The 72,089-nt window shown below is 38.3% G+C and overlaps 2 protein-coding genes across 3 annotated transcripts in view; one reads left to right on the forward strand and one right to left on the reverse strand.

Annotated features, from left to right (window-relative positions):
• The first annotated feature begins 1,534 nt into the window (after positions 1-1,534).
• On the forward strand, positions 1,535-30,348 carry si:dkey-1d7.3 (transmembrane protein 132D). The gene is made up of 10 exons (XM_067485275.1): positions 1,535-1,876; positions 4,624-5,536; positions 11,398-11,544; positions 14,926-15,097; positions 18,580-18,723; positions 21,445-21,653; positions 24,197-24,377; positions 24,524-24,637; positions 24,743-24,934; positions 27,977-30,348. The coding sequence occupies exons 1-10, from the start codon at positions 1,780-1,782 to the stop codon at positions 29,441-29,443; spliced, it is 3,636 nt and encodes a 1,211-aa protein (XP_067341376.1). The 5' UTR covers positions 1,535-1,779; the 3' UTR covers positions 29,444-30,348.
• Positions 30,349-58,391: 28,043 nt separating this feature from the next.
• si:dkey-112m2.1 (transmembrane protein 132D) overlaps positions 58,392-72,089 on the reverse strand; it is a 140,266-nt gene continuing 126,568 nt past the window's right edge. Inside the window, exons 7-10 of one of the 2 annotated variants that reach the window (XM_067484941.1) lie at positions 70,082-70,290; positions 66,756-67,035; positions 61,199-61,390; positions 58,392-60,714 (exon numbers count right to left, since the gene is read on the reverse strand). In XM_067484941.1, coding sequence (XP_067341042.1) covers positions 59,635-60,714; positions 61,199-61,390; positions 66,756-67,035; positions 70,082-70,290 — 1,761 coding nt within the window. In that variant the 3' untranslated portion in view covers positions 58,392-59,634. Of the gene's footprint in view, positions 60,715-61,198; positions 61,391-66,728; positions 67,036-70,081; positions 70,291-72,089 lie in introns of both variants that reach the window. The other variant, XM_067484940.1, reaches the window with a different exon arrangement.

Raw genomic sequence — 72,089 nt, forward strand, 5'->3', positions numbered from 1 at the left:
GTAATAGCAGCAGCAGGTTGCATGTCTGGAACAACAACAGAGATCTGGAGACGTTCCCAGACTCAATAGTGGCCTCTGCCACTGCTTTAATAATCACATCCAGCCAAAAACACAGACAAAATGCTCAAATTAAAGCTCTGTGACTTTAAAATGCAGTGCATCTAGTAACCCAGCACTGTAAACACTATAAGTACAGTAAAATCAACTTCCTCTCTTGAGATAATAGACTCCACTGGTTCTTCAAAGTTTTATTGGCATTCCTAAATGCCTCTCTAAGGCACATATTTATTTTAATCAGCCTCTGCTGTCAGAAGGGAAAATGTTTATTCACCATTGGTGCCTGCATGCATAATGCTGTCACCCTGGCAGTGGTGCCACTTTTCAATAAAAGAGGCTCTGAGGCACTGGGCACACTGGGTTTAGTTGGCAAACATATTCTGTCAGTAAAGCACATTTGTCTCGGTGGACAGGTATTTAGGGGGATGTTGGAGAGTCACGGGGAAAGAGAGCACATGAATAGGTGTGCTTTGCTGTATGTCTAACGTTAGGGATCAGGTCGATGGATTTGTGCAGAAGCACAGTGGATGGATGCCACAGTGTTAACTGGATCACGCACTGGCTCTAGGGACAAAACTGTTCACATTATTATCTCTCTGGTTGTAGGACACTCAGCAACAAGACACCAGGCTATTTAAGTTTGGGCTTTGAACTCACACTGAAGATCAGGGCTCCTCATTATAATGAGTGTTGGGATTTTTAGGTCAAGGCAGGAAAAGTAAAAGAAACGAAAAAAAAGAAAAAAGAAATACTCAGAGAATTGAGAAATTAAAGTTGCAGGCCTCTAACAGTCCAGATTTTTTTCGTTTACTTTATTTGATTCGTAGCAGTCTAATGTGAAATCTGCAAACACAATGTGGACAAATAGTCTCAACTCATCGATAAATTACTTTATCCCATTTACCAGGAATCATACAAGTGGTGTTTGGACGAGTGTTTACGACTGTTTGTATCATTTTTCCAAATGTCTACTGCACGGTAACACACAAAGATTAGTTACAGTACCTGCATCCATCTACTCTAGCCAACACCACTGTGATGCTGTGGACTAAGATATGATGCTGACAGCTGGCATAACCTGTATTCTCCACCGCCCCCCACCTCCCCCCGCCCTAAAAAAGTCATTCCATGATTAAAACTACCCTTACATGTAGTACAAACGTAGTAAAACACAGTCCATTAAAAACAACAGAAATGATAAATCATGTTGTTTGTTTAGAATAGAAACACCCATCGTAATGTTTCGCAGAATAGAAATTCGCCATTTAGCCCAGATTCAGAGCTTTAATTTAAATCAACATTAAGAACAACTGGTGGAGAACCCACTGATCCCCTTGACCTCATGTGCATTTAATTTGCTCGCGTCTCTTCCTCTACCGGCGATTACCCACGTGGGTCCCGTTAATCTGACAGACTGCACATGTTTACTGATTTCTATCATGGGAGCAGCCCGTGCCTGTTGCTGTGCCAGATAGAGCCGAGCAACCGGGGAAAAATCTGTTGGACAAACCAAAAAGAGAAGGAATTTATTTCTTTATTTTTTGAACAAGAAGAAGCTTTGCGGTTGATAAGGATCCAGCATTTACTTTCCACGTGATTCTCTACAGTTAGAGGAAGGCAACTTTGTGGAACCCCAGACAGTGTAGTGATTTGTTTTCAGCGCTTTCTTTCTTTTAACCGAGCGAGGAGAATCACCAAAGCTTAACCTGGTTCAAAAAGTGGATGTCTGGATTCTGCAACTCTGCTGAAATGATGCTCAACTTTGCACTACGCTCTTTTCCCTCAGTTGTCGCATTGGCTGTACTTGCTGCTGTCAAAGGTGAAACTGTTTCTGGTGACAGTCAATTCCAAATATTTATTTATTGGTTTGAATGGCTCTATCTGTGTAAAAGCAGACCCCCAGGACACTTTCACACATGAAAATAACATGGGCTGTCTGTTGCTCAGAGGCTTCAGCTGTGTTTACAAGAGGGGTTTCACAAAGATGAAATGAGTTCGGTTTTGTAAGTCACAAGTTGGAAAAGAGATCGTACACCTCGAGTAAGAGAGGGTAGTTGAGTAGTGAGCCTGAGAAAATAGAAACATGGGAGGAAATCTTTACATTTGGATTGTGAAAACTAATTTTGTTGCATGTGTGTGACTGGTTTTTAAAGGTTGTCGGATTATACTTTGTACTATTTCTAAGGGTTTTATAGTTACTACTGTGCCCTCTGTCTATTTCATTTTCTTTGTGATGAAAGTGACAGCATCCTCTCCAGTGTGCATTGGAAAGCTACATCTGTGGGATTAGAGAAGGCTGAAACTTAGGTTGCACAGCTGTTTCTCTGGTTGTTTAAAGATAACCTGGATTGGGGTCTATGAAAAGTACAGCTGTCTCTCTGTGATAACCATATCATGCAAAATACTACTTTGTGAATTTTCCTGAGTATACTGTATATTTTATATCTGTATCTGATATATGTTGATATTTTCCATTATATTGTTTATGTGAGGGACTCAACTATGCAGTTTTAATGCATGTTTCTAAGAGTCACAAATACACATGTGCTGTCTGACAGGCCACTAAATTAAATCTCACTTGTAATAGTAGTTATTAGTATTCTTCAGTCACAGCGTGTTGAATTAATGTCTGATTAATAAGCACTATATTTTATACTGTTTAACAGGAGCAAGGCTTCATTGAAACACTAGTTTTAATGTTTCCCTAACAGATGAGTGTCTTTTTCCTGACAGTTTATGATCAAACAGATTGCTAATTTGTTTCCATCCAAGCTGAGGATTATTTTCCCTTTTTGTGTTTTTCTGCATTGCATTGATTGCTTTGACCTGATGTAATAGTGGTTAATTAGGATATGTTGATAAAAAGTTGGATTTTCAACCTATAGGGCCTATGAACTCTTTTTAACATTCAACAAATCTCCCTCCCGTGTTAGTAGTACTGATGATAAAACCAACCTGACAGCACTGCAGCTAGAGGGCACAAACACTGCCAAAGGATGATTATCCAACTTATAACCTAAATCCTTTTAGGTAAATTAATTTCTTTACTATTTGTTATGAAGATTATTACTCTGAGTTTTAATGAGCAATTGGTGTTTATCATTAAAATTCAGTAATAATCTAAAAGACAAAATCTCACATCTGGATCATTAGCAAAATCAAATTAGTTGATCTTTGACCTATGATCTGTCCATAAAATGCAAAATAAATCTCTTTTTGGTCGTTTGATTATCTGATCTTGGCAACAAACGTGATGAGAAATAGACCATTACATTTGTATTATCTTTGCATTATTTTTCTGTTTACTTAGGGTTTTGTCATGAAGAAACTACGTGTACCAAAAGTCCTTAGCAGCATTGATCTGACAAGAATGATCATGACAGCTTCCTGTCTGCGTTTTCGTGTGGTACATTTTTAATATCAACTAATGCATGTGTATTTCATAATTTTCTGTTGCCTTCTGGAAGAAAATATTTAGATAGAAATGTATTCAAGAAATATGGCTTGGAATTCACAAAAGAAAGGGGGAGGTTCTGCTTTCCCCTACATTTGCCTTTGGATAAGTTATTTTTGTGAAGTAAGGGAAAGTCAAAATCACACATTATTTCTGGAGCATTTTAACATGGAGAGAGGCAAATTACCAAGTGTCTTTGGCAGGAGGAAGTGGGAGCTGTCACATACACATCCTGTTGGGACAAACAGTCATCCTGCAGAAGTTAGTAAAGAGATTTTTACCAGTCAGACACTGTATTTGCCATTTCGTCAACTCCATTGCATAGAGGTAGTACAGGAGAGTGGAAAATGTTGACAGGGACAAGTATAACGGAGACGTTTGGTACACATAAGGTATAATCACAGTACAACATTGCATTTATTACTAGAAAAGATAATTAAGGATATAATGTGTATAATTCCTTAAAGTGTGGCAATCTTTCAGAATTAATGTCTGAGTTTCATTTGACTGAAGGTGTCATTAGTGACCTGTGGATTTGCTATTGTTACCACAGGGTTCCATTTTATGCAATAGAAATTACACTGATGGCACAGTCTTTTTTTACTATTACTACACTTACAATCTGTGCACTCAGTAGACTTGTAAAATTCAGTTGGTTGCTTAGGAAAAGGTCAATAGTCTCTTAAACTTTTAGAGACAAGAATAGCAGAGTTGCAGGGTTTCGCTAGGTGCAAAACTGTTAAATAAAACAAAAATATTGTTTGTAGTTACACAGCACACCTCTTCACCACAAACACATTGTCTCTTTTGCTTTGCTTTCCTCTTTGTCAATGCAGAAACAATGATGCATCAACAAGTAACTGCCTATATCCTGAGTCTCAATGCACTTTGTTTTTTGAGACGAACAATCTCAATCCCACCCCCTTGTCCTTCATTCTTAGCTTTGTTTCTTCACTCCTGATGTCTTTGTCAACCCTGTATCCTTCCTCCATCCTCATCGAATATTTGCAATTACAGTTACTCAGTGATTTTGTCTATATCTAAATATCAGATTTGAAACTTAACATTGAAATAATTGCACTAATCCCCCTTTGTTATTTATCTCCCATCAGTGACCGAGAGCCTCAACATTGCTGAAGACAACATGTCCTCCACACCATCTGCAGTTTATCCCACTGTCAACTTTCAGGTCCTTAATACGGACCATGTATTTCTGAGGCAGGACAGTCCCAAGCCATCAGGGAACTCAAGTCTCAAGGCTTTTTACATCACTGCTCCCGGTGCTGGGCTACTGCAACAAGCTGTCAAGGCTTCATACGGCCCCATAAATGTAGATGCCCCAATTCCTCCAGATATGCTTTTCAATGAGCGCAGGATCCTGTCGGTCATTTTGCTCCATCAGATTCGTTCCTCATCCCCTGTTGTCAAGATCCTCTTCCACATGCCTTCAGAAAACAACATTGCTCTTGGACAGGAAAGGGTGGGGTCTGAGGAGGATAATGGCAAGAAAAGTGCTGGAACTAAGGCAAAAGACAGAGCACACTGTGTGACAGCTTACGCATTCTGGGAGATGAAGGAGGTTCGAGGTTCATGCCTGGTGTATCCAGGTGGATTCTGTGTGGCACAGCTGAAGCCAGAACCTGCATGGTTCGGCTCGGCCAGCAGATCAGGAAGCTCTAGCAGTGAAGCAGGAAAAACCGAAGGAAATAGGGTTCTTCAAGGGAATCTTGTTGAAGTCTACTTCCAGAGTCGGAGGGATCCGACAGGCCAGTGTATACCACAGGATAGCCTGCAACGAGTTGGAGTAGGTAGGGGAAGAGAGTCTGGGGGATCAGGGACACCAATGAGGAGGATAGGAAGTGTCAGGCTGTTCAAAACTTCACCTGGGAACCCCACCTTCCTTCGGCTAAGATTAGGAGGCTCTGTGGTCATCCAGGTCTCTTCTAAGCCCCTGAAGTTTAGAGATGTGGCAACTTTCTATGTTTTCCTGGCTAGTACATCTACAGTGGAAAGTTTCACGCTTAGGTGAGAGATCTTCATTCTTTTTCTTGTTATCAATATTGAAGTAATAGTTCGATATTTTGTGAAATATGCTTGCTTTGCTTCCTATTAGGGTTAATGAGCCGTGGCTTCTAATTGTTAAATTAACAAAAGGCCTAAAACTGTCAACCAATCAGTTTTTGTATGGATTAATCAAAAGAGTTATAGCATGGTAATTAGTGAGCTTCTGAGCTAACATGACAAATTGCTGATTGTAGCCCAGTCTGATGTGGAATTGATGTGATTTCTCAAAATTTCAAACTGTTCCTTCAGTGGGAAAAAACAGTATCACAGATTTCTGTAGGGGATTACAGACCTAAAGTGCATAAAATATCTAAGTCTTGGTCCTGGTGGATTGTGATCTATACTTTAGTGTTTGATATTACACTGGCCTCTGATAGTGTGAGTGCAGCTAGGTTGCAGTCCATCTCCCAAGCTAAACGCAGGGTCATTTAAATCCAAATTTCAAATCTCACAGTCAAGTATAGTAAGTTCCTGAGAAGTCAAGTCACCGGGCTGCATGTTCAATTGGAGCATTGATTCTCTATTTTTCTGAAATATAAATGTAGAATTAACATATTTTTCATTCTATACTGTATTAACAGGGCTTCAGTATTTTTAGTAGAGGCAAAGTCCTTTAAATGTAGCAGAATTGAGATGAAACATTCAGGTTCGTGTCCAGCCTCATAAAACCTGCCTAGTATTTATTTAATGTCTTTTATTTTTTGAGAAAATACTGACTTGTATTCAGGGCCCCACTCTTGGAAAGGCTTTAGATTGCCAGGTCTCATGTTTTACAGCGCTCAAGTTCAAGCCAGTTGCAGGTCCAGCTCAAGTCAGCATATCATATCTGCAAGCTCTGGCATGTTGCCATTTAACTGTATATTTCTAGGTTTAGAGTATTGTGGAAGTTAGAACTGCCAGAAAGCATTTTGATGGCTATGTAGAATGCATGCTGTTCATAATGTTGCCAGATTGAGAAAACAACTTTTGTAGAGAATAAACACACTTAGGCAGAGTGCATAATGTAAGAAGTAGGCCAACATGAAATTTGGGCTCTTATAACTAAATTAAGACAGGGCTTAAAATGTCACTTCCAGAAATTATACAACTATTCTGCTGACTTTGCAGAGACAACGTGGAATCCCATAAAATGTAATTATCACTAAAATATGCGAAGCAGAAAAAGAGACAGAAACTAAGTTGAATCATCCTGATGTACAGTATATTTGAGCATCTTCATGAAGGATAAGCTCCATGCATTTAAATGGTTACTTAAGGCACTTATTGCTGATGGGACTCGCCATCAAGGCCACGCAGTAAAATGCTTGAGTGCCAACATGACTTGTGTTGTCTGCCAGTTTCACTGGCTTCATAAATTACTGACATGTTATATCCCGTCTGTTTCTCAGTTAGTGGGGGAGTTATGCAGAGAAGTCTTCCATAAACAGGGAAATAATTGAGAAATGATTCACTGGTTTTCATATCTCAACATCCCACTAACATTTCAGCAAAGTTCTCTGGGTATTTGACTTCATAAATAATGCATCTATTTAATGGAGCAGGAAAACAAATAACTAACATCTTCCTGACTCCTTTGGGTAAAAGTAAACTTAATAAAAAAGCAACCCTGTCGCACCAAACCTTACAGTTCAATCTGTTTTTAAAGTTCCTCTTTGCTGCTTTTTGATGCACATCACTGAGTGAAATAAAACTGTTTTTATCAGCATGTTTCAGATCAGTAAGGTGTAACGCCATTGCCTTGAGGTTTGTGTTTAAGATCTTTACTCAGCTTAATGGTTTTGTTTAAAACGCAAGACAAATTTGACTCTAATCCCATGAGTTAGTGATATCATGCTGCCAGCATACCAGCCCTGGTCTAATCTGTGCAGGCAAATGGAGAGAAATGTTAGGATATGTATATTAATCCATAGGGCACGTTGATTGTCGTGTGTTGTGTGTCAGGCGATCTCAATGCTCTTCTTTACAATGAAAAACACAAATGTGAACACACACACACATACACACAGACCCAGTGACCTGAATGCCCTACTAGTATTGTTGAAATTACATGAAAATGATTTGGTTGAGAGACGCTGACCCTTTAACATCTGCTCTTGTTTTGACTATTTGGAAGGATTTAAAGTCTCTGCACCTGAAATTCCCCAAACTCAGACTCACTGACCGTTCCTCCAGTCAGGCCAGTAATTTTAGTCTGTGTATTTCTGACCTAGAGCCACATCCAAAATGAGATTGGACAAGAAAACAGTCCAGTGGTGAAGTCCACGTGAAGACTGGCTCTGAGGAGCTTGGCAAAGTGATTGAATCCTCCTGGGAAAAATCCTTGCTCCACTTCACTCTTTGGCCCAAGATTGAGTCCACTCCAGCAGGGTTAGGCCAGATAATCTGTGGCCCTGATTGAAAACGAATCAAGAGGTTAACCCTTTGGTGTAGAGATGATCTGGGCTGCTTGCCAGGATTAACTGTCTACATCTGTGGGTGTGTGTGTGTGTGTGTGTTTTGACATTCCATCATCCCACCTATTAAAAGCACACAGGCAGCGTATGCAGCAAAATTCATATTTTTCTTCTTTATCATTACATGAATACAAATGACATTTGGAACATCGTATTTTGAACCTAAAAAAGTGAAAAATATAGTTTCCTCAGCTCAGTGAAAAACGCCACCTTTTTCTTCTGCATGAATGAACAAGTTTTGTAAAACAAAGGCTGACTTTACAGGTCGATATCCATTCTCCCCCCCTCCTGTGGTCAGGGGCTCTCGGTGGTGACTGAAAAAGACAAAGGATGAGGGTAGAAGTGGCCAAAATGAGGTTTCTCTGCAGGGAGACTTGTGTCTGCTTGTGGGTGAGGCAGCCAGTGATCCAGGAAGATCCTGGCATTAAGTTACTGCTTCTCCACACTCAACAGGAGCCAGATGAAGTGTGTACCCCTCGGAAAGATGGCCATCAGGTGCTGCTGTCACTGACAAGCAGTGAAAAAACTGAGTCAGTGTACAGTATGTAGGTACCATAATTTGGTAGTCTGATATTGAGTAAAAAATCTATAAAAGTTTGGGCAAAGGTTTTTGTACATTACACTTGTGTTCAATGGAAACACACCTTACCTTATTTTTTCATTCTCTTTTTTCCTCTGTGGCTACTTGTTCCACAGTACGTAAAGAAATCAATAATTTATTTAACAATTATTTATTGTGTTACAAACATTTATTCAATCGAAATTGAGAATATTTTTGGAGATTTTCTCTTTGGCAGCAAGGTTGTGATTCAGAAATTAATATTTGTGCAAATATGATTTTCATTCAACAATTAGCTTCACAGACCAACTACAGTGTGCACATGGCCATGAATGATTGTATGCTGTATAAATGGCAAGAACTCTGACCTTGAACTTGGTATAGTGGTTATTGATTAGTCTGCTTTGATTACAAATCTGTATTTGTGTGTGTGTGTGCGTGCGCATCTGTTCTGGTATCAACAGATCCGACAGGTGATAGACGTTTAATGATATAGTGAATGTCTTTGCCTCAGTTTTCATGGACAATAGGCGTCCTTTCTGTGGCCACAGTCCACCATTGTGTCACATGCAGACTACACATACTCTACAGATTGTTTCCATAAATTTAATCCAGCCACACTCAAGAGAGCACCTCACTGAGTTTAAGGGTTTTCATATTATTCTCTCATGAATATCCTGCTGACAAATCTGCAGGGCCTGAATGATGCTCTTGAGAAGCATGGGCCAAATTCCCTCTGAAAGGTTTCTAGCACCTTGTTGAATCCCTGCCACGTGGAAATTGGCCTGTTTTGGAAACATATGGAACACCCACCCCGTGGCGAGGTGTCTGTGTGGGTGCAGATTGGAAAATCGTTTTAAAAGCGTATTCACTTCACCTCATATCACATTTCAGCCTATTGCTCAAATAACTGCTGACCCAGTCAAACAATATTTGATGCAGCAACTTATCTGAGAGACGTCTGCTTTAAAAACAAAGCCTTCGGCGATGGTTAGACCTGCAGGACGGTCTCGTCTGTTCACATTATTTATAATAGGCATTCTCTCTCCCTCTTCTAGAGAACTGATGGGTATGTCTGAATCAGACACCTGATTAACTGATTCCCTATTCTCCCAAGGGCTAATGGGAATTAAATACCCCTGCTAATTCTCAGTCTGCCGGCAGCCTGCGACACATCAGTCTGTCAGCGACTCGCCTCATTAGCCACAACATTAACAACTAAACATACAAAACATGTACATGTATAAACAGAAAAAACATGCAAATGCACATAGTTCTTAGTATCCTGAACATGGTTATTTGTGTCAGTGTACAACCAGCAGGTACAAGACATGGCACATGCACAAATTTACAACCCCAATTACAAAAAAGTTGTGAAGATGTGTAAAAGGTAAATAAAAAAGAATCTATTGATTTGCAAATCTCATCAACCCATATTTTATTCACTAAGTAAATTTTATTCAATAAAACATAAACAACATATCAGATGTTAAAACTGAGACATTTTAAGATTTCATGTAAAATAGTAGCTCATTTTGAATTTTATGGCAGCAACACATCTCAAAAAAGTTGGAACAGGGTGATGTTTACCATTGTGTAGCATCCCCTCTTCTTTTAAAAACTGTCTGTAAAAGTCTGGGATATGAGGAGACCAGTTACTGAAGTTTTAGGAGAGGAATGTTGTCCCATTCTTTTCTGATGCAGGATTCTACCCACTCAGCAATCCTGAGCTTTTGTTGCCAGATATTTCATTTTATGATGCACCAAATTTTTTCTGTCGGTGAAAGGTCTGGACTGCAGGCAGGTCAGTTCTGCACCCAGACTCTTCTCCTGCGAAGTTGTTCAGAATTGTTGTGAATGATGCAGTATGTGGTTTAGCATTGTCTTGTGAAATAAGTGAGACCTTCCCTGAAGGAGACAGTGTCTGGATGGTAGCATATGTTGCTGTAAACCTCTATGTACTTTTCAGCATTGATGGCGCCTGTCCAGATGTGTAAGCTGCCCACGTCATAGGCACTAATGCACCCCCATACCATCAGAGACGGTACTGTTAACAGGGAAGATGGTCCATCGCCTCTAGTCCGCGGGACACAGCGTCCATGGTTTCCAAAAACAATTTCAAATTTTGATTCATCTGACCAAAGATCAGTTTTCCATTTTGCCTCAGACCACTTTAATTGAGCTTTGGGCCACGGCGGCGTTTCTGGATCGTGTTCACATATGGCTTCTTCTTTTCATGATAGGACTCTAACTTACATTTATGGATTGCACAGCGAATTATGCCTGTTTTTAATGCTGTGGCGCCTCAGGGCCTGAAGATCACATGCATAGTTTTTTTCTGAAATTGTTCCACAATTTTTTGCAGTTTTTGTCACAGATTGGTGAACCTCTGCACATCTTTACATTCCATGCTCCTTTTATACCCAGTCATATTACTGATGTGTTGCCAATTAACCTAATTAGTTGTCAAATTCTCGTCCATTTCTTTTTGATTTGCAGCAATTACTTTTCCATCCTTCTGTTTCCCCTTGTTCCAACTTTTTGCAGTTTAAACATCTGATATGTTTTTTATGTTTTGTTACGAGTAAAAGTTTTTTTTGGAATTGGGGTTGTAATAGTTTCTTTTCAGGGCCACAACACTGTCTAAGTGCAGTGTCTTACTTTTGCTGGTATATGATCAAACAATAATACAGTGAAAGAAGCTTTCAAAAGCCACTCACATAAATTCTCTTTAGTGATTTGAATACGAATAGTCGTGTATACCATACTTTAAACTAACTGCACTCTGTATGTGTATGTAATTACTGCAGGGCAACAGTAAAGGCAGGCCTGTCGTTCAGTGCAGCTCGGCCCAGTGACCCAGTGCTGTGGGACATCGTAGTGGAGCCTGGCAAAGGAGCGACCCCAAACACTGTCTCTGTTGTCTGCCACAGGAAAGTTGCTATCACTGCAAAGAGGTCAGTTAGCTCCAAGTACAATAACTGCAGCCCCCATCGCTTTTACAAATACTTACACACACACAAACAGAAAAAAGTCATCATCTGTTATCGCTTCTCAATGTGTTTTATTGCCTCTGTTTTCTGAGATTTCAATAATCCCCACTGGTACCGTGATCAGTTATCGTGAAAAAATATCCTCAAATTACATTCGCTTCACAGAACAGGGAAATTGAAAATGAATGCTTCTTTTTCCGGAGGAAAAATAATAATTTGTGACCTTGTTCCTTGTTCCAGACTGTAAGCAGCCACAAAATGTAGTTGTTGTCTGTGTAAAAGACTGTGTTGCTGGATTCGTTTTCATACAGAACAAGAACTTTTTATTGATTTTTTTGGTCACTTTTAGCTGCACAGCTGTCTTCTTTCTACATTCACACAACCTGTCTCAGATATATTATCTCAATATATGCCCATTTTTATTGTGTAATGCTTTTCTTATCTAAACATATACATGATAATTTGATTCTTTTTTACTTTAAGAAACACTCTACCCTACAGTGCTTTAAATTTTTTTTAACTTATTAGATTTATTTATTTCACAGCGCTTTCATTGCCTATTTGGCACGATACACATCAGAAGATTTAATCATTGTTGCTGATGTTGTGGCACACACCAGCAGCCACCTCTGCCCAGCAACTTCACGCCCACACAGGCACACACCACCCACTGTCCAGCCGACCCACTTAACCATAATCATCCACAATCATGGCCACGTTATCCAGGCTTAAGCGCTTGCACGTTCAGAAGGGAAGATTAGGAAGGAGAGAAATTGTTGTAAGTCATATCCCTCAGACTTTGCTCTCACCAGGACACACACACACACACACACACACACACACTCTTAATACATACTCCCACCTCTGTCCTTTGAAGCAATAAGTCAAAAGGTTTACTGTTCCTAATACATGGATTTCTAGGAAATAGCAACATTAACCGCTTCTCTTTTTCTCCCTTTTACACATCCTCTCAGTTTTTCTTTTCTTTATTTTGTGCAAATCACTTGAGCCCTGGAATAAAAATCTATCCAGGTCAACTTCAAGAAAATACTGGAAGATAAACACCATGTCAGTAAAATGTAGTGAGCAAATTTAATTGGCCTAGGTGTAAAACTGTAAATTTGCCAAAAACATTCAGTATTCAGAAATATTGTAAAGGTAAAAAGACACATTAAATATTCATTTGCTTTCATTTAAGATACTAATATAATATTATTTTACCTTTTTTCTAACTGTACTGTACATTTACATGAACATTCTACGAAGGTTGGTAAATTAATGCTGTAGTTTTTCATTTTGGGAAGTACATTTATTTGCTTTCTTGCAGAGGATACCACTTCCACGTTAATTTGAAATTACTGCCAGCCAGTTAGCTTATCTTAGCATTAAGACTCCAAGGAGAAATCGGAACTGTTACTTTCCTAATGTTATGACAATATATCTTATTAGTTTGATCCATGAATAAAAAGAATAAAAATCTTAACTGGACTGTGTTCTAAACCTTTTAGCTTACAGACATGAAAGTGATATCTTGTTAAGAAAGTGGATAAGTGGCATTTTTCAAAAAATGATGAATGGGGAATAAAGAAGGTGAAGCTCACAACAATCTGTGTTTACTGTAGGGTGACGTGGGCGCCATCTTGTGAGGATCTGATTGTGTTTCTGTTGAGGGCAGTGTTTATTCTGTGTAGCCACAGTAAGTGCTGCTGCCGCAGTAGGTCAGTAGAGGAGTCCTACTTTACTGTTTGCCAGCTTGTGATTTAGCAGATCTTGCATGAAGCCACAGTTGTTTTTTTCCAAAACCAATGCTTGCTATTGCAGTTTAATTTCTTCAGGAATGGGTGAAATGTCTTCATCTTCTCTTCCCATTACTTTCAAATACTATCTATCTATACGACCTTTTAGACAAAACAAAAAATATGCAGGTAGCCCATTCTTATTACTGTGGAAGACACGGTTAAACAGACCACATCGGTCAGAAGATGTCACCTGCATCCCCCAACAGTTAGTATGGCCTGACGTAGCTTTAGATTTTTTTATTCAAGGGGAATGATCACTGCTCCAGGAATTTATTTTATTAAAACCTCAAACCATTTTCATCTTTGTTGTAAATTGATGAGAAACATTTTGTATGCTCTCCATTTTTTTGTCATTTCACTGATTTGTGACGTGTCAGTGATATCCCTCAGCACTAGCTTTGTAGTAGTAGCTGAACCACTATAAACAGCTTCACATTGGTCAGCTTCATTGCCTGGAGCAATACTTACGTTTTTGTTTATGATTTTATATTTCATGTGAACAGTAGTTTAAATTTTTTAACCTCACTATTGAAACCAGTACAGTATATGTACATTAGCAACATATGAAAAAGATACAAGCTCAGTATGTTTTGCTTTTCTTTATGCCTTTCATTAGTGACCTTGAGCGCCACTCATAACCTCATAACGGTCTCTTTTATGGTACTCTACTCTTTATTCCTTACTGCACAGCAGTCAGTCCTTGAGTTGCTTTTGTCAGACAGGTAATGCTTCTGAGATATACTGTGTGTTTGTCTTTGCTTCTGCTAATTCCAACAGTTGTGAGCTTTATTAGATGTCTTTAAATGTCATTGTTTTACTATATGCAAAGACTTGCTCCACTTCAAAGTGCTTCATTCACATTCTGCTCTATTTTCCCTTTGATCTGTTCCCACTGCAAGGTTTGCCTACACACTTTCTCCAGCATCAACTAACATCATATGCCATTCTTTGACAATCCTTTGGCCAAAATACTGTCTTTGCCAGCTTATTTAATCTTCCTTACACACTCTCACTTTATTCTTTACGTGATGAAATGAGCCCTCTTGTCCATTGCGTTTAATTTTGCACAAGTTTCAGAGTAATTTCTAGCTCTTTCATTTACTTAGGTAGTGTCTTTTACAGATATTTATATTTGTCCTCTAACAACCATTACATGGTTGGCTTTTTACCTGGATGACTTTTAGTAATTCATCAGCAAACTGAACAAAAACTGCGTGGGCAGGACTTAACCTAAGTGCTGATTCTTGTTCAGTTACTTTTCAAAATTAAACTGTTGAATAAAATTGCATTTTATATTGCATTCTAATTACTTTTATTGCATAATAATTTTCCCATAATACAGTCTCATACTGTTGCACTATTTATATGTTTAAAATAATAGTAGATATGAAGCTTATGAATTAGATTTAGATTTACACACATTTTAGCAATCACAAGCTCTGTGAGACCATTTTAAACAAAGCTGTACATACAGTAATGTCTTACAGTATCTGCATGTAACCTTCACCATGTCTGAACATACGGTATTTCTTTTTTCTCCAAACAGAGGCCTTCTAGAAGTTTTACAACTGGACTTTGTGCCAAATGATTTTTCAGAGCAGGTTGAGAGTAAGACTATCTCCTGGCGTCTGGAGTTACCTGGGAACATCAAAGATGTGGGCATTATGCACATCCATACCACCCAGAGAGACTATGTGGGACTGGCACCTCTGATCATGGTAAAGACAATATACTGTATATGTCAGTTTAAAATGCTAAAATATATTTTTTTATGTCACAATACAGTTAAGGATGCATGTTTCTGTATGAGTTACGTTTATGTGGCCTATCTACTTATAAAGTAAAGTAAATTCATTGCTCTTTTCCAATGAATGGAACCATCTCAAATTGACTGAACTCTAATCACCCTTTTTCATCAGGTAAAAAGTTATGAATGGAACTTGGTGCCTTGGTCAGTTTCTTTTTTCTTTTTTTTTTTTTAAATATCAACTCCATCAAGGTTCCAAGGGAGCTAAGATGTTACCAAAAGGTGACACAAACCCACAGCAAACTACCGTCGTCCAGTCTACTGGTACCAAAGCCGAGTAGACTGTAGTGGAGTATACAAGTGAATTTTACTGAAAAAATACAGTGAAGTATGTAACAATACATAATACTTGTACTCATTGCTCACACAAAATATAAACATTTTAAGCTGTCTAATATGTGAAACCAGATCCTAGTCTTTGTAAGGGTAAAATAGGGAATAAATGAATACAATGCTGTGTGTTTAACAATTTTTTGACCAGCCATTAATTAAAAGACTAGCCGATCATATACTGTCACATACTGTCAGAGTTTATGAAGTGGCCTTCTGCTAAAGACACACTGATCACGCCATTAACCCTGATACATCAGTGTTGTTCTTGTGCTTAGACAAATTCTCTGCTGCTACCTCTTTCAAAAAGCTTTACAGACTCAGAACAAACTGCAGGAATTACAAAGTAGATCAATATCTGTCTTTGACAGGAAATTTGGTAAGCTATTTCATGGTACAATAGTCAACATGAATCAAAAAAACATTGGGGAGCAAAAATGTTTCATCTCAGTCACTTACTGCATTCCCACAAGGAAAACTCATATCCCTCGTGAAACAGTGGATTAAAAATACCTACAGTATTGGCTGTGGCTCCCCTTCTTTATAAGAAAATTGTTGTAGCATTTTATTTGTACTGTAGTAGAACATATTAATACTACAACCACATAAAAACCATCTCCACTGCTATAGATAAATAAACAAAAACTTCAGGAAACGAACTCATGTATGGCTTTGCATTTCATTGAATTATACTAGAGATTTAGCCTTTATTACAGTAATTATTAAAAGTGTGAGAAAGTCATGGTAGCCACGCTACTTCCTCACAGCAAAAAAGGTCTGTTTAATTTTGTGACCTTGGTACAGTACATGAAGTTTGCATGATAATGGAAAGTTTGCCTCCCTCAGATGTGACCCAGTAAAGATTGTAACACTTCATCTCATTACAGTAACAAGCATCCTATAAGGTGTAAATATAATACAGTTTTCAGAATAGAATAAACTACTTGAGTTTAAGATTATTGCAGAGTTTGTGGAAACAGCAGACGACAACAGAGCTCTGATATTGCTTTCTGATTTCGCACTACCCCTGATCCAGTGGCTTATGTTTGGGTCAGTGTCACTGTCTGAACTAGAGCATGTCCTTTTGGAATTGCGGTCAGCAGCTGTCAAGCTGACAGAGTTCAGAATGTGAAGCTGCTGGGAACATCTGCCGAGCGCTGCCTGATGCTTTAGTCGACAAGGATCAGGAGAAAAAACATACACTTTTCTACAAGAGCTTCTTACAAACATACACTGCTACTACCTGTAGATAGATTCAAAACATATTTTTAGAGCTGTTATAAACTAAAAAACAGTTGTAAATCCATGCCGAGGGAGTGTAAAAATAAAACTTGTGGTTTGATGAAAAATTATGTAATGTATAGGGGCTAAGCTGGTGTATGGATGTACAGTGCAACGTGGGAAAATGGGTGGAAAGATTAGAAACATAATCATGTTTCGATGTTAGTGTAAGTAGAAGTGAAAATATATGAGGAAAACAAACGTTTGTACAAATCTATTCTATTCAATATGCCTTACATGTCACATGTGATAATAACAAATGTGAAAAAAAAAAGAATTTTGCCACTTTTACATGCACACACACACACACACACACACACACACACACACACACACACACACACACACACAATGGTATATACTGTATAAGAGGAAATATAACATTAAAAAATGAATACAATAAAATATTAAAATGAAAAATTGCATTTCAGACATTTAGGTGGCTGTAAGAGCAGGAAATCAAAATAATTTTATAATAACCTATGGTAGGGCCTTAAAACAGGTGCATTGTCTTCCTCTTGGTGCTCACCTTTGGAAAATGGAGTTCTGGTTCATTTACTAATCGTTACTGATTTACACTGTTGTTGTTGAGGAGACCAGAGAGGATAACATTATTGAAGCCCTATATGCTGAAATAAATGTCTATATCAAACTCTCTTTGTCACTCAGAAATACAAATGGCTGCATGTTAGGGATATTTTTAAATAAAAAAAAATTGGATTGGGCTAAGTTCAGAATGTAATAATATTAAAATGTCTATAGTTGACCAGGAGATACGACCACATACAATAGAGCTGAGTGCCATCTTCTACTGAAGTAAGAGATTAAATATACAGAATGAAAAGCAGAGGCCCTAAAATCAACCCTAGGGGAACTCCATGAGTTGTTTTAGAGAAATGATCAATACTAGTTACAAAGAACTTGTTGTCAATAAGATTAGATGAAAACCAGTCAAAACATTCCCACACTGTCCAATGTGATCAGTCTGCCTATTTACAGAACATATCCAGCTTTACAGAGTGTGTATGTGGCTTCTGTGTGTGTGTGTGGGGGTTTGTAAGAGATTGATGTGTCCTGTATGTTATCATTGCAGAGATATTATATTTAGGATTGTAGCACAGCTGTCCAGTTTCTGCATGAGTGTTGCATCAGTGTGAATCAAGTTTATCAGTCTGCAAGTGTTTTAATCCCTGTTAGTCTCGCTAACACCCACTCTCTGCCTGTCATCCTTGCGCCATACAAATAGTGATGATTGTATTGTATAATGTATTAATCCTGCAAGATATTCAGGCAAGTTTCTCATGTATGGTGGCCAAATATTGTCAAATCAACCTTCTTTTGATCTATTTTCAACTTTGTAATTATAACAAAGCAACAGTCTGTAGATGTTTTAGAGAACTGAATCTGTATTTTCTGCACTTACCCAGAGGAAAAAAAGAACACTGGATAATAGTGAAGAAAATATATGTTAATCTACAGTATGTGAACATACTTCAATTTTCAGAATAGAGGGAACCTATGTAACATTAACGTTGATGTTATTAGGGAAACTAACCTATTACGCCATGTCAGCTGCTAAGGTTGCTGGTTTGTAAAATGGCCTGGATGTAAAATTGGCTCATCTCAGCCTTCAGCCTTTATATTGCATTAAAAATAAAAACACACCGTCAAGTTACACAGTAATATAGGTAAATTCACCCAGTTGTTACTCTGAATACACCCGTGACTCTGCATCAGTCTAGATTACTGACCTGCTCTGTATCTACTTTTTCTCTTGCATAGAACACTGATATCTTGAATACCGCAATACTGACTGGTAAAATGGTATCAGTCCCTGTAAAAACTCTGGCTGTGGAGGCTGATGGCTCAGTAACAGATGTGACCAGCTACACCAGCTGTAGGTCTACAGAAGAGGATGTACTCAAGGTAAGCCATGGAATCAATCTGGATGCAAGTAATTACCATAATTATTTCTGTTGTGCTTGTCATTCTTTTGCAATATGTCTATACAATATGGAAACAAAGCATAAGTAAAAAATGAAAATAAGCATTTTGTTTATGATGTTTCCAATGGCCTATATTTCCAGCTATGTTATGCTGCACCGGCAGAAATAAATTTGAATGTGGGCAGCTTGATCAATGAATATTCACTGTGTAGGAACAAGCATATATAAATAATTTACAGTAAAATGGAACTAATCAAAAAATTCCCATCACGTGTAAAAGTAATGTGAATTGAATATATCAATCATTCCTAAATATCACACAAACAGAACTTGCTGAATGTGATTTAACAAAAACTGGGTACATACTGGCATGCGACTCTAAGACATTCATTGTCATAGTGTCATCATACTCAACAGGCCCAGCCCTAGTCTGTGTGTGTGTTCATGTGTGTGTGTCAAAGTATTTGGGATAAAAGAAGCCACTTCCACATGGCATTAGAGACTGAGCTCATGATCCCACCACTCAGTCAGGGATCATGTAACAAAGACAGGGATTTGGCCTTTGTGTAATGGTGCTATGTTACTTGGACAGTAGGAGCAGTCAGAGAGAGCGGGAGACAGCGCAAGAAAAGAAGAAAATTATATTATTTTCCATTATTTCCATTACGTGACATGGCAGCCACTGACTTTTTGAGTGCAAGTGTATTTAAGTGTGTGAGCTTAAGAGAGTGAGAAAGAGAAAGAGAGGGAAAACCTATGTTTAAAATTATTTTCTGTAGTGGAGGATAATCCAGTTATTGTTTTGTCATTGGATGGTCTTTTACACTTTCTGCAGTCACTGACCCCTCTTAAAGAACTGCCACCAGCCAGATGAAGCTAAAACTCGAGACCACAGAGTTTACTGTAGACATATAACTGCCTCAGATTAAACTGATGCATTTCCTGAACCCTTGATTTCTCTACAGTATATGCTAACAGACATTTGGTTAAGTCTGTGCAAATTAAAGTAATTAAACTGTAGTTCCAAGTTTACAATCTTTACAGCCTCATTTGATGATTTCATTGGCCAATTGTTGGAAGATGAACAAGCTACCATATTGATGTACCACTGTATGTGTATATTAATTAAAAAGCTTACCAGAGGAGGGGAACTGCAGGCTCAGGTGATGCCCTAACTCCTTGTGGGTTTGTCACCTTCACATTACAAGCAGCCTCATTGACCTAATGTTGTCATTTATTGTTGCATAAAATAATGAATCATAAAAGTGTCATTCTTTTATCATTTTATTGCAGATTAAGTCATGTGTTTAATGTTTTTGATTATGGGATGGATAGCCCAATAAAATCCTATTTCAGGAGTTTTGGAACACAAACACAGTGCAGATTGCAAAATGGGCTTTGATATGAGGTATACATAATTTTAAAACATACAAAGCCACTAGTATAATTCCTGTTACACTATAATACAACAAATTAGTTTCCTATCTAACCAGACCAGTACAAATAGACAGAAGGCTGGCCACCAAAGTCAGATTCAAGATTTAGGAAATGTATTGTCATTATGCAAGCACAACAAAATTGTAGTTGTGTGTCTAGCAGTGAAGTATAAGTTTTTAGGCATTTTGAAATGCAAAATATCAAATATAACTGATGGATGATGCACTGAAAATACATAAACTACAGTTAGGATTAATATTGAAACTAAAAACGGAGCAAACAAGTACAGTACATAAGTAAATATTGGATATTATGTAAAGTATAATGACTATTACACATACTTCAGTGATAGAGGAAAGTATTTATATAATGCACAGTGAAACAGGCAAAACATTATAATAGATATAATAGTCACTTAAAAAATAAAAAAAGCCCATGATTTAAGTGCTTAAAGTTTGTTTTCAGGAGTCCACTCAACCTGCTTCATTTGTAGTTAAGCTGTACTGGAGAGGTGCACAGATTTTGCTTTGGACCAGTCAGCACGTTGGGTAAAGGTCTTCAGAGGCTGACCTCGCTCAACATTTCCACAGGAGTTCAAGTTGACTTACCTTTGAAGTCATTCCACCCTCACCTTTCTGCCTCCCTCTTTTCACCTCCTTCGTTCCTCACCTCCCCTCTCCAGTGCTACACTCTATTCTCCAGTCTAGTGCTCTCCAATTACCTCTGTGGACCCACTGGTTTGTTAAGATAAGTGCGGCGGCAGTGGAGATAGGCCTCCAATCTTGAATAAAACACACAAACCACTGTGTCTCACCTCATTGGTTTCACTGGTGGGGGCTGCAATGCTCCCACCTACAGTACAGTGCTATGGGAATAGTCGTAAGGCAGATCTAATTTATATTCCAAACAGTTTCATAGAGACCACAGTTTTGAATTTACATGACATGAACAGACTTGTGGTGTGATCACTGGCCAGACTTTGGAAGTAGGATGACACGAAAAATAAATGTGTGTGTTGTTTGTGTGGTTGCTCTGTGCTCCCCCTATGTATCAGTTCTTTGCAAAAACTTTAAATTTCCATTGAGCTTTACATGGAAAAATGTCCACCAGTGTATTTCTGGAGTAAGTTGAATCTATATCACTAAGCAACAGTTCTGTCCAAGTTTTAGTAAAGCAGCTTTCAAACTATTCCAAAATATTTTAAATTACATTGGAGCACAAAATCATGAGTATTTTTTTCTTTTTTGGTTTGTTTTTCATCCAGGTGTCAAAGCACTGTGACTATGTCTTTGTAAACGGGAATGAGACAATAGGAAAGCGCAGAGTGATGCTCAACTTTACTTATGGTTACCTGAGTGCCCAGCTGGAGCTGAGTGTATGGATGCCACGCTTGCCGTTGCTCATGGAAGTGGCCGACCCCGAGCTCAGTCAGATCAAAGGCTGGAGGGTCCCTGTTACGATCAGCAACAAGAGGTAAGGCCTGTTAGCCATGTAGCCATGTGAAAAAGATGATACACCAAGAATAAGAACAGAGACATGCTGCTATTGGCCCAGGTCATTACTAGAGAACTTTCAAAGTTTTTCAAATCGTTTGTAACCCAAATAGTTGAAAGTAATAGTGGTACAGTGTTATTGTTTTGTAAGTCCCAAGTATTGTCAATCAAGAATCAGTATCAGCTTTATTTTATTTACTGTATATTTGCACAAACAAGGAATTTGAATTAGGTTCCTAGTGGTTCTAAGCCCTCACACAGTAGGAAAAAACAAGCAAATAACACACTGACACACACGCATGAACAAAGCTGGGTGAAGATTACTAAACACGAGCAGTTATCAGGAAGGAAAGGTACATGGACATGGATCATTGATTTCAAATTAGCGAAGTTGACTTATTAGCTCTCTATTAGCTCAGATATTTAGTAAAGCTGGCCATAACTATTCAAATAAGCCTCCATTTACTGTTCTATATGAAGCCTCAGAGGAAAAACTAATAATTCTTCAGCCAAATGTTTTGCATTTTGCTGTTGTTTTTGTGGCTTTATGTCGATATATATTCACCTTGTATGAGTCAGTCATTTAAGACATCAAATGTCAGAGTTAATGTGAAAATTTGCAGTAAAAATGAGTGGAAGGTACTGAAATGCTTCTTCTATGAATGCTGTTTGTGTTTCCTGTCAAAGCAATTGGATTTGGTACCGTCATATGTAAGCAACCCATCATTTAATAATGCATGTAAGAAACTTTACAGTATTTTTGCAAAGCATATGATAATCAGTCTTTAGTTCCATTGGGTTGTATATTTCAAGGGATCTTTTTCTAAAACCATTCTACTGACAGTCGTTAAAATATCACATCTATGTTTGGTGCATTAGTGGGCAGGGCAGTGTGGAGGCAACACTGTTGCCCCGGAGATAAAGGTTAGTGGAATTTCACTCAATACCTACAGTAAAGTCATTATTTTTCACTCAATACTAATCATCATGGCCGACTGATGGGCTGTTAACTTTCTCCTGGGTAAAAGCTCTTAGGGGCTTTCATTTCCCAAAACAATCAATACTCGACTCAGTTAGTAGGTCAGAAATGTGAAATTTCTATGGAGTCTGATCATATTTGCCATGCTACTGTGTTGGACCCATGAGCATGTATGCATGCATGTGAAAGAGAAACAACTGGATTTTCTATTGGCTGCAATAATACAGACTGATATCAAACTTTGAGTCTTATACCTTTTATTTTTGGAAAAAAAAAAAAAACTAAAAAAACTGTTTAATGAGATGAAATGTCCTCACCCACATAGTTATTTCTTTCTGTATGGTTAAATAGGAACAGATGTTGATGATAAAAATAAACACTTGCAATTATTTAACATAACCAAGTTCAATAAACACTAATGATAATGTTTTAAAAAGTTGAGTAACCATGGCAAAAAATAAAAATAATTAAAAATTAAAATACAAAAGTGCAATTAAACAGTTTACTGATCTTACAAACTCACATTTTCAATCATATTAAAGACAAATGTTTAAAACCTCAATGTCTATTTTATTCTGTGCAGGTGTAAAGCTGTGCAGTATTAATATTCTCTGAGAGTTGGACTAAAGGATTGAGGAAAGAGTTAGTTTCCTCTCTGGTGTTGAGTCACACTGAATTAATTCAAGCAGCATCTCCATCAAATGTTAAGCTCTGACCTTAGGCTATATAATAATGATGTTTATTTGGACTGTAGCTCTTGACAGGAGATTTATGCCTGCAGAGTACAAGAATATCCATGAACCTTCCAGCACACCTGTGGTGCAATGCGTGGCAGACCGTCTGCGTTTATGATAATTATATGATTATTGCTGAGGGGTTTGAGGGGGGTTCACAGCTTAACCTCTATCGCCTACAAACAAACCAGTCAGCCGTGGGATTGTGGTTAATGTAACTCAAATTCATTTAGAAGGAAAGGTCACTCAGTATGTATTGTGCCTCTACAGCAGCAACAAGCACATTGCTGGTCTCCAGTATTGTTCTTCAGTTCAGAGTCTTCCCTGGTCAGCAGGAAGCCACGTTTAGGAGCTCATACCACAGAGTAACTGCATGGTTTTGTAGTGTAATCTTTCGCTGTTTAAATAAAGAATGATCGGTACTCCTAATACATCATGTGTATTTTTGTGAATGAGGCTCCGTCAGTAGTTTGAAGCATATCGGCATATCTGTAACTGTGTAGTCTTTTTCATTATGTTGCTGTCATTTAACGGAAATATGGTAATTTGCTTTTGTGAAAAAGCAAAGTCAAAAACATAAAATAAAATAATAACTTTGCAGGTGTTGTCTTGCAGATTTCTCTAACCTTTGGACAGAACCAGACTTGCTGTATTCGTCTGTGCTCAGTCTTTATGCTAAGCTTATCAACAACTGTAGTGCTATATTTAACTCACAGACACGATAGCAATATTTTCATCTAACTGTCAAGGAACAAACCAGAAAAGCTTAACTGTTCTTCTTAATTTTGTCGGATTATCTTTGCGTTGTAGATCAACATGGGACAGTGAGGAAGAGGAGGAGATGAGGAAAGGCAGAGGCTGCATGCTCCAGTATCAGCACTCTACACTCAGGGTGCTAACACCCTTCATAGCGCAGACTGACGGTGAGGGGCAGCCCGACCCCCTGACTGGGGCACATCCTGTTGAATACTTTCTTGGGCCTGATTGGCAGGTAATAATTTAAATAGTTCTACAGTAAGGGAAGCTGACATGCTTACTAGCAGTATCAAACATGCCCAGTCGTAACTAGAATTGTTAGACAATATTCTGTAATGGCTAAGGTTTTGATGATTAAAAGTGATATTTTGTCAATGACAGGTGGACGTGACCAATCTTGTACGTCATACTCTAAGAGTTGCAAACCCTGATGTAGCCTGGGTGCAGGATGGGCTGGTGCTGCAGGGCCGGGCTGTGGGCACTACTACAATACAGGTGTGTCATGAGGTGTGTTTGGGTGTGGTCTTAGCTATTGCAGTGCATGCTGTTGACAAATACTGTACATCTAGCTGCTGTTTAGATGAAATTGAAATGTTGCAGGTGCTCTCTCCACTGACATCATCCATCCTGGCTGAGAGGAAGATCAGGGTGGTGGATGATAAAGTGAGTGTAACAGAGCTTGGGGTGCAGTTGGTTTCTGGACTCTCTTTGTCCCTGCAACTCAGCCCAGGGAGCAGCCGGGCCATCGTCGCCATAGCAACAACACGGGAGATGATCACGCAGCTCAAACAGGTAAGTAACTGGAAAATTGTTACACACAGCCATAAAAGTGTGAGGCACAGCTCAGCTGAGGTGGTACTTGTCTCCTTTCAAGCTTGTTAGTTTTATGATTGCTCATTTTTAACATTTCCACATACAGTAAATTGTGAAGGGCCATTCAACAGAATGTTAAAATTATAAGGGACAAGAAATAAGGAACACTTTAAATATTACTTTAAATATAAAGTATGGAGCAACAAATTGAGTTCGGTCTCTTATTATACATGTGTGTTTGTTACTGTGGGTCACTTATTTATAATTTAGAAACCGTCAATTTAAATTTGTCATGTGATCCAGCAGTACCACAATTATCTGTATGGGAAAGAGAAACTTAAAAAATGCCTAAAAAGTCTTGCTAAAACTGTACTAACGTTCCCCCTCGATATCAAACACACAAAACAAAACCTGCAGCCTTTGAAAAAAACGGTCAGTTTCCCTGGACAGTTTGTATAAACATAGACACAGATGCCAAATCCAGATTGCTAAACATGTACATTAGGCAGTGATTAAATATCAAAGGTGGGCGCTTTGACAACTGTGTAATTATTTATTTGCTTTTGAATTAAACTATATTACCCTAATAGCGAGGTACTCCTGCTGCAACCATGCTTTTGTCTCATACCAAAGTATGTAATAATATGTTTTAGTATTTATTATTTATATCAAATGGAAAATATGTCACCTGTTGCTTGCAGTTAGTTATAGAAAATGAAAAGCTCTAGATTAGGGTTGGATGAACATAGAAACTTTGTTGGTCACAGGGGATTCACATTTATAAAGTCTTGTTCTTTTGAATGGAAATAGATAATTTTGGTACATAGTTGTTTCTGTTGCTATTTAGTGTCATAGTGCATAAATTACATTTTAAGAATCTTTAGATCTATTGCAGAAGTGTATTTGTCAGTATTCAAATTGATAATAATGTTATATATCCCAAGAGTTTGTGTTATTTTGAAACAAGCTGGTTTTTAACTGCTGAATGCACAAAGCTCTGCATGTCAAGGACTATACTCTAAGCACAGTAGCAGAAAGAAAATTCACTTATGCAAGGTAATATCCACACTATCCAGCATTCATTTGGATTTTCCGCATTGAGATTCACTTATTCCTGCACAGAAAGCACATGCACTGCAAGGAGCTTAAAATTACACCTTAAACTTGCTATGATGAAATTGAATGTCAATAACACACTGTTCTGTATTCTATAGAGTTTGTTCATTTTGCAGCAAAGACATAGTGAGCTTCCACAGTACAAAGAGCGTGTGATTTATACGCGTTTGCTACAACGGAGCACATTTATGCAACAATGACCTTAGGGGTGTGATAATATTTGTGTTTTCTCTTTGCTTCTCAGAATGTGAACTCATTGTGTTCACAGCCCCGACCATCAACTGCAGTTACCGTGCTGGGTGAGAGAGAGCGAAGTGGCAGACAGGGTGCACAGATGATCATTTTAAAAGCTCGCTTGCACATTTAGCCATGGCAGCTTGCCCATTTAAAACCAGGCAGGGGGCAGCAATTAGGCAGTCCATAGCTGTTGGAATGACAGCTCACTTTACCTACAGTACACTATCACTGTGGCCGGTCTGCCCCTGTCAATAACAAACTGTTTGAACCATGCAAGTGCAGATGACCAACCAATTGTGTCTGTGATGGGAAGTTGTTAATATTTTGCTTCGGGCGTTTTATAATGTATTCAAGCCCAAAATATAGGTTAGCGACTCACAGGCTAACATTAGCAACTGGAAATAGGTCATGTGTATTGTGATTGGACTGGCTAATTCTACTCTTAAAATGACCCTTGCTGCTGAATTAATTTGTTTCTGTTCAAAGAGCTTCTGTTATACTCTCTTTATCCACTTTGGTTAGTTAAATTTCCTACTTTAGAACTTTAAAGATATGGTGCAATGATGCCCTACTGAGTGTTATCATTTAGTGTTGTTAACAATAATGACAATACAGCTTCCAGTAAAGGCAGGGGGGATATAGATTTTCTGCATGTGTTGTATGAACTTTTTATTGCTCAATAACTTGGTAAGAAAATTATTGCACTTTGCAAAAATACATTTTTCAAAGTGCTTCCAACCAAAAGCATTTAAGAATATTACAGTATACAACTCAAAAATAGAAACAACAGAAAATGTCGTGTTTCCTGTTATCTTGATACATTCAATAAGAATTCATCAATTCAGAAATATACTCAGCAGCTTCACAATATAGAGCCAGATTAGTCAATTTTTTATTTGAAGCATTTTGAACCATTTGCAGATAAGATGTAGCTTTTTGGCTGAGGCCCCCATTACAAAAAGATAAAACATCTGATCCTTTAGTTGGTTCATAGCTGAAAAAAAAATCACAGTACAGGTTTCTTAATGTGACCAGCAAAACTCAGAGAAGAATCGATGGGATGCTTACATTTTTAAAGTACTATTTAACAGGGAATTCAAAAAGAGGAAGTTTAAAACAAATCCAGCTCCTCACTGAGCTCAGCCAGCCATTTATGAATGACAGTGTGCTGGATGTCTCACATGAAAGCAATACAGCTGAATGTACAGTAAGGGCAGAGGAATAAAAAACATATACATACTGTATGTATGTAGAAGATGCAGCTGTAGCGTGGAGCCAAGAACAGACCCTTAGGGGACTTTATAATTCCAGACAGCTGCATTATATACATCATCAGCAACATTCACAGAAAGCTGTCTATTTGATGAATGTGATAAAAACAAGCTCAGAGCAGAACCAGAGAGACCAAGCTTCTTTTGTAGGCCATAAATGAGAGTTCCATGTTAAACCTTATCAAAACCTGAGTTAAGGTCCAACAGGACCGGGACTCCTGTTTGCATGAAAATGTGATTGAGCATTCTCAGGAGAGAAGTCTGTGCGCTGTGTTTTTGACAAAAGCCAGACAGAAACTACAAACTGAAAGTGCAGTTGGCTTCCAAGCTCTCAATTAACTGAGTGGTATCCATTTAAAATTCTGATCTGAGTTCTTTGTTTGTTTCTTTCTCACAGGAAGCAGTCGTCAGCTGCTGGGTCCAGTTCAGTGATGGTGCGGTCACTCCACTGGAGATGTTTGACCGCAACATCTACTCCCTGACCGTCACTACCCCAGATGAGAAGGTAGCCACAGTACGCCGTACCCCACTGTCCACATTTGTTGTAACACAAGGAGAGGGAAAAGGGCAGGGGGTGCTAGTAAGAGTGGAGCTGAGGATCTGTGAGGAATGTCAGAAGTCTAAGAGGAAAAGCAAGTTGGCAGTGGGCACAGGGCTCCTCAGGATAAACCTCCAAAGCAGCAGTAGAGTTGTCGCAGGTGGTGGTGGTGGAAGTGGAGTCGGTACTGACGCTTCTGAATTGGTAGGAGAACTTAAAACAATGGTAACATCCCAGCGTGCTATCACAAATATGGACAAATTATTGCTAAGTACCACAGTACCTGCGTCCACCTTGGCAGAAACAACTGAGTCAGCCAAACATTCTACAAGATATTCACAGCCACATGTTGTGTGGATTGGAACCACTACCAGAGCTACACCAGGTACCACATATACTGCCATTGCCTCAACTACCTCTTCAACTACAAATACACTGATCCTAAATACGCTATCGAGCATTGCCAACCCTATAGCAACAACAGTGGCGATAGTCAGCAAAGGGGAAGGGCAGAAGAGAAACCATGGAAACATGCTTGACAATCCCAATTTACTCTCCAACAAAGATATTTCTACACCCAAGAAGGACTCTCCTAAATCCAAAACTCCAAAAGTCATTGAGAGCGACCTCATTAGGACTTTCAGAGCCATGTCCGACTTGGAAATTGGCATGTATGCCCTGGTGGGGGTCTCCTGTGTAGCTATCTTGGCTTTTTTACTCAACTGTGCTTCATATAACCTCTGCTTCAAGAATCATAAGACCCCCATACAGGCAGCAGCAGCATCCAGCACTGAGCCAAGGGATCACAAGCACGACTGGGTGTGGCTGGGGAGCAATAACCACAGCACTCCTGCCTCAGATGCCCCAACTCAAGTGTCCACCCTGAAATGTGAGGGCAATCACTCTTTGGAGTCCCATCATACCGTAGAAGCCATAGGTCAGCACAGCACAGAGAGCGCCCTGCCCACAGTGAGTGCCCACACTGTACCTGAAAGAACTGCCACCCTGGGCCGCAGCAGGTCCAGCTCCCAGCAGCAGAAGTTTCAGAACAAAGCAATTGACCCCATGGCGAATCGTTCAGCTACTTTACTGGCCAGGCCACAACGCAGCGAGCCACTTCATTCCCCCACCAGTAAGAGGAACCAGGTCCAGTTTACTACCTTCACCACACTAGACATCAAGCACTTGGCTGCTCTAAAGAAGAACGGTGTGGACTTTAACTGGGCCAACCAGCAGATGCAGCAGCACAAGACCCCTGCTGAGCCCCAGAAACCTCTACCTGACATGCCGTGGCCTGTGGTCAAACCTCTAGGAGAGCCCCAGTGAGTTAGTTCACTTGTGTGTTTGGTATGTGTGAGTATGTAAGAGAGAGATGAAAAGCATGTAGCTATACTGCATGTTCTGCTAGAATGTGTGAAAGAAGCGAAGCTGGCTTTCAATCTTTGATAAAAGTTAAATGACTTTAAAGGATGTTTACACTAAGATTTGTTAAAAGACTCTTTATCTTACAAAAGCATGTGGTCGCTGCAAGCCTGTTAATGATGTAGCAATGATGACCAGTACTGAGATGTTTTGTTCATTTTGTATGATAAAAACTATTTAAATGATTTTATCCTCAAGATGCTAAATCCTTATATCTGAAATGGTATGTTCTACAAAGCTTGTCCTGTAAATATACAGATAAAGTAGCTATACTATTACTTATTTTTACTTTTCAACTCCACACAAACTTTCATCCCCTTTCACATTTGTATTAATCTGTTGCTCCACATTTTGCTAGGTGCCAGAGTAAATGCAGTACAGGAGGGAAATTTTCTTGTAAATAATTCTATTTTCCAGCCTTTTGTACTTTTTTTCCACGACTCCCCCAGAGAATACCTGAGGAGCCTGTGCAATTTGTCAGAAAATATGCAACATTTATCAAGTTATTTTGAGCAATCTGTCACTGCAGTCTTCAACGGCTATTTATTCAAATCAATGCATGCTATGCTAATATAGTCTGTGCAGAGTTTGAAGTGGACATTGTGATTTTTTTAAAAGAAAGTTACCTTGGGCTTCAGTGTTTTCCAGGGGGCCTGGTTTTACAAGTTGCAAAAGAAAAACATCCAATCTTAGTCTCTTGAGTCAGAGCAATACATATTCAACTGTAAGATTTTTCATGTGTGAATGAAAAATGATGATGCCTTTTCTGTAACCTCCTTTTTTTTTTTTTTTACCAAAATGTGATGTGTATTTCCTGTCAGATCCTATCAATAAACAACAAATGGATACATTTGTTTTAGGTTTAATTCAGCTTAATTCACCCATTGTTTTGAAAGCTTTTAAAAATGGTATTCAGAGAAAAGCACAGTGAATGGTTTGGATTATAGGCTAAATCTCTGCCATGAATCAAAAGGATTTAATTATGTTTAATCACTACTGAATGTGATTTAAGGCTGATGTCATCACTCAGCGAAATGTCATACTGTCAGCAGTGTATTTGATGTGCCTGCCAATATTGTGATTCTGTGCTGCTGCGCGTGCACGCACACACACAAAACAAAAAGCTGTTACACACAGAGTAAGATGGGAAAAGAGAAACTGATCTACATTTTGTGCATTTTTGCAGTGTATCCAAAGAATTAGAGGTGTTTTATCAAAGGAGAAGGCTTGCATATGAAAACTCATGGCTCATTTGTTTCTTTTGCTCCATCTTTCTTCCTGCGTCTCTGAGGTGACCACAGCTACACTTCTCAAAATTAGACTCTAGGAGCTGTGATGCATAAACAGCGTCCTGAGCTTAAAGAAGCCGAGATAATCTGATGCCCTGCACCTCAGGAATTGGCGGCTGTAGATATGACAGCACGCATCGTCACTCCCTGCTGCACAGCAGAATCGGATGGATTTAGAGTGTTGATAAAAGCAATTTTAATAACTTCTTCCCCAAATTCTTTACCTACAGGCCCAGCGTTTTTGTATGTGTATAAACTCTCTCCCCTTTCCAGTCGATTTATCTGTCCAGCAGCAATTGGAAAAGTAAACAAACTCACCTCAGAGATAAGCAGTGATTCAAAGCTGTCTCTGCTAAGCATCGTGGCCCAGCATCTTTTGGTTTCAGACCTGCTGTATCATAGATGATGCAGAATTCAGAACTCAAAAGCTCAGACACAATATTTATTCATATATAAAAGCTGCATAGTTTGTATGACAACAATATAGAAACAAAATCTCAACACACTTTTTCACTGAACTGATATAGCTTTCTGATACCATAGACATTAGAAGAAAAAAAAACAACTCAGGTTAAATAAAATTTAAATGGCCAATGCTTTCTTTAGGCAGCTATTTGGTTTTGTCACAGTTCTGGGAGACCTCTTGACTTAATCATTGTGCAAGCTTTGGCTGTAGTAGGTTTTTCTCTTTGAGTGGCTGGAAAAACGCATTATGGAACTATAATCCCAGTTATGCTATTTTGGCAATAATGAAACCTGTGTACATACAGTATCATTGATGGACATTTTAAACATAATGAAGTATGTAAATAATAAAACCTTTAGAGTTTGTCTTGGAAACAAGAAGAAAGAAGTGAAGTCCCTCAGTATCATTACACCAGCACCTCTAATCTGGAGCATCAGCTTCCCTATTGACAGATTTAAGGGATTGAGGTCATTGTGTTGGAGGATTAGTGTGCATTAGTGGACCCTCTCCATGGCACACTCCTGATAATGTGGAATAAAAGAGACAAGGTCGCTTATTTCACAGAGGGGGGACACATGGTCACAAATGGAAACAGGTGTTTGTGGGAAGGTATAGCTGCAATAGGAAAACTCACTTTTAAAAGAAGTAGTTGAGAGATGCTACACATATACAGTTCTGGTTTGCTCTGTTTAAGTGAATGTAAAAAGAACTGTAATATGATTTTAAAAAGGAAAACTTAAAAAAAGTATGCAGACAAAGAGACACAAGAGAACATAGGCAGGCTGTAAGTCAGTCCTGAAATGGATGAGAGAGAGAACTCATCATCACAGGTGGAGGGAAACTCAAACTGTATGGCAGCTCATTAAGACAAAGTACCTAGTGCTTCCCTGTTACACTCGTCGCTGTCATCGCTTGTCAGCATGGTGTCAGGGCTCAGTGTGCATCATAAGATAATGTCACCAATTTTACAAAGAAGGGGACTAAAGGCAGAGGAGAAGTTCTTTGTGTTAATGAGACAGATGGAAGAAAACAACATCGTCAGAGCAGAAGAAAGAACAAGCCTAATTGACAAAAAAGAGAGATCTCAAGTATGAAACACTGTGTAGACGACAGGTTAATGAGCTCGGTCACAACACACTAGTTGTTCTATCTGTTGTTTATTTGAATAAAGTGACAATATACAAAACATAATGTTTACAGCTACTGTAAATGTGCACGTAGAATGAAACCACAAAATGGCAAAGAATGATGAAGGAGAGTGGAAAGACAGACTGGGACACTGGGTGACTCATCATTGAGGAAGCGCCTACTCCTCAGAAAATTCTTATAATTTGTGTTGGTTGATGACGAAAAAAAAAACCCAAGTTCTGTTTTAATTCACTATAGACATTGAGCCAGATCCTTATGAGACGTCACTCTGAAGTTTCGAAGTCTGGACGCATAGACATTTTCAAACCTTAAATGTGTAACAGACAAAATCCTTGAGCAGGTTAAAACAGGGCCTGCAGTCATGCAAGTGGCCGTCTGTGGCACAACATTCGTTTGAGCTGGATGCCAATATTGTGGTATTGGTACAGGGAAAGCAATGACATAAAAATAAAAGATTACATTTATGCCAGATGTCTTACTGATAAACTGTATCAGAAAACCCATGACACAAAGATCCAAGATATGCAGTACAAGAGCTACAGCGTTCTCTAAAAACAGCTTTGTGTCACAATGATATGTGTGCAGTCACAGGCAAGTCTGAGATCCCATGTTCCTATTGTGCAGAAAGATCAGGACTGTGTTCGGTAAAAGTGTAGGATGGGTCTGAGTTAGAGCAACTGTAATTAATAATTACCATAAATAAAAGCAACAAGTAACTGTTTCATTTGGGGAGATTGTTGACATTGTTTTATGCTGTTGTTCTGAGACATATATAGTACGTACTTCATACATATAGACAATACATTTAGTTCCAATTCTGTATAATGCTCAACAATTTAGGGAGCAAACACTCTTCCTTTTTTATCCATTACTATCAGAGCCAGTCATCTGTGTATGTACCACACCTGCAGCAAATTAAACTGATAATGGAAAAGGATGATTCTGGTATTAAGGACACTATCGACAGTAATTACTTTCTCCAAGCTTTCTAACTCACGCATCAACTCACGCAATGTTAATTATATTAGCTACAGCTGTGTTCACTTTGTGACTTTTGTAAAGTGTATACTATTGAATACAAGTGGATGGAGTTAAACTAGAGTTTGTCAATGCTCATTTACTATAAAACAAAATGTAAGGATATCATTTGAAAAAAAAAAAACATTAACTAAATCTACACAAACTTCACACTCCCAAGCTTAAATTAGTCTAAGGAAACCAGAAGTTTTGCATTTATTGTAATCCTGCTGCAACACACGTCACAAGTCTTTCACACATTGCAGTGGAGTTGTTTTTTTCACCCCCAGCACCTTGCTTCTGTCATTTGAATTTATTTCCTGCAGTTGCTAATGTGTTTTACACAACTTAACCAAGTTTGGAAAAACCATGAAAGACTCTTTATGTCTTCTCATTAAGGAAACACACTGGATGATTGCTGTTTGGACCTTTTGCATGAGTTGTGTGCTGCAAAGTTGCAACCAGAAATTATAGCATTGGTACTGTACTTTCAAGAAAAATGAAATGATGGGGCTGCATAGTAAGTCAGATGTGCCATGACAACATTAAAGGTGTTTGTAATGGAATAGTTGTATTCATCCCTGAGATAGCTGCAGGCGCCCGTCTGGCTTCGCAGTTACTGTTCCACCTCATTTCAGATCTGAAGAGCAGGGTGTGTGTGTGCACGCGTTTGCGTATTTGTGAGAAATACACACATGCTTGCACGCAGTCAGTGAGCTCTGTCTCACTGTGAGTGTGTGTGGGTTAAGGAAGACAGAACTGGTCTGTCAGCTGCAGCAGAAATAAGTAAAACATATGACAGGTTGCAGGATTGTTAGGGAAGAGTTTCTTGAAGCTCAAGCAGCTGCTGGAAATACATCTTTTGTTTAGCTGACAAACATGAAACAGTATGTTTCATCTTCAATATTCCTATTTGTTTTAAAAATGTGGTCTTGTATACAGTAAGCACTGCTCTATCCATTTAATATTTGACGATCATTATTTTCTCCTCATTCTCTTGCTGTCTTTCTGATCCCTTCTTCTCTCACACTTTATGCACATGCTGCATTTATCTTGCCTAGAACCTTTAAACAAAGACCGTCTGTCTGTCGACCACCATTTCTCCTCATTCTCTTTCTTTCCCTCACACCTGCCACTCTTAAGGTATTCTCCTGATATTTAAATGTTTTGCTGACACTGTGCTTTACACTGTTTCTGGAATATCTTGGTAGTAGAAACACTGGTGGATTTTGGATGTGTTCAGAACGGATGATTAATTTGGGTTAATTTATTGAAATATGCTTTTATTTCCACTGACTTCTACACTGCAAAGGTATTTGGCTGTGAATTTGGGTAGAACACATTTGAAGAGGGTTACAAAATAAGACAATAAAATCCAAAATTAAGTGTCTTTGTAAGACTTCAATGATGGCACAAATTCGCACAAGTTTTAATGAAGTTTTCTAAAAGTGGGTTATCTAGTAAAAGCCAAAGCTTGCAATTCACAACATTTTTACACTGTTCAAACCAGGTGGTGAACACTTGTGTTCTTTTGTTAGAATCTGTATTTGTTTTCCCCAATGACTCTCAGTAGACCGTTGTGCTTGTGCCCACTCACTAATCCATCCATGGAAAACATGTGTACAAGTGTTGTGAAATAAAAATCATTTAAGACAATCCCTGCTAAAAAACACATATTCACATTTTTTCCAAGTGTGACAACGGTCTTTCTGTAACTCTTCCTTCTGTTAAGACAGGTCTTAAAGAGATTGCTCCTGAAGATGCATTCTACTATACGTAAGTGATGGAAGGGGAGGAAAAATCTACAGTCCTCTATCTGTGCAAATACTTAAAAAAAAAGTTTATCTGAAGACAATAAAACCCTTCAACTATTCAAAAGCTGAGGGGAAACACAAAGACGGGATTTAATACTTTAATACTTTGCCACTACAGTTAGTCTGCTTGAGGCATAAACTGTACATTGTTACTCTTACTGCTGATCATCTTGATCATCTTTAATAATTTAGGTTGGAGCTCATGTTGCTTTGGACATTTATATATACTGACATCTGGAGTTAATAGGTGGCAAATACTCAGATGCTTGTCTGCTTGTTTGTTTGCTGCGATGTTACACTGCTGACCAGTAAGGTGGTGAAAGGTCACATGGATGTGGATATGGAGCTATGGGCACCTCCTACTGCATATCTAATTATGCTTACCTCCATTTGAAATAGGAGGTAGCATGGATTTAAAGCTTTCATAATTACAATGAACTTTTACTCTTGCTGTTTTTTCCATTTTAGCGAGGTTCTGACAGACGGCTGGTAAAGTGTCCTCCACACTGAGTTTTATTACCCTTTCACTAAGAGGCGCTGCCTGGGTTTTCAGTCACCTTTTCATTAGTCCAACAAAATGCTGCACTCTTATGTATGTATGAACAGTGGCCCGTGGTGGAGTAAGAAACACCCAAGGGTGACTGTGGGGTAACTCATGTAGTTCTGGGATAAAACTCAGATAATCTGAGTACGTTGTCAGGACATTAGTGAGTTTTTTTTATACCTGGCCATTGCCATTGGAAATATATTTTAGCCAGCTATACCCATCAGATTCATCCTGTTGTTTTCTATACTTTGAGTTAAACACAAAGTCAATGCAAGCCATAAAAGACTGTATTGACTGACTACTTTTAACCTTGCCAGAGTGGAAGAAGTTCACTTTCATTTGTGCCATTGTGTGAAAAACCAAGGGTCGTTCAAACTGAGTGGTAACAATGTTCTCAATCTTGGTGCTAATGTCATCCAGAGGAAATTTGAAGTAGACTTTTTCTGAAGCACTGATCTCCATTCTCTTTACTTGATCAACAATCGTCTGGCACGGTTCTGATCTCAATAAGTCAACCAGACTCCAGCTGCTCAAACTCTTCTTCTGACACATCAGTCAAAAGAGGTTTAATTATTTTATGTACTTCCTTGCTCAGAATGTCCTCCACAGCTTTTAATGTTGTTTCTATAAGGCTTTCCCCTGCTGACTTTGCTGAGCCTTCACGCTGGCATCCTTTCTATATTCAACACTGCGGTGTGAAGCAGGACTGATCGAACTTCTCTGCCCACCTTGTTCCAGATGTGCACTCTGTTTTCATCTTTTCTGCAGAGTGTTTAATCATCTCGCTGATGATGCTGATGATGAACCATGGAATTAAGACTTCTTGGACAAGTGTTTCTCACATCTATTATAGGCTCTGCGTTGTCTGTTCTAGCAGAGAGAGCAGTGTTGACACTCAGCAAAAGTCTGAGAAAGCATGTCGCCCAGAGCAGAAAGCACCTGCTCCTTAAATATGGCTTCAGTTTTGTTCTTAAGTGCCATCAGAACAGATTTTGTTGATAAGAGTACAAGATCCAAAATTAATTCTGCTAAACAGCCTTCGTGGGATCACCAGCTTCATCCAGTTTCAACAATTTTAGCAGTTTTTTCATCCCATTATAAAAGGCAGCAAGTGCAGGGTAGACACCTACCAAGTTCAGGTCGAGTCCCCCGTCTGTAGGTACAGTTTTATTCATTTTAACTGGTGTATTACAGTTCCAAGTTTTGTGGCTTGTGATAATGAAATTGTTGCTAGGCATCTGGAGCGTTGTTAGGCAACTGCATATGACAGTGTTTATATTCAATTGCTTAACATCAATGACACAAACACAGAATAAAACGTGATTTCTTTAAATCATTTTCTTTTTGACATTTCTATTGTATTTCACTTTAAAGCCCACTGTCAACCTGCCATTTAAACTATTATCCACACATTAAGTGTTATTTGGCTGATAGTCTATTTTATCTAATTTTACATTATACTTCATCAGCCTTGAAACTTTATGCATGACGTGACGAACATTTAATCATAAAAGATCCAAACAACATCTCAATGTGTTAAAAATGTACATCAAACAAATTCCTAATGATAAAGCAACTGATAGTTTATACAGCCACTATTTTTGTCAAATCAATTACAGTACATTTTAACAGATGCCATGTGAATAGGCCACGTTTTCTGCTCTGGGTTTCTGATATTTTAATTTTGCTTCAAGTTTTTGGCTTGCCGAGTGTATTAGGGGTTGTGAGGTGAACAAAAGAGATGTTTACCAGTTTGACATACCCCTTCAAAAGTAATAAAATGGTCATCATTCTTCTTTAAGATGTCCAGCAGAAGCATGAGGGCTGCTCCTAAGTCACCATCTGCCATCATTTGTTAGATGGCTACATTCCAACTCATCACACAACTCCAGGTGAACAAATATTGAGCTTCATTCAGTATCAGAGTTTATGCCGATTGATACTGAATTAACTAACAACTAGTTCAATAAAGGCCTCATATGTATTTCCTAGCCTTTAGGCCATGTGTTACTTCTCTATAAAATTCTTTCTGCAGTTTCATTTTGAATGTTGATAAATACCACTTGAGTTATATAGTGGTATTTGCTTTTCCATATGAGTGTAATAAATGCAACAGATTTGTTTTGCTTTCTGCCATGTTGGCACATTTTCAGACTGTTTACATTCACAGTCCTGCAAAAGGGTGTTGCATTTGGTCTTGCACAATAATGGTGTGTAGTTGTATCCTCAAGTACTGGTTAGGCAAATTTGTTTAGCTCAAAAAACCCAAATAAATATGTCCTGGGGACTTTTAGTATCTTTTTCAGTTTTCCACAGTTACATTGTTTTTTTCCAACATGTAACTTATACAGTTCATGCAATATACTAAGATCATCAGCTATTTACATAAAATTGATTCACCGAAATAAGCTAACAAATGTAAATATTGGGATTTTTATCCCAAAAAACTGATCTCTCGTGTCACTTGTATAGATGCTGTTGTTTATATTGACCCATGTTCAAAGAGTATATCGAAAAGTCATAGTACAATACCAAAACTCTAAACTATAAAAAGTTTGGTAATGAATGGTAAAGTATTATGCCAATGAAAAAAAAAAGTTTTAATTTTGCCACAACTTTTGGATCTATACAGCATGTCTTTTGTTTTTAGTAGAAGTGACAAAATCTTAGGATTTGGGGCCAAGTACCCTGATTGTACACAGTAGAGGAGAGGCACAAGCTGGGGCTTTTAACTAAAGCTCTTTCATGAAACCTTTGTGTGGATCTGTCTTTGAGATGATTGAGCTAGGGCTGGGCGATATAGCTGAATAAAAGAAATCTTTATTTTTTATTTTTTTCCAGTGTTATGGAATAGTTGTCTACGTGAACCCAGACAAAACACCTTTAAGTGTTTATTAAAATTTTTTTCAACAAGTTGCAGTGGACCTGTTACTGCTTTTGGGTACGGTGAGTTTAACATAGAAGTACACTTTTAGAGTTATTATGCTATTGTCAGCAGTGCCGGAGAAATCCCAGGCTCCAGTACCTACAACTGATACTATGATACTTTATATACCTTTGGTAGCCTAGAAAACAAGTATTTTCAAGTTTTCTGAAATTTGGTATTTACTTGGTTTCAAAGTATTGGTTCTTGTGACATAAGAGCTTGTGTGCTTGTAGGTAGTGATGAGATCAAAGTTTAGATGCAAAAATCTTTCTCATCTCGCTCACAGTACATCTGTTACATGAACAGTAAGTGGGCAGACTGAAATGAACTGTTTGTTGCATATACTTTATTGTTATTTAAACATTATGCATCTGAGCTTGTTGTGCACCACTAACCGGGAGGCATAAATGCATAAAGTTGATTTGTAGGTTTATTACAGCTCGTCTTTTTTTCTCTCTCATGCTTTATCTGTCTCTTACTTTCTCCCACATTCAGCTGGAGGCCACTATATGTTAATTGTGCCATGGTGCTAAACTTGTCTTATCCAGGCCAAGAAGAACAGGCGATTCTATTTAGATAATACTAATTCAGCAGTGCTCTGTTTACTGCAGCATTTGTCTTGATTCATTTTTCTGCTACATCGAGGACAACAGTGCAACTGCATGGGATGAAGGCAGCGAGTGTCTACACCTGCGATATGGAGCTTCATCGATTGTGTTTGTATTTTCTGTATTTGCTGTAGAGCTTGTGGAAAACTTTACAGCGACATTAACAGTGTTATTTTATATTAATAGCAGGTGCATCATTAATCTTGTTCTGACTGATGCACATTTTTTCTCATACAAAGTTACATATTGAAACTCTGAACACATTCTGAAAGTCACACATACTGTACCTTTAAATTACTCACTTTACCTGCAGTAAGAAAAGGAAATCGCTCCCCCTGACACATGTGACAGCTTATTTGCTATCTTTTCTCAGTATGATGCCTTGTGGATAATGCAGGCATTCAGCGGCAGGGCAGACTAATACCCCGATTATAATCAGTACCTGTGTTAAACTTCCATTCCCCAGCAAAGGGCTGAACTCTGTGGCTCTATTTTACACCAAAATCAGTGACCTGGAGTATTCTTCAAGCCAAACCATTTACCCAACATGTAGACAAGAGTTGAGTCGGACAATACAGTATATCATGTTGTTATAATGGGACCTGATCTCAAGATGTATGGTTTATGCAGGTTGCAGCTCTTTTAGAATGATGACTAACCTGTGCTGGATGCTGAGCTCACTGTTAAAGGGATCATAACACCACTGACACTGCTATTAAAAACCATGTTTGAACAACCATTACAGGGTACTTAACAAGACAAAATATTTACTGGGTGAGAGGTTGGTGTTATAAATGCATATCTATATTTTTAGTCCACCTCTGTTAAAGTGAAGTGTGCAGCTACTTTCATAAGCATTTCTACAAAAGGCCTCTGTGATAAACATACTGGGCTAAATAGGTCATTTGGTTTACACTAGGCCAGAAATACAAGGAAAATAGAGTAATAGTCCCCCGAAAGAATTCTATAAGGCCAAGAATGTAAACAATGCAACTTACAGGCTTTGGAACTGGCAACTAATAATTTCAACAAAAAAATTAATGCATAGAAAAAAATTATTAAGTTTAAAATAGTCCGTATGGTAAGCTACATGTTTGTGTGGGTTTCCTCTGGGTACCCCAGTTTCTGTGTGTGACTATGGCATAGACTGGCAGCCTGTCCAGGCTGTACCTTGTCTTTTGCACGTTGACAGCTGGGATAGGCTCCAGTCTCCCATGACCCTGAACAGGATTAGCGGTTACAGAAAATGGAGGGATGGATAAAAGGTAAATTTAAAGAAATCGTCTTTTGTGCAACAACGCTTGCCATCCATTGTGTCTTTAGCAAAGTTCTGAAATGGTGCTGCAGCACTGGTAAAAAACCAAGAAGAAGAGTTTTTTTAGAAGCCCACGTGTTCACCTCAGGCTTCCATCTGGCAGTGTCTGCCTCACTGCACTTGTCACCGATGGGAGTGCTCTCCTTGACAGCTTTTAGATCACAGGGAATATGGTTTCATTTCGAGACACGGGACTTTGATAGTCACTATTACTACATGTCTGAAATTGTGCGGAATAGGTTTTGCTGATCGAGCACTGACGTGCAGGTTGCACCCAGCATGTTGTTGACTTCCACAACTGTATGATATGTAGACACCCATAGGACGTCTGTGGGCTTGGCCTGTCAGTATCAAACGTTGGTACTGTGGATTCAGTAGCAAAGAAATATAATTACATTGTGTTGCATGAAAAATGAAATGAGAGGGAGAGAGAGGAAGGTAAAGAGAGAAATAGAAAGTTATTACCTCTGCAGTGACAACTCATGGCAGAGATGGAGGGCCTTTGATGGCAGGCCCAGTGTGTATCTTTTGATGTCAAATTGGAGATATGAGGATCATTTATTCATAACCCTATGTCTCTAATGCTTACTGGCTGGGTAAGTTGTTTGTATTGCTTGCCTCAGGCTTGTATCATGGTTAGATTGCTCCCGAATCATTTCTTTTATCTGCCATTGTTTAGGGTTTATTTTGCTGCAGAGGAATAACTTATATTAATAAGTTACATTCATTTGTGTCTCTCTCTTTTTGCTGTTCTACCACAGACTGACCACTTGTTCTATTCTCACATACACACACACACAGTCAACAGTGATCATCTGCATTTGAGACATGGTAGCCAGGAATATGTCAGATACCTTACAATTCTTGTTTGAGGTCGAGTTAGAGTCAGCATAAAAATAGAAAAGAATGAGATTGAGAGACCACAGTAGTCAGACGTCTGCTACTCTGCTGCTCAATTAAACAGCATCCAAAACAGTGCTAGTAACATGGTTCATTTTGAGGTCTGTCAGAAAAAGGTTGTTGGTAAAAGTAACAACAAAAAACCAACAACATAAATGTATATATTGTTTACCACACATAGTAAATATAACACAGTCACCTAGTGTTTACCTATACCTAACATTCTGACACCATATAAAAATGGTATCTGCCATTTTGGTGCCTGGCAACCGTTCTTCCAAACAATATTTCCTCATTTTGTGTTTTGATGATTGTAGGGGGAGAGTGGTGTCTAAGACATCATAGATGTCAGGGAGAGGTTGGATCTGGTAACTTCAAATACCACAGCATCTGATTCAAATGAGTTTCAAACAATCAACTAATTCAGCAGTCTCTTGTCCTGTGTGGAAGGGTCTGGAAGGGTCTTTGAGAAACTTCCATCCTGGAAGACACCTTTTCCATTAGGATAGAATTGTTTTACCATAAGATCAAACAACTTTGTAATAATTAGGAGTGACCATTTCCTCTAATGGGACAAAGAAACCTAACCTATACCAGAAAAATGCTGGCATGATTTGGTCATCAGATTCCTTCAGCGTAAGGGTTGGGTATTCAGGTCCACGCAGTTCTCTTGGTGTATGTCACACACACGCACTTACCCAATTGTTGAAAATACGCTGCAATTTGACTCATCTGACCATATCACTTTTCCTTATTTTTGCCAGTGTCTGTGGTTTTTGCACCACTGAACTCTTCAAGGAGCAACCATCATCTTTGTATTAAGGGATTTATGCATGCAGCCTAACTGCAGTATTCCTCTCCAGGTAACAATTGACTGTTCTTGCTAACAGAGTCTGATCACATCCTGTATTGACAGTCACATGATGAAGCACTGGTCTTCTGGTCTTTCCTTACATTCTGTAAAGTATTGCACAAGCTTCAAAATCCTGAAATGTGCATTGTCGACCTCAATATACTTTCCCATTGAAAAGCAGATGTCACTTTTGTCACTTTTCCTATTGAAACATTGGTCTGGTGAACACTTTTTTGTTGTCCTCTTGAAGTCACAAAGTTTTTTTTAGCATCTCGATTAAGTACAAATGCCACAAAGCATGATTAATCTGGGCTTTTTTTTTTTTCTTTCTGAAAAAAGAAGGTTCAAATTGAGATCAAACACATGGGAACACAGAAAATTATCGCTTTAAATTGCCACCTTTCTTCATAGAGTTTGCAATGTTTTTCTGCATTTCCTTTGTGATTATTTAACATAGTTTAAAATTTATTGTGTGCAGATTTCAAAGGATGAGGTGTGTTTTATATCACACCAGCAATGGTCTTGATTTCACACTGTGGTTTCACTTGAAATTAACACCAGCAGCCAGATTTGTCATGGTTGTTCAATGTGAACAATGTCATCCAAATGCTTAGAATGTAAATGTGGTTTGTGGAATGTCTAATACTGAGCAGTAGGAATGCAAAAAGTTGTGCTATAATCGTGCTATAAGTGAAATGAATCGGCTGTGAATTATGATGGCCCTGAGAGCTTATGGCACTACAAATCAAGAAAACATATTCAAAAAAAAAAAAAAAAACAACTTCATCAATTTCACAACACAGACACAGCATTAAGAAATGAGCTGCAAAAAGCAAAAACATAGCCTAATGACAAAAAAATAAGTGTGGATAGTGTGGATACAACAAAACAAAAAAGGCAATTTATTTGTTTAAAATATATTTGTTTAAAATGAAGGAGTGAAAATACGTATGTGAAGTTGATTGAATATTATATAATCATGATTATACTCGTTTGTTGAATAAAACAGTATAACATGTTTTGTTACTGTGCCAAGTAAAATAAAAAATTTTTTTGTTAAACCAACATCTGAATTAATGAAGTAGAAAAGGGGTTTGAAAGGATTCAGACTTGCACTTAGTAGTGCAGAAAAACTTCAGGTGAATAGCATCTTTCTCGCATCCTGAAAGCACAACATGTTCTGATACATGCTCTGCACCTGCTGCAGGTACAGTAGAGGCAAGTTTGAGTCCATCTTTATTTACATGTCCATGTCCCTGTCCCCAAAATAGTTTGAGGAAGAAAAATGTATACACTGTTCTACTTCTGACATATAGCTTATGGGTCTTTTTGAACCCACCTTGCTTTCCGCAGTAAAACTGTACATTATTATATTTCTCACTGTTACCTGAACAATCAGAAAACCTTCTGGGAAATTATTTCACCTGCAACAGTATCTATCTTCCCAGAGAAATGAAGACCTTTTGTGCTTGTCTGAACTTCTTTTTTATTGTTTCTATTGCACATTAGTCTTTGTTTTGTCTTGTTACCATTTAGTACAAACATGTATTTAGCTTTCTGCTCAATATGAAATTATCAGCTTTTTGTTTTGGAATGTTGAAGAACAAAGTTCATCAGTGATTTGTTGCTAGATAGGCAAAAATTGTCATTAAGAGTGATAACAACTGGATGTTTCCATAACTGCAAACTGTCAACACACAGCGCACAACTGGACAAACAGGACCGAATTCTAACATGCCTGAGGTTTATACAGTGTGACAACATGCTTTGTTGATGCTACAGTTGTTTTTGTCTGGTTCTAAGATGTAGGTTCTTTTTATATACTGTAACAATAGTGTAAATTTAGCACCTATTAATCTACCTACATAAGTAATGTTTAATGTTTTAGCAGGGTGTCCTGCAAATAAATATACTATTTTATTAGATAATGTGGCTATGTGCAGTTCCATTTAACTATGAAAATATCTATTTATAGGTATTGAAATCTTGCATTGAACATTCTGCTGTAAGTACTAGTATTATATCCTCGGTGAATGACTTATTCATTGTCCAACTCTTGGTTGTACAATAAGTTTTGACATGTGTTAACTGCTGGTGCAGATTAGAATTGATTCCTTGGATGACTCCTTTCCTGCTAACAGCTGCATGATCAGAGCCTTGGTGATTGGTGCATCTTGACATCACAGTATGCTTTTTTTTTTAAGGCCTTTTCTTTGTCATAGCAGGAAAGGCACAGATGGAACTTTTTTTACTGTACTGTTGTCTGACTAAATTGCATTTAAGTAAACATCTGAGTTGTTTGCTTTACGTGGAAAACAAGATATTTCTAAAAGCTTTGATATGCAGTAGGCCTGTGTAACTTTGATGCTTAATAATATGAAAGCAAATGACATCAGAACAAACATGGAAGCTTCATGTCAGCCAAAGTCTATCATTCAAATAATTAAAGCTGAAAAAGAGTTTGTTTTTTTGTCACTGTCACTATTGTAACTGTCACATAAACATGGGAATCCTTCCTATCATTGCTGTCCATCCCACATTAAATGGATGTGGTCATAAATGAGTGAGCCAGCATGCATCAGGGTCCTGAAACTACTGTTTACTGCAAATTGAGTTCAGACATTAGTGTCATAACCAAAATATTTTTATTGCACATGGAATGTCTCATAATGGCCTTTTGCATACAGTCAACTTTTGGCATGCATGTCATTTTTATAAGACATATACTGTATTTACTCAACTGTTCCACTATTTCTTTATCATTGTTAACCTTTTTACTTTAATTATTAATATAATTTTCTTTTTTTTTTTTTTTTTACATTGGGGACTAGCCTTGATGTCACTATATTAAAATATCTGATCCTTTTTGATCTGTTACTTAAGCTTCTCTATAGTATTCATTTTTCTTTCTGTTTTGCCACAGTGAATCATCTGGTCCGCACACTGATTTGACACAGGTTTATAAGCCAGATGCCCTTTCTTATGCCACGGTGCCCAATTTTCTGGTGGCTCTCAGAGTTCACTGTCTTATGCAAACTTAGTGGAAGGAGTTGATTTGGGACAGCTTGACCACAGGGCCTCAACTCTATTTAGCTGGCGCAGTCCTGATGTTTACGTGTACAACAATGAGGCACTGACTGAGAGTATACAACTCATTCATACATATTTTTCTTTTATCGGTTCTATAAAAAAGATATCATAAAAGTGACCTCTGTGGAGCTGCATGCACAATCTCCACAGGGCTGTTGAAGCCACCAGATTATTATAAGTTTCAATGGAAAACAATAAGACCCCGACCCAAGAACAATCACAAAGTTGAAACAAACTTACATGCACATGAATAGAGTCTATATTCATGCCTCTAGACCCAATGGTTTGTTTCATGCAGGCTTCAGGCTCCTCCTTCACAGCTTTAAAATGTCCTGCTGAGATCTCTGTCCAGCTCTTCCTCTAGGGCTCCAAATTCCAACAGCCAAGCAAAGGGGCTGATGTCAAAGCAGGGTCTGCTGAATAAGAAATGAAGGACACCGTAGAACACTAGTTTTACAGAAGAAGTAAAAAATGAAAGTGAAATCTTCTATTCTACACCTAAAGCGACTTACAAAGCCTACTGTTATTCACAGTTTACCAGTGTATGTGTTTCCTACCATCCTGCTGTACTGTTTAATTTCTTTGTTTTCCACTACAGTTACATCTACTCAGCAGCCACCAGCTGGTTCTCTTTATCCAACAATGTAACCTTATACTGACAGTACCCAACCTGTGGGTGCTCCAGCATCTGGGTGGATGACGGGAGAGAAAGAAGAGAGAGAATTTGCTCCTGTAACGGGGTTGTTGTGTCCCCACATGCTCTTTTCCATCTCTCTCCAGTGACTAAAGAAGGCATGTGGTGCACTGGGAGACAGATGGTTTGAAGCAGATTTCTTTTGGAACTTGGATGGAGACGAAGGGAGGTAGCAGAAAATGAATGAAAAAGTGGGAGGACAGTGGGAGAGAAACAGAAAGAAGTAAAGAGATTATGCTTTGAATCCCGAGCTCCTCGATGAAAATCCTTTGATTCAAAAACACCCAGCTGTTATGGTAAATCCTATATAGGGTGTTTAGGGAATGATGATCAGTCAAGAATCTCAATGGAATTGCTGGATATAGTAGATTTTTTTTTCATTTGTCAGCAGTGGGCCTCTACTACTCTTATTAATAGTGTGCATCATATGCAGTAAGGCATCTTTCATATGGATTGCTGTGCACAGGTGAACAGAGGTAAACCAGAATTACAATGTCTGAATGCCAATTTTCATGTCAAGACATTTTAATCAGAACCAAACATATTGGGGACGATAGAGACCCAGAACTGAATTATCAGTTATAAATTACTGACGTTCAGTAAAGGCTGCAACATGTGGCACAATGCAATATTATAACAAAGGACTGTAGTAGCCTCAAACACAGTGGCCTACATATAAATAAATACAGTAATTGCCTGTAAAGAACTGGGATTCTGACCTTTCATTTAATTTTCCGTCCTATATTTCAAGTGGACATCGATAATAGTAATTTGAAGCAAAAAGTGCTAATTGTTGCCAAATTAAAAAAGGGCTTTACCTAAAAGCCAACACTGGCCACCACCAGGCTTCTGAATTATTTAGCTATGAAGCAACAAGGCAGGTTGTTTAAGCCTCCAGAGTCACTTAATCGTGCTCTCATTTGCTGCATTAGTAAAATTATATTTCTCAGCTGCTGCTTCCTCCCAGGCAGTTGGTAAAATGGCACCCAGAATAATTTTCACATTTAACATTTTTAATTGAGCTGCCAAGTGCTCCAGAAAGTGTCAGTGCCGTCTGCCGCAGAAGCTTTGCTCTGAATGTCCATTTGTATTCCAGGGCTATCTACAGGTTTGTGAAGATTTCACTGAAGAGGCTAAACGTCTGGCTGTGATCTGAACTGCCTACTAGAAGAAGGTTTATTGAATCAGTAATCTATTTACACTTTGCCCTCAATTACTTACTTAATCAAATACAGAGTCGCTGAAAGTCCGCCAGCACTCAGACAGAAACTTAGCTTCTATTGCATTCAAAATCACATCAACTCACTTATTAATATACCATAATTATCTGCACTCAGTGCAATCCTGTTCACAGTTTTTAAGTTAATTTTAAATACAGTACATGGCTTAGGAAAAACCTGGATTACAAATTCAATTTTGTGTATCATTTCAGTGATACGGTACAAGTTAGAAAAAAAGGAAATTAACTTCAATTTGCTAAAGAGCGTAAAATGCTATCACGGTCACATAGCAGAGCAGGGAGCCCTGAAGCTGGGAGTTAGCAGTACAGTGAACCCAGCTCACTGACAAAGAGGCAGCAGCGCCTTGACAGTGTTTGTCAGGACAGCAAATAAATGTTTGAATGGGAGAGTGGGCCCAAAGAAAGAAGTGTGCACAGGCAGTCAGGCTGACACCATCCAGATAATGGAGCTGCCAGAACCTCTCAAACATAACATCTCACCTCACCAAAACCCAATCACAGGAAAACACATCCACTTGCACATGCAGACATGGTCCCACACACCAATGCGCAAACAGGTGCATCACATGCACTCAAGATTTGTATTAAGAGCTTTAAGAAATGGATGCCTGGCAGTTAGACAGAGGGAGAAAGCACGTGTAGGGTTGGATAGGCGTGAGCAGAGGATGCTTCACTGATTAAAGGCTAAGGTATAGGCTGCCATTGTAAAGACCACCTCTCACTGTCCACGTAGTGTTACAGTAATCTCCTCTGTCAGCCCTTGGAAGCAGGCTGTAATTTGTTAAGTTGGGTAACATGTGGAATAGGTTTGACGGTGCAGGTGTCTCCAAACCTCTGACACTGATCACCTGATTCCTTTTTACCATATATAGAACATAGAGCTGTTTTGTTTTGTGGCTTCCTATTACAGATAATAGATGGATGGATGGTCTATAATCCAAAGTTATGATATTACCTTGATATTACCTTATTTCAGGACCACTTTAATTTGAACTGCTGTTGTTATATTTCTAACATGATAAAAACTGTTTAAGGCACATTTTGTGGTTGACACACTGTACGGCACCATCCTGCACACATTCAACTGTGTAAAACATGGATGTTGGCAAAGTCCAGAAAAGACCCTGTGTTGGTGATGTCAGGGCAAGGTCGATTCTTTAGTGCTTGAAGTTTTTCAACCATGGATTGATTTGCTCTGCTTACTACTACTACTACTGTAATGGCACTAATCATTAGTTCATGATTAGCTGGAAAAAACCTTTGTCTTAAATGTACTCAGTCCGGCTGCGGCTGTGTGTGAGTGTTTGGTGAGTTTTCACACAGTGCACACATTTTCAATGTAAGGGGACCCAAACCTTTGCACACAAATGTAGATATCATGCATGAAATTTTAGAGGTCAAATTTTTTCTTTAGTACATTCAGGAGACCTCCTAAATGCTGAACATCTTCCTGATAGAATACACGCTTTTGATCATAGCTACAGTCAGTAGCAAAAACGCCCAGGAATGATTAACGTTCTTTGATGAAAGCAATGAATTGAGGTTGAATGCAATTCAGCGTTTTTTGCTTACTGCAAAGTGTCTTTGTTGTTTGGTGATTTGGTACTGACCGATGATAAGTATGGGCATCTTTTGCTTCTATACGTTACGTTTCATCATGGATCATCATCATTTTTAGAAACATTCGCCAAGAATCACCCATGTTGTATGGCAATGTGTTAGGAGCTGGGACAGAATAACTTTAAGAACCAGGCAACATGCTGGCACTTGGTGAGCTGAAACAAGTTCTAGAAATTACTTTAAACTTGGAACTGTATCAAAAGTACTACCCTGACTTTATCATTTGTACATAGGTAATTTCTGAGAATACTGTGTCTTATTAGATAAAAACTATTGCTGTGAGAGACGAATGTAGCTGTGAGAGGAGGGTTTTTGGGACCATTCCTGGCACCTCCTCTCATATATCAAGTTGAGCAAGACACTAAACACCAACTTAGTTACTCCCAGCTGTAACGGCATGAACTGTCTAAATTAAAAAAATAAATTTCTGTCTGACTTTAGGTAGACTTGGTTTTAAAAATGAAGCGGCGTCACCCCATTAACGATCTCTCCTTTCATTCAATCTTTCACTCAGCTGCGTGTTCCTGTCTGCAGCCTTTTGCCAACTACAAACCTGGATACCCATATACATGGTTTAACAGAAATATTCAACAGAATCTTAGAAAAGTAGAGGGTTTTTGACACAGGCTAAACTGTTCATTGATTTGTCACCCTCCATCATATATTATTTGTTGTATTATCACAGTCCTACTTTATATTAGTTGTTGAGACATTTCACTCCACAAAATCTTTATAGGATATATCATTTGGGAACCGTGGATATCTATGTAAAATCACGAGACAATATATACAGTACATCTGAGATGACACATGAAAAGTAAAAGCCTTGATCTACTTGTTGACCTACATTCACATCACTAGAGCTGTTTTTCTCTGTCATTAACTATATGTTGAATAGGTTTGAGTTACTGGGCTGTTTCACACAGACTCTGGTACTCGCAACCCCCCAAACCCCCCAAAGTGCATTGAATAGTACTACAACAACACAAACACCAGCCTCAAAAGTGACAATGGCCCTAATAAGAAGCAGAAATCTTCAAAAGCTTTAAAATAGTACATTGTTGCAATGATATTGCATCAGATTGCATAATATGTACAGGATTTCCAGTACCAATTGTCTACCTGTGGTATCTTTGTCAATGTAATATAATAGGGACCATTGCATGTTCCCTTGTAGATACATCAGTAATAAATAAGGATTTTGCATTTGTACAAAGCAATCTCAGCCCCTTTGCAGTCTAGGTTGATTATCCTCTGTGTCCACACTAACAGGTGGCTTCTGTGTAAACACTGAGGCGAATAGTACTGCAAAGGAAAACCTGTGTCGAGTTTGTGGAATAAATTTAGGTTTGATGGTCAGAAATATGGGATTAAAAGGTTTCCATCTGAAGACAGCACATTACACTTTCATGTTACAATACTACAGTCAGAGGACATTTGTTTGCCACTGAAGCCTGTTGTTAGAAACAAAGATTAAATATATGCTTTACCCAAGAGAGATATTATCAAACTTGTGTATTCTGTAGATCTCTTACTGGGAAAGCTCTGGCCAAGATTATCTATCCAGGCTAGTTAACACTTGTCTACATAAAAATATACACACATAATGTACGATGCCACATGAACAATAGCAGACACAAACACACACAAAACATCTAAAATGTTCTCTGTAGGGTCAGTTGTAGTTAAATTGGAAGCAGATTTTGAGTTTTGTGTCAACAAAATGTCAAATACTAAATTCAGAATATGATTTAGCTTGACAAATGCTAATGAGAGTCAAAGGAACAGCAGTAGGTGAACTAGTAATATTTGGCACCATAGGTGTCAAATTTGATGGCATTGCCAAGTACACTGTAATCCCTGAGACCACTGTGTAACTTCTAAATGAAAACAATGACACTGTATGATAAATTACATAAACCACCAAGTGTACTGGGTGTAAACACTACAGTAAAAACAGTGTTAGAGAGGAGAGAGAGAGAGAGAGATGGCAAACAGATAGGCTTGAGACCATTAGGTTAAAAAAAAAAACACTTAAAAATCTAATTTAAACAATTTGTCTGCTGCCTGTTTAAAATTCAAGATATGCACACCTATGCACCTGCTCGGATAATTTTTATAGGACTGAAGGGAGGCCAATTTGCACTGCAAAATACCTTTTATCTCCCTTTCATCTCTATCTTGCTGTTTATCCAAAATTGAATTCTGACCTATTTTCCTAAAACATATGAAAACAAATTTAACATACAGACATCAATGCACACTACAGACATAAGTTTGCAGTATGAAAACCATGTAATAACATTATCAGCTCTGCTCATTCCAGGCAAATTGATGGTAAATAGTTGATAGTTAAGCATCGATTAGCATATTAGTTGCAGTGTATGGCTTTACTATAATAGTTGCTGGCTACCTAACAGCTGGCCCTGACAGAGGTTGCAGAAGTGAGCCACACAAACTTAAAAGTCAAATAAATGTGTGCAAGTCAAGTCCAGCCAGATTTCAAATACAAAAATACTAAAACTATTAATGTGGGGAAGTAAAAGTAACACACTTTAGCAAATTACAAATGCATTGCCTTAAATTTGTGTACAGTAAACAAACACATTTTTTGCTAGGGCCTGTTAAGTTTACAAAACTAAATAACTAAATAAAAAATCATGTCATCATCATGTAATTTTGTGAGGCGGTTTGAATTTGTGTAAAACATTTAATGATAATGGTGAGATTGTGTGCTCGGCTGCCAAGTCATTTTCAGACCATTTCTCCAATTGTGTGGTTGTAGGAAGAAATGAGCTAAATACCAGGTGTCCAACATCATCTTAATGGTATCAGTGATAATCTCAAGATGAGCCAAGTGCACTCCTTGCTCATCAAGTACAGGTACTCCTGCCTCTCCTCAGTCTATTAACTCTTTTCTATGTCCTCTTGTCACAGAATGCTTCATTTCACCATGCTGTACAAGCAGGTGATTGTGTCCTCTGTGCAAAGGCAGGCCACTTGGATTGAGAAACCAGGCCAAATAAATTTAAACCTCTGAAGAGTCACTCAGACTCTGGCACATAAAGCTGCACAAGGGCATGTCACAGTCAGTGGAGTAAAGGTTCAAGCTGGTCCCACAGTCAATTTGCTGTGTTTGAAGGCTGGAGCTGCTAACCCACAAAACCACATTTCACTTGTCGCTGTAGATCTCATCACTGCCTCCTAAACTGATGAATTTGAAATTCATTAACATGTCTGTTTATGTTATGAGTCCACAGTCTCTTTTACATGAAGGCCTTATATTCTTTATATGTCCTCACCACACCAACGGGCCAAGAAAGCAGCACCATAAGAAAACACTAAATGCTTCTTTCAATACAAAAACATCTGTGCACATTGGATGTTGGACTGATGGGATCGACATGTAACTCCAATCCCCATCCAAATCCTGGCATGTAGTACCAGGTCCGATACTTTCCTTGTCTACTTGTACTCATAATACAGCATTTTGAGTCCTGCATCCAATGTTGCTTTATGTTAATCTCACATTGGTTGAGTGGGTTGGTGGATAAAATGTCAGTGGTAAAGTCATAGGATAAGTGACAACAACAAAAGTAAAGCATAATGCAAGCTCTGCTGTGCCAAAGTCTTAGGATCTAGTCGCTGCCAGTCATTCTTAAAGATCCCATTTGGCACATTTATCTTACTTAATATGATATTATCTAAAACATAATACAATTTAAAATGTAGTAGTACATATTCTAAAACTAAATAGTTGATTCAACAACAGTGCATCCACTAAACTATTATGTTAAAGGAAGCAGCAGATGTTTACGTTTTCTTGATTCCTAAACTTTCCCTCTCTACAAAAATACTATTAGCTTGGACTGTCGGTATGGTATTGTTCTGCAGAACAAAGAAACCAGCAAGCAAGCAATCATTATCACTTCAGGGACCCAGAATACACACACCCCCTAGGACGCTGGAAAACACAGACCTAAAAACAAAAATACCATCAGAGATATAATAAGTAGAAAATAAATTCCAGAGGAGTGTAGATTGTGTAGCTCTCTGTTCAGGGGAAGGGGTGTTAACAGCTGCAGCCCATCTCTGCCTGGAGCTCAATAAGGCCATCACCACAGGGACTTCCAATGATCAACTGCAAGTAGCTAAAAATGTCATGATTCGTTTCCCTTAATGAACTTTTCATTGTTTTTCAGGGCTCCACCAAGCCTCTTATTCTGACATTCTCTAAGGCCTGATCCATCGCACTGATCTGTTTACAACAGTAGACAGGATTGGGTCATTGGGTCAAAAAAAAAAGCAGAATAAAGAAAACAATACCACATTCAAACCTGCTTTAATTGCATCCGTTTAACCAATAATTCAAACTGACACAGGCAAATGCACAATGCACACACACAACATGCTTTTCTCAGTTTATCTACACCCACCTGATGACAAGCAAGCATGCAATATGCCAACAGGAACACACACAGGCCAGTGTACACACACATGTAAACAATAGCAAGTCACCGGTCTTGTAAACCCTCATGCCTGCTGCACCCTACAGACCAGACCCAGATTGTTTCCGGAATAATTTTGGCTTAAAATTTACCATGAGAAATACAATACCTCATTATGGTGTGTTATGCTGCATGTGTGTAAAGACAGTTGAATGTAGGGGATGTTTAAATAATTCACATAGATGCAGACTGAAAATAAATTGGTCCATGGATTTTGAAAAGAGGGACTTTTTGATCATTCATTTTTTATTGAGAAATCAAATTTCAACAGGGAAGTGGAAATTTCCCCTCTGTGGGACGAATAAAGCTTTATCTTATCTTATCTTAAACACACAACAGATTTCTTTGATAAGTGATTCCCCCTCCCATCCTTTTCCTTACCCTTCTTACCCTCCCCCAAGCAATCAGACATCAGACTCAATGACCTATATTGTGAAAACAATATAAGTCATTAAGTCACAAGATTTTCTGAATTATTTAACATGGTTAATCACAATGGCATTTTCGTTGGTTAAGCATCAGTTCATCTAGCTGAAGAACATCAAGTATGATACTGTATATGCAGCAAGTATTGTAACCAGTGCACAACTGAGATATCAAGTGAAAGTTTTCACTAAGATGTTCTTACTGTCAAGTATGATTTTATTTGTTTGCTTGGAAAATGGAAGGTTGGAGTCCTCGTTCAGAAAAACCAGGACTGGCTCCATTGGGACCTTAGTTCCTGTTAAGTATATTAACCACATTTTGCTTAAACAACAACACTTCAGGACATTCCCATAGGTGAAAGGAACCCAACATTGCATGGGGGCAAATAGAGCGCTATGGGTCTTATGCCAGTCCCATCTGTTATCTCATCAGTGTTACATAGCGTGTATAGCAAAATTTCATACGCATAAATTGGTTATTAGGGTTTAGGGAAGCCCCACTGACATTTTCCCAAATTGTGGGACACAGTGTCCCACACAGATTTTTAATCAGTTGTGTAATTAAACAAACCACAACCCGTTTGTGTCGCCAGCTTACAATAAGTCAAGAGAGACATTACACAAAATTAACCATAAACAACGATAAACATTTTGGGAGCTGAATCTTGTTACTATTGCATATCTATTAAATAAAATATATTATATAATATATAAAATAACTCCTATTAAATAAAACTTCTGAAGTGGAAGATGTCATTTACACTGTAGATGTCATTACAATGTAAAAAATTACTTGGTTAATTTCTTATTATGTCTCCAGGTCATCCTTGCATGAAACATGTAATGACTCCCTGATGGTTTCCTCTGTCTTCTGCAGCAGAGTTCAGAACTTCATCTGCTTCAAAGGACATCTTTGTATCCCTATGATTTCTTCTATGGGTTGCTGTGTGGACAAGGCAAGAGTCTGTCCCTTTGTGGTGGATTCTTGTATGGATGTCTTGATATTTCTTCCGCTGTGTGAACCATTAGGTGAGATTGGTCTGCTTTAGGACGCTCCCCTGAGAATCTGCTGCCGAACTGCATAGCGAAGAAGCCCTAAAATCATAGTTCTGGGCCTGGACGTGTTGTTAGATAAGATACAGTGAACTCGCTTTATCTCTAGGGATGTGGTCTCATTTAGGGAGGGAATTCATAATGGGAGCATCTTTTGCAGGCAGTCAGTAAGGTAGCCAGGCTTCCAGTATATTTTTCCTTTTAATGAATCTTCTAATTTGATGAGCGTTTTTGTAATTTTTTGTCTCTTCTCCATTTTGAGTGTGCTTGATTGCAGTTTTGCTAGTTTAAAGACCATGTCAAACATTTTGAGTTGGGACAAAGAATTAAAAACACACAAATGACTATTTTGACACCTTTAGTTATACATTAATAAAATGTATATTATGTGTAAAAACTGCCTTTTTGGTCAAATGTATCACTTTCTGAAGGTATGGATTTTCTGGCCCTGTCCTAATCTCAGTGACATAGGAAGGACTATTATGTGTGTGATGACAACTGTAACAGCCGTTCTCCGGGAGATAAATATTACATTTGGTAATAAATTGATTTGAAAATTTGCCATTTATGACTAATTTCAAAAAATCAAAAAACTAACAGTAGCTGTTTAATATCTGCTGACATCTCCTTTCCTTTTGATGTGTCTATGTGTGGCTGTCAAGTGATCCTGGTGCTTTTTCTGTTGTATTGCATTGTAAATGGATTGTACTTGTTTTGGGCTGTTGGCTCAGACAAAGGAAGTAATTCAAAACCATCACAAATCTGCTGGGAGTTTTTGCCATGATAGCAGCTTGCCTCTGGGAATGGCAGTGTTGCCAAGGTGGTCAGCCCATCACTTTGGTCCATAATTAAATATCTTAATGACTACATGATGAACTGACATAAAATTTTATTCAGACATTATCGAGAGGATGAATCCTCTGAATTTATTTTGGAGATCAGTTGATCATTTCTCTAGAGTTACATGCAGGTTCATCTTTTATTTTTTTTCCTAAATATCTGGACTGGTATTAGGTGGATTGCAATGTAATTCTGTAAGGACATACATTGTTCACAGATAGTTTTGGTCATTGCCTGACTTTCCATGCAACATCACCTTAAGGTTAACGTGATTTTTAAATGAAATGTCTCAACTGATATGGAAAATATGGACCCTTTCTCAGTTTGTGTGGACAACCTGATTGGGATTCCTAGACGCCTTTTTGAGAAAAATCTTTCTGAAGCGCAAACCTGTGATACAGGCTGAGTTGTTGCACTTTATTCAGCAGTGACAGAGATGGACTTGACGTGATGGGTTGATAGGGGACATCAGTACTGTAATTTGTGATGCTCACCCCCGAGGGAAAAAAATTGAAAAGAGAAAGGAGGAGGACAGGAGAGATGGCTGTGTTGAGGATCGTTGGCATAGCAACGGTTGAAAATTTGTGAAATGGGATAACAAGTGATGTATCTGCATAGTGAATTTGAGTGGGGATGGTTCACATGACAGGGGCCTGTTCCATTATACCTGACTGTAGCTGTCACTTAGTGAATGCAGACTGAGAGATCCCTATGTCAGCAAGAGAGATACCTGGAAGTTGAGTGTCAAGGACACAGACAAAATCTGAGAGGGTTAAGATTGAGGAGTGAAAGCCAGCAGTAGCAGCTGGGAGTGTTTCAGTCGCATGGATAAAAATCTCGGTGGTGCAGATTGGATTATTTGTGGTCCGGTGGGATATGAATGACAGCTGAGATGTTAGAGGTTAAGAGCTTTGGAGTAATTTAAAAAGAAGCAGCACATTACTGTAGTTTAGTTTTTCGCATTTAAATATACTAAGGTTTAGTTGCTAAGATGGGCCAATGAGTCACTGCACATAGTTGCAGTATAGAAGGTATTGACAATAGTTGACAGAAAATATGTGATGGCCTGGAGGAGTAAAGAGGATAAAAGGAATGTCAGTACGACGACTGCTGACCTGTCTCGGGCTGTAGGACTTTGTGACTGAACGTCCATACAATAGCCTGTGAGTTGACAAGAAGACATAGTTTAGGAAATGACAGTAGGGCCACAGGCTCACTAATATTACTTGACAGTTGACCTGAGTCCTTCACTCTAATTTCTATAGTGATATTACAGAAATTCACCTTTTAATGAATAATGAATACCACCAGAAGGGCACCAAACATATTAGAGACTGGGTAAAATATATTGTATTATGAATTTGCAGATACATTTTCAGTCTTATTATGAATAATACATTAAAAGTTTGGCTTATTGTTTGATAATAACAACAAGACCTTGTAGAGAAATGATAATATGAATTATACAAAACCTATTTGGTACATCCCGAGTGACGTTTTGTTACAATATGTGAAAAAAACAAAATGATTATTGTGATTGTGGTTCTTTTGTAAAATAAAATGTTTACAACCTTAAAACATTCCTGGTAACCTCAGGACATCTCTAATGAATAGCTCTTTGGGTTGACTTCAGTTAGGGTACAGATTATATCTGAGTAGACTCATGGGTACAGTAAATGGGCAAAACAAACTGCATAGGAAATGCCACATTAACATGTAATAAGACTGAACTAAGTAATCTCTAATTAGGTTGCCCTTTTAGAAAGGGGCTCATGCCTGTGATCCTATAAAAAAGACAAATTTTCTGAGTGGGTTACAAGCTTTTAGGACTCTGGTGCACTTGGCCTAGAACATTTTTAACAGCAGTAAATGATGCTCACAGATATTATTACATGGGGCTTAATGCAGATACAAATGTCTGTTTATTACATTTCATTCCTGTCTTTTACTGAATGACCACCAGTCTTAAATAGTACAGCTTCTTAGGCTTAGATTAGTTGTCTTTCTATGCGTATTGCTTCTTTCGGTCCAGTGATGCTCCTTGTGAATTATCATTTACTGTAGTATCTCTGATGTGGTTTTTTTAAACCGAAATATTTTTTCTGCTTTTTAATAGCATCTGTATTGGTGCAGTAAGACCCTGACTCATAAAAGAAACTCATACTCTATTACCACTTGGATAAACTCTTGTTTCTTTGTCCTTTGATTTTTTTGTTTGTTTGTTTTTTTTTTTGTGTATGTGTCTGTGTGTGAGGTTACAAACGGTTACCAATATCACTATGATTTTAAAATGTTAAAATTGTATTAGTAGCTTAGAGTGGTACAGTGAGAGGTGCAAAATTACTTCTCTCCAGCTTCAGCTGGTTGTTCCACCAACTGTCAGTAACAACACCACCTGATTTTGATATTTGATGAGGCCACTGTCTGTGTACACACATAAACCACTCAGATGAGCAAACCTAGACAGACTCAAGGAAGAATACAACTGCCAGATCAATAAATCACGCAGCAGAATGATGGGGAAGAGTCACCTTCAGTTTTAATTAGTCCAGCAGCCATTTGTAAAACAGAGATATAAAAGTATAGGCGTGAATAATAATGATGTATGACAAAAAAAAAAAGGGAAGAGGTTTGATTTGGGCTTTTATTTCAGTTTATCACTTGTTCATTGACTATTTTGGGATTACCTTCATTTGGGAAATTCATTGCATTTCCACCTATTTCACACCATACAAACTGTAAACTGGACTGTTTTATATGTAAAATTAAAAATGAAGGGATTGAATAAGAAATGTACATGATTTATGTGATTGTCTATTGATACTTTTCATGGTAACTGTTTTTCTGTAGTGTAACTTGTAACTCATTTTATTGTAATATGTTTCTTGTTTTTAAAGTAGTACAAAAACTCTAATTATGTTACGGAATTGGCATAAACAATGTAAAAACAAGAATAACAAAAAAGGGAAATTTGGGGACTAACAAAACTTCTGAAACCAATATCAGCATATTAAAACCAACCCAAAACTCAGATCCATAATGCAATACTACTAAACGGATATGTCTCCAGAGGTATTGTTATTAGTTATCTACACACTTTCATTTCAGGTACCAGATCAGACACACATGCCTCCGCTTTAATAACATCATGCATGGATCTGGCTTCTGGAGACACAACAAAACTAAAAACAAAACCAAAACATAACCAAACATCACTTTTACGAAATGTTACTATACACGTAATACCTCCAAATCAAACTCGGATTTATATACAATACAAAATTGCTTTTAACTCTTTTTGACTTGTGGTACAGGGCATACGGCAACTCTAAAAAAGCAACAAAGTTCAAAAAGTAGAACAAATACAACATTAAAACATGGTGATTTAGAAAGGAAAAGGAAACAAAGTACATGGTGCATTAAAAGGAAACTGAAACAAAGACAAAGAACATACATTTAAGTTAAGCAACAATATCAAGTCACATTCCCCCCATTATAACTATGTTGTGGTGTTGTGGCAAATCATGCCTTGTTGTAGTCCCTTGTCCGACCCTTTCTGGAAACAACAGAGGCTGAATGCACAATGCTGCTAAGTAAGACACAGTTTAACAGCAGCCTCTGTACGTTTTATGCACCTATTACTTTCCTCTTTCGTCTTGTCCCTTCAACCCTCATTCCCTCCTTTCTCTGAAGGCATTCAGGTGAGTTGCTCTTTAGTTCACTGAAAACACCCCGTACCCACTATGCAATGTTCTTAATTGCATTCTCATTCAGCTTTTCCATGTAGTTCCTTAGATCCTTTGAGTCTCCAAGCTCAATGTCCGGACATACCCATTTTATTTCACTGGTCTGCACTAGCGCTAATGGGCTGAGCACAGGACATCCATTGCTGGACTTGACATTGGAAAATGTAGTAAACTTCACTCTCTTTCTCTTCGTGGTGGGTGAGTTAAGCGACTCATTCCTGTGATCCCTCCCACTTGAGCTGCATCCTCCCACACCGTTGTTACCGCGCTGGAGACCTCCATTTAATAGTTGACTACCTTCCTCAAGGGTACCACCAAGCTCCTCCTGCTGTTGTTGCTGCAGACATAGCCCTTCCTCTTGGCCCAGCCAAACCCAGTCGTGGGCATGAGGCATTGCCTCTGGGGCTTCCATCGACAACTGTTTGCTGCGGTACTTATATGCATATGAGATGCAGTTAATAAGAAAAACCAGGATGGCCAGGCAGAAGACACCCAATAAAGCATACATACCAATTTCCAGGTCTGTCAAGCCTCGCCGAGAAGGCAACAAGTCGTCATCAGTGCTGTGGCTCCGAGGCTTCTCAGCTTGATCTGGATATTCAAAGTCATTTGGGACCCTTGCCCCACTGTCCACTGATAAACGGCCGCCACTGGGCCTCACTGGGACATTGCCCCTAATGGTAGTGGCTCCACGGTTGATTAAACCGGTTTCTATGTCAGAGATAGAGCCGCCATAATATGGAGGGTCAGGACGTGTTCGCCGGTCTCCTTGTTGTCTGTATTGTTCCTCAGGCTGACCAAATCTTACCTGTATGTTTGCCATTCCAGTGGCTAAAATAGAACGTCTTTGGCCCTTCTGGCAAACTTCTGATGGAGTCATTTCTACACGCACAAGCAAACCCTGACCTTCGCCTTTGGCAACAATAACAGGCCACTTCCATGCCGCACTGCGATGGACTTCCACCACCTGTTCGTCCAAAGAGGTGGCGGTCAGGATGAAATGGGCAGGATTATAGTTGTCTAACGGAGTCATAGACCCATCACTAAATTGGAGCCAAGCACTGATAAGGGACTCCTAAGATATTGACACACAGACAAACAGAATTTGGACAGCAGTAACCCAAAGACATACTAACAACAATTTAAAAAACCTATCTATACATTTCCTACTAAAACTTAAGGATGACTGGAAAATGAAACAAAGGAACTTGGTGAAGACAAAAGTGAACCATTATAACAGTAGAAAGGCTCATTGATACAAATGGGTACAGTGGATAAGACACTACATTTTCCTGAAAACTAAATATTCTTTTCCCACCAAATGTAGAGGCATTCGCTGGATCTCTATTTGTGAAAACAATTACTGACCAAAAGAGCCGTTTATTGGTTGGATATGTAAAAAAATCAATCATATCATACACTGTGATCCAACCCTGAACCTGTATATCTGATACAATACACAAGGTTAAACGGTAAAAAAGGAAATGAATAAGAAAAAAAAAGGAATGATTAATGAAAATATTGCATTAATCATATATATTTTGAAAACTGGCTCATACCTGTTTGAGTGATTCCATAACTTCCTGTGTGGTTGCAGTGGCAACAATGGCCCTGTTGCTCCCTGGGCTGAGCTGCAGGGACAGAGACAGTCCAGACACCAACTGTACCCCAAGCTCTGTCACACTCACTTTATCATCCAGCACTCTGATGCTCCTCTCAGCGAGGACTGACGATGTCAGAGGGGACAACACCTGCAACACATGCCAACACTTGCTAGTCATGGTAAAACATTAAGATCCAAGATGACACTGTTGCTACGAATGAAGAACAAAATCCAATTTACTAGCAACCATGTTGATGCCCATCCCTGCAGGCCAAAGACCTCACGCTATATAGACTTTGTTAAGAAAAGCCTTTGTAATTCCTTCAGTGAATGTATTCTTATACACTGGGTTGTAGTACTACTGTACATTGACACACATTTTTCATTTGCACTAGAGAATGTAATAATACATTTACATAAAAAAAGTGGTCTACTACCACTACTGCCAATCCATTGTATATTCTGAGAATACACTGCCCTATTTCAAATATCAAGTACATAAAACTAAAGAACAAAATATATTATTTGTAACTTCTCTGCAGAATGAGACAGTATCTCTGGTCTGATGACAACTTTGACATCATGTATCAGTTCTTCACAAATGAGTTACAACTCATGCCTCAAAAACCATTTTGTTTTATGTTGTGATGTTTCCTTGTAAGAAAATAATATGGTTCAGATTTAAATAATAACTTTGAAATTGATTTTGGCTTTGGCTAGTACGTTGTAAAGTTTAGGGCACCTCTGTGTCATGCTACAATAATAACAGTGTTAAGGTAAATCAGTGATTATGGCAGAGGGTAAAACAAACCTTAACTGACTGTCTGTATAGATGACAATGAACTGTAGTTTCCAACAGGAATGTGTAACTTTTATCAAATATTGCTTTTAGTAGAAATGTACTGTAAAACTTGTGGAGAGGTGGAAGTCAGACTCATTGAGCAGCACTCCCAGCAGTGCAGAGATATTGGCTCCTAAGCACATTTTTTGGAGCTAGGCTTGTCCTTATGTCAGAGAGTTTTATAGATCTCTGCTTGATTTACAAGTTTGGCAGCATTCTTATTCAAAGTAAATTCATAATGTAACACTTGAAGGGATGTGCATAGTGTGGTGGAGTATAAAAAATTGGTAGAAGAGCATAGCGGTGCAGGGAAGCTGCATATTGCACCTTTAAGTTTAGGTGGACATGGTTAAGAGTAGAGAATGATCAACGCCATGGATAAAAGAAAATGATGGCGTTGGTTAAAAAAACTAGGAATGAATATTCTCCCACTGAAAAGTGTAGGTGTTTGTTGACTTATCGGTCCACCTCGACCTATCATGAACATTTTTGCTCTACAAAATACATCCTCCTTTTCTCTCATTGAACAAGACTCATAAAGTAAGTACTATGTCTGGTAGTGGGCTTTGTCATTTGAACGTAAACTTGTTGTTTTTAGGAACTTGCTGAAATAACAGGCCCTGTTGTCAAAAAATGTTGCTAAGTGGAAGAGAGAATTGCACCTCGTCTATTTCTCTACTTAGTTATGAATATCATATTTTAAGAACTGCATGAATTAAAAGCATGATTGTACAGTGTAAACAAGCACATACTAACATAAACATGCTCCTAAACTAACATGCAAACATATAATCTTCACCCAACACATCCTCCACCTCCAAGTTTCCAGAGGTGTAAGCATGTAAATTGTTGTGATATTGTTATGAGATGAGAATCTCTACCATCCGCTCCAATTAGAGCTCCAGTCTCTTCGCCCAGCCGCCCCCGCACGGCTGCATTTACCAGCTATAATGAACTGTCAGCAACGATCACGGCCTCATTTGTACAGCCCCTTTTCCAGTTTTCTTCCCTTTGGCTTACCTCTTTTTATTTTCCCTTTTGCTCCCCACACAGTCAAACTCATATCCTTAAATATCAAATAAAGGTAAAGTCAGTGCAACCTCCAAAAATTTTATACGGACAGATGATAATAGGCTGGTATTAACAGTGAAGCTGAGTAATTCACAATAAGAATTCAGTGCATTTGGTTTCTACATTTTTTTAGTACGGACAAGAAATGTTCTGGAAGTTACGCATACTTCACAGGCTTGTGACTTGTGATGAAATTAACTGCACAGGCAACATGACTGGTTAAATTGCAATTGTGCAGGATTCAGACAGTAAAACAAAAATATATTCTACTAAAACCAACATGCATTTGCCTTGCCTTTAGCTTTGGAGGTTAAATTCGCACCGTCAGGTTTATTGGGTGAATACCATCTGTCTCTATATCGATATATCTAAATCTGTATTTATATAAATAAAAAGAAGCTAAATTTAATTTCTGTTAGCAAAGCATGCAGCGTTGCTAAACCTTCTAATAATTCTTCTCAAAAGCTGCATGGATGCACAGCCTTTACAGAAATCTCCAGAGGATGTGAGGCATGTTTATTCATACTGTAAAATAAATCAACAGTCCCCTTAACCTAACCCTAATTACATGGGCAACTAGCAATTGTCATGACTTTCTATTGCTCTCTTTTAAGGGATGTCAAGGCTGTGTTTGTTGATTGGGTGGAACAAGTCAGACCCTTTCTCGTCCCCTTTATCAGAGTCTCTCATGCAATCTTTAAACACGTCATCCCCCCTCCCTTAGACATTGCAGGTTCTGCCTTTGGCCTACATCCATGTTCATGAGTTTCTCCCACCAGACTTCTAGACATGTCAAGTGCCTTCCTCAGACCAGTTCCAGAGTTTCATCCCATCCCAAGAGAGCAATTAAAGACCCCTTCCAGGCTTCCTCCTTTCCCATTCAAAGCTCTCAGAGCCTTGTTGTGTGGGGATTTTGTCCAAATCTCTGAGGGCTCTCACCCCCCGACCCCACAAAATCACATTTGCACCTGGATCTACTGTAGTCTGGTGCAGCCAGTAATACAATCCAGTGTTAATAATCCAGTGTTGTCCAATTCATGTCTCTCTGACTCATCATATTGGCACTTTACAAAGGTTAATAGCAAAGTGTGTTTTGCATGCAGGGGGTATAATGTGAGAATGTTTCAAATGAATCCTTCCTTTCTCCTGATACAAGGTTGAATAAGCAGCCTAGTATATTACTGATCACATTACCAAGTCTGTGGTCACTATGGGATCTCTTAAAAGCTCAGTTGCTTTTAAAATCCTCAGCTTCCATTTTAGTCGTTCATTCCAACACTTTACACAGTGATCTTAAATTAAACTGCTAATGTGCTATGTATTCAAAGCCTCCACAAATCTGGATATAGTTCAACACAGCATTTTCTGGATGATTTACAGTGATTGAGCAGTAAAGACATAGTCTGGGGTGACATTTAATGAAGGGGCTCACAAGTTGAACTAATATTTTTAACAATGTTAACATAGAGACATAGGCAAATATGGATTTGCCTATGTCTCTTCCTAACTCTCAGGCAGGATAGTTTATAGAAGTAGTGCTATTTGACAGCCAACTCTCCTCTGAGATTTTGGAGGCTCTCAGCCAGCCAACACCCAAGAAGTGAGCAGTAGACTGTTGATATCACTCTAAACTTTTACCTGTATTACCATAAAAGAATAAGATAATGCTGAAAAATGTTAAAACATTCATTTCACTCATTTTTTCAATTATTATTTTTTGAATAGACCTAAATGAACAGGAACCATTGGTTACAATGAAGACTATTTAAACTATTTTCTATTTGGCTTGTGATGAATATTAAATTACACGTTTTAACATTTCCATATAGAAGTCTGTACTCAATGATAAAAAAACAAAACAAATACTGTTTTAATAATTGCATACAACTGGAATTGTTGTTTACCGTACATTTCATTTTAATGTTTGTTTACATAAATTCTTTGGGTGATGACCAAAAGACCAAAAGCTTTGTCTTAAATGAAGATGGTGTTTTTATTCAGAGTGACTTAACCTTTCTGCAAACAACTTGATCAGCATACCAAACACTAGACCAGTAAACCCTGACACTTCAAGTGATAATTTTTAAGTAGGATAAACATTCACTATCGAATTACGCCTGCTTTAAGTGGTACAATTAACCTCTGTGTTCAGTTATGTAATTTGCATTTCAAGGAGATATGCTCATTTATAGGTAACAGCAATTATGATTCATTACATGAGATCTTATCCAAGCTGCACAGCAGATGGGAACCAAAAAACGTGAATGTATTTATGTATTGCCATCAAAATATAAGGAATTGTATCTTAAGGCATAATCCCTTATATAGCTGCGGTTCATTCTGAGATATGGCTTATAGAACAGCCACCCTTCAAACCAAAGCAGCCAGATGATTACTTTGCAGTAAAACGGACAATCAGAAATGTCTGCACACATCTTCGGTTTCCTTTTTCCGCTTTATCAATCTCAGCATAAAGCAAGACAATCTAGCATCTTTCTCTCTTCAGTTTTCCTTCCATTTCACACACACATATAAACACTCACTGGTGTACACAGCTGTTCAATTAATAAGAAAGAAGCAGAAGCAGCAGCACACTATTCCAGTCTAGTGCCTTAACACTGTGTTGTTCAGTGTTGTACATGTCCCACTGATTTACAATGCGATTGGGCACATGTGCCATCTTGAGCAAGGACCCAGCTGCTGTATTAGATACATGTTCAATTTTCAGCATGTGTATAATAGTGAGAGAGTGTTAGAAAGAGGCTGCAGATCATGCCGTCTACGACAGACCTGAGTGTTATTTGTATGTATCAATATCATTGTTTTGTAACTTGATCCCCTTTCGACTTTCCCGACTGCCAAACCTGTGGGTTCATGCTCTATATTCTCTGTAACTTTTGTGTTTCAGCATGCAAATGACTTGTTTAAAGCTGCATTCTTTCATTTTTCTGGCCACATGGGGGCAGCAGAACCCAAAACAACCCTGAAAAACTCACTGTGATAGCCTCAAATATTGCTTAAAAAAGTTGTTAAGATATGCACATGTATCCAGCTGTCTGATGAATAGTCCAATATTCATATTCCAGTTATTCAAGAAGAGTCTCCATTTAATCCTATGAAAAATATTTGTTTTAGCTTTTCCATTGGTCTTTGGCGTAGTTTTTAACTTTGTGTGTCCGTTTTTTAGTGCTGAATAGCTGGCATACAAGGGGTTTATCAGTCCACTCTCACTGTAGACATATGTTGTTCCGTCAGGAAACAGGACTAATGTTAAAAGTTACTAATATTACTAAGTTACTAATTTAACCAATGTAAGTTACTAATGTAACTTGTACACTCTCAACTTTAAATGATTGTAAAACTGTGTGTACAACTGCTAAATGTGGTATTAATATCATTATGGCTTATATCTGGTCTGGTGGTGTGCTCACCAAGTTTCTTTAAATGACATGACAAATGTTTACTTTGCTGTTCCAAGCGCACACACACACACACACACACACACACACACACACACACACACACACACACACACACACACACACACACACACACACACACACACACACACAACCTGTAGTTTGGTGTTCCCAGCGCTCACTCCTATTAGGACTTGGCCCTCCAGCAGCTGGGCAACCTTCGGGTCCTCCACCCTGAGAGAATCCTTCACCAGTTGTGTCACTTCCACCTGCCAGTCACTACCCAGCAGGAAGTCGTGGTGACCCAACTCGTCCTCCTCTGCAGCTCCTAATGCTTCTTCTGTATCTGCCACAAAGTGTGTGAGCACACGCAGCGTAGTGCTCTGATACTGGGCCACACAGCTGTTCTCTGTTCTCTTGATTGGTGCATCATCATCCTTGTCATCAGTGACCCTCTCATACCTAATGAAATAGGAAAAGAGGATGAAGGTGATCAATGGGAATAAGCACTGATCAACTTCTTATAACAGTGAGGAGTGGTAACAGTATCAGAAATGGACTTCATGGTCTTTCTGAGGTAGGTACTTAAACAGCTCTTTGTGTTTAGAGAACAAAACATACGTAAAAGGTTAACACACTAATTTTACTTTTTTTAAATCACAATTCAATGTAAGTCATTTTTTCCCTTATCACCATTAAAACCCACATAGTCTAACCCCTCTGATGTATTCACTGCAGTCAAAGCCTCTACTGTCTGCAGTTCTGCTGCAGGTTTGCCTGACCTCGTGAAAGTCATAGGCCCCCAATGTCTTCAAAAATCCATTAAAAACAGCTTGCAGAGACAAACTGCCGCCTTGCTTGCCTTCTCATTTTCTTTAAAAGGGCAGCTGATATTTTGCTGTATGTCTGTCATTTATTTGGCCCACGGCAAACACTGTGCAGATATAGCCGTCTCAGAAGATATGTTTTGTAACAAATGAATGTTTGCAAACCCAGCAGTTGAATTTGCTCCAATGTAAGTTAAGCTTATAAAGCCTTTATCACATTAACAGACCCTCATTATATTGGAGAAGGTATAGCTAAAACTCCACTTTAATTCTGCAAAGGAGAAAACAGTCATGTAATCAGCTAGAAGAGCACACACTGATTTTGGTAAAGTTTTACTGTAATTTTGTAAACACAAAATTAGAACTCTCATAACATATCACATTTATTGGTCTAAAAACCCCTTTTCTTACTGATTAACTTAAGTTAATTCTCTCTGCTAAAACTTGCAGGTCCCAGTTCTTTCCAAAATACATTAAAACTCTTTTTAGCCCCAAATCATGCTTATATACAGGTGCTTTCAAAAAACATTTCTTTGGTTTCCAAGCTGAGCTATGGGACCTGCAGTGACAGGTAAAATGTGGCCTTGGGACACTGATCTGCTCCAAAGACCCATGTTGATGATGAAGAGAAACAGTAACATAGCTGATAGGCATGTTCGTCTCTCTTACCCATTTCATATTCATTTTACATCACTGTTCCATTTTGTTTTCCTGTATTGTTATTTTCCTATTATCTCCTTCTCACACTGCAAGTCGGGTTTTCACTCTGTAATTTTTATCTTGACTTTAATCTTTTATTCAGCTCATTCACTTCAGTTTTTGTCTTTGTCTTTCTGTCCTCACACACACACACACACACCTTTATTCTCTTGCTCTTTCAAGCTGTGCCTGCATTTCTCTCCCTACCAGTCAAGTGGCCGGGGGGAGTGACAGTGACAGTTTCCATTAGGTTTAATGAGGCATGACCGGTCAGGCAGAAAAACGGGCTGACAGGTTAGCATGCTGTGGCCCAATGGCTTGGCTTAGTTCCTAACATCCCTTCACCATCCCCTCCCCTTCCCTTACCCCACATCAGGGAAAGGACAGCAATCTAAAACAAGGTGACTCTTGTGGCTGGCAACAGAAACATGGGGTCAGGTCAAGATTGTAGCAATGAGTGACAGGTCAGCCAAGGTGTTAGGGAGTAATGAGGTGGCTCACGAACATGTACAAAGTTGAAGTATGCACACACAGATAAACTTATGCCAAGTAAACATTTCTTATTTAGCTTTCCTATTTTATTTTTTAATATCTCTTACAAATATGCACATAAACTTCACATATGATGTGTTCGTCATGCTGTGATGCAGCTGACAGGCGTGACTGATGGTTAGAAGGGGGTATTTGTGTTAGAGTGCCACCCTGTGGGTCGTGGCCTAATGGGACTGACACTACAGTGCCTTTGTGGCATTATATACCTTTAAAAGAAACAGATGTAATATAATTTAAAAGAAGAGATCCAATGATAAATGACAAATGCTGTACAATAAAGAATATTTGAAATGTCCTTACATGTGTGTACAAATGCATTACAATGGGTTAAAAACTATTGTGTGTACACTGGTTATGAAATGAATCCAAAGGAGATCCACTTTATGATTTGGGTTGTAATTAAAACATTAGCCAATGGTCCTAATTCAGCAGTGGAAGAGGTACTTCTTCTACTTGAATCACTAGTATTACAGTAGACCCAAGGTGGGATACTGACAGCTGAATTTGACTCTTTTGTTTTTTTATTTAAACAGAATTTGATGTCAGATTTGATGTTCATTTTCATTGCCACCACTGCTTGTAGTGACTTGTCTTTCTCACTCATTATCAACATGAATAAATCACCAACAACATGATTTCACATCATAAATTTTGTATTAATGTAATCCTGGTCCTGGTTCTGATGAAAAGGCAGTTAGGACTAGGCATAAACAATTAAATTCCTTTTTACATTATGATCGCACTAGCATTTCAGCACTTGATGTTCTCACTATAGTTTCTGTTCATATGATTAGAATTAATAATAATTATGCTAGCTTTTCTTAAAGTGAAATTATTCAGTGTGATTCATTCATTTATCTTTACTTCACTGAGTTTTTAGAATTTTATTCAGCCATATTAACTTTAACAAATACATTTAAATAGGATTATTAGAGCCATCTTTTACAACTCATAATTCATTCACTCATGCGCAGATTCTTGTGCAGCGTTACTTTTCAGCCTCATAGATGTTGTTCATGCTGTAAAATTGCTCAAAATATCTATTAATATCCTATTCAGCATAAGTACCAGGTACTGATAGAACATCCCAGTGAATTATTAGACGCACATTTACCACCTCTGCAGCTGCACCTGCATTTTATGGCTCACAAGTGTGCAACAACCCTACCGAGCCAAATTATCGCAGCTTTCATTAATTTTACCAAGTGAAGAATGTGGTTCAGATTCTTAGGCAGGGATGGTTAAACACTTCTCAAGTTAGTGACCTAAATAAAGACATTTGGACTGTGATATATGGGTGCACGTTTGATAAATCCTCAAAATTCAGTTTACATCTGGACCAACGAGTTACTACTCGCACTTCATAAAAACTTAATTTAACAATAATGCACTATATAAACGACAACACTATAGATACACCAATACCTTACCTCCTATTGCCCATACTAAAGGGGACCCTCCAGCCCTTAATCTGACTGAGTTCAGGGTCCGCGACGTCAATAAGCAATGGAAGGCGGGGAATCCATACACTCATCTCCAGCTGCGCACTTAGAAAACTGTAGGTGAAGTTGAGCATCACTCTGCTCTTTCCTTTTGTCTCCTTTCCATTGACATACACATAGTCACATCTCTCCGACACCTGCAGAAGGAAAAGGGAAAAATAATAGAGATAAACAGATGAGACAGAAAAAACTATTCACATTCTTGATAGGAACTTTCAAGTAAATGTTTTTTTTTTATTTTAATTTAGCATGGCTCTAAAAGTCACATTTTGTCATTTCACATTTTCACATTAAGTGCTTATGGGAAAATTATCTTCTGTTCTTTTGCCCATTTGAAGTTTTTCAGTCAGCAGCCTCTTTGTAACGTTGACGGGTGGAAAGATTCGGCATTGCTTCAATGAAACCTCAAGTGACAGGTCTGCTCAATTTCTTCAGTGTGTGCGTGTGTGTGCTCACAGATGCATCTGCGTGTGGGCTAATATGTGACTTTCATCCAACTTAACAGATGGAGCTTAGAAGAGAGACAAACCTGGTCCATCCAACCCAAGAACAAAACACTCGTTAAAACCAAATTACGACGAGCCGAATCATATACAACTTTTATTAGTTACCAAGATTTCTCAAATGCATCGCCAACATACATAAATTGTATAAATGATTCAGCATGAACATCAGAAGTAACCTTCATCTTCAATAAAGCAGAATCTCTTCAAACATTTTCCCCTTTCCTTGTACAAGTCAGAGGACCAACTCTATTCTTCAATCTGTCATCGAATTTTGTTTGTAATCACTCGTATTTCAATTCATTTTAATCTCAAATACCATGAGAAGCGTGATTGGCACAACCAGTAATTTCAGAAAATGTCCTCAGTACTGACAATTGCTTCTTTATAACAAAGTAGTCGCAAGAAGATTGTCATCTGTCTCCACTGCTTGGCAGCTTTACTATTAAATGATGCCAGTCCAGCCCCTATTTCTGGAGAACAAAGCTTGGTATCTCTTAGTTCTCTCCTCCTCCTCCTTTTCATTTCCTGATTCTCTTTCTCTCCTGCTCTTTTACTCTCAAACCCCAGTCTTCTACAACATTACTACACCTCCTACACGTTACACTCGTACTGTAATGTGAAGAGGTTTCGCTTCAGAAAGAACTATTCTTAAGCTGAAATCAAGTGTGAGAAAGACTGAGGCTTTGAGTGGAAGTCTGTACAAAAATACTAATTTGTAGAACTCAAAGGTAACTGACATTTCATGCGACGCAGGAGTTAAAATCTTCATTAATGTTGAAATTAGCCAATTAATTAACAATTAATAATTGGTCAACAGTTTTTACCTCATTCACTGTTGTTCATTTAAAATTGTTTTCTGGCTTCCATGATTTTAAATATCTTTGGGTTTTGGACTATTAGTTCGACAATGCAATTAGTTCGTTTGTGTGCATTTTTGTCATTTTGTAAACTACTTTGTCTGTGTAAAATCCTAACAAAAACAGAATGCAATGATTAGAAAGTGAATTAAACCCATATTTGATGGAACATAGTACAAAAGAAAAGCATATCAAAGGCCAGCAACATTAATGTTGACGGTGGTAAATACATAGCTGTGTACCTGCCCAAATTTACCACATCTGAACAAGCCTGATTTACAATCAAATGCATGTTTTAAATGAGTTACAAATATTTGGATTTTATTTTGACATTTACATTTTACGCTGCATCCTAACATTTTCTCCTAATTGATTATTTGATAAACAATGGAAAACAGTCAATACCAGTCGCTTGTTGCTAACTCTATACTGTTTGTGACTTTATTGATATAAAAGAAGACATGGCAAAAGAAACAAATACTCCTTAGGAAAAGTGCTTTAACTTTCAAAAATGTGAAGTAGCCTAACAGGAGTGAGTTCTATTTTTAAATCATGAGTGGAGAGCCTTCAGGG

Source organism: Channa argus, chromosome 18, assembly GCF_033026475.1.
Source record: "Channa argus isolate prfri chromosome 18, Channa argus male v1.0, whole genome shotgun sequence".
In the NCBI taxonomy this organism is placed as follows: Eukaryota; Metazoa; Chordata; class Actinopteri; order Anabantiformes; family Channidae; genus Channa; species Channa argus.

Coding starts and splice junctions, on each gene's coding strand:
- si:dkey-1d7.3 (XM_067485275.1), top strand. CDS start 1,780: ATGTCTGGATTCTGCAACTCTGCTGAAATGATGCTCAACTTTGCACTA. Junction 15,098..18,579: donor GACTGGCACCTCTGATCATG/GTAAAGACAATA, acceptor TCTCTTGCATAG/AACACTGATATCTTGAATAC. Junction 24,378..24,523: donor TTCTTGGGCCTGATTGGCAG/GTAATAATTTAA, acceptor TGTCAATGACAG/GTGGACGTGACCAATCTTGT.